The 72,089-nt window shown below is 35.5% G+C and overlaps 3 protein-coding genes across 3 annotated transcripts; 2 read left to right on the top strand and 1 right to left on the bottom strand.

The window, feature by feature from the left end:
• The first annotated feature begins 1,720 nt into the window (after positions 1-1,720).
• LOC132190441 (peroxidase 45-like) lies at positions 1,721-3,994 on the top strand. The gene is made up of 4 exons (XM_059605432.1): positions 1,721-1,936; positions 2,024-2,221; positions 2,311-2,476; positions 3,588-3,994. Exons 1-4 carry the CDS (start codon positions 1,721-1,723, stop codon positions 3,992-3,994), a joined length of 987 nt encoding a protein of 328 aa, XP_059461415.1.
• Positions 3,995-28,623: 24,629 nt separating this feature from the next.
• On the top strand, positions 28,624-46,629 carry LOC132190923 (uncharacterized). Its single transcript, XM_059605949.1, has 15 exons — positions 28,624-29,830; positions 29,958-30,077; positions 30,157-30,332; positions 32,405-32,615; positions 32,718-32,955; positions 33,044-33,131; positions 33,453-33,757; positions 38,002-38,145; positions 42,839-43,956; positions 44,085-44,204; positions 44,284-44,459; positions 45,267-45,477; positions 45,580-45,817; positions 45,905-46,052; positions 46,321-46,629. The coding sequence occupies exons 1-15, from the start codon at positions 28,624-28,626 to the stop codon at positions 46,627-46,629; spliced, it is 4,809 nt and encodes a 1,602-aa protein (XP_059461932.1).
• A 16,521-nt stretch (positions 46,630-63,150) lies between these two features.
• On the bottom strand, positions 63,151-66,609 carry LOC132190566 (uncharacterized). The gene is made up of 3 exons (XM_059605597.1): positions 66,551-66,609; positions 65,014-65,213; positions 63,151-64,150 (listed from the first exon to the last, which is right to left on the bottom strand). Exons 2-3 carry the CDS (start codon positions 65,092-65,094, stop codon positions 63,533-63,535), a joined length of 699 nt encoding a protein of 232 aa, XP_059461580.1. The 5' UTR covers positions 65,095-65,213; positions 66,551-66,609; the 3' UTR covers positions 63,151-63,532.
• Between the last annotated feature and the right edge of the window lie 5,480 nt (positions 66,610-72,089).

Below are 72,089 nucleotides of genomic sequence, written 5' to 3'. Positions count from 1 at the left end.
AACTAGTCTATAATTCCTGTCATGCGTGGTATTTATTTATTTTAATTGTATTAATTTAAAAAATCTTCTCGAGAAAAAGTCTTGGGAAAAATAATAATAAGAAATAAGAAAGAAAGTCAAGGAAACAAAGGTGTAAACTGAAAATCTCTTGATTCGCTGAGCTAGCTAGTAGCTAAAAATCATAATAAATGTATTTCATTTTGCTCATTCAATTCTTAGAAAAATGTGATCAGCCTTAAGGATGTTGATCAACATCCTTAAGGCTGATCACATTTTTTGCCACGTCAAAAACCCCTCATGAGGCCTTCAAATCCTCTCACCGGCCAATAAGTAAATATAACTCGGAGAGTAAGCTGTCAACTTGCTCCTCATAAAACTTGTACTTATTCTTGAACGTATTAAAGAATGTTTAGTTCTTAGTAAAGTATGAAGAACTAGGGTGAATTGGTGATTTGTGAAGCAACAAAGTTGTCTATTTATAAGCCTAGTACATTAAGAGAAAAGCCATTCCAACCGGGATTTGGAGTAGATGTTCCAGTCCATGTGAAACTAGAAGCAAAGTCCTAACACCAGTAGGACTTGGGGGTGTGTTGCTAGGGGATTAACTAGTTATACCCTAAACTCTTTCTTATGCATCTCTATGCATTAATTCTCGCTATTCCGAATAAAATCATGTACCTGATTAATTTACATTAACTTGGTGAGCGACCCAAAGAAAAATATAAAACTAACTTAATAGTCCCGTGACCCATTCCTCAAGTAGCAAAGGTGTTATGAAGAAACCATGGGCAACCTTTACTTGTAAAATGAAACCTTCCTAGAGGGGTTGAAAAGGAAGCTGGAAAAGTGTAGCAATAACAACAGCTTCCCTTTAATTTTTATTAAATTTAAGAAACAAAATTACTTTTTTCTTCCTTATTCAAATACACTTTACAATAGCTTCCCTTACATTTTCGTATATTATTAAAATATTATTTCTTTACAAAATACAAGTTCTACACTTACCCTCTCATTTTTTACAATATCCCAATACAATCCCCAATGAAAGGCAAAATGATGAAAAATGAGAGAGGAAAGATAAATATTTATATTAACATAATGTATATGAAAGCTCTTTTGGTTCCCTACACATTGGGTAACACTGTAACATTTTCAATGTTTAGGAAAGCAATAGAAAAGCTGCCGCACTTGACTTTTTTTGTGGTTTTTCTTTTTAGATATATTTTCTCTATATTGTAAGGAAGAAAATAAGTTATAGAGTGTCTGATGTTAGTGCTCTTAAAAAGAATTGGCGGTGGAAATCATTCGGTGAGATAAAAATGAGTTGGCAAAGGTGCACATGTACAGTTGTAATGACTAATGAGATTGCCAAATTATTGAGAATCTTATTATCCAACGCTTAAAAAAAAGGAAATCAAAATTGTCCTTTCTCTCCCCCTGTCCTACCCATTGTTTCCATGGATCCTGCCATTTTTCCAGCGCTCCAATCATTCCTAATTAAAAGTCTTCCCCCCATGTTACGTTATACTTAACTTATTTTGTGCGTGCATGATAAAATATATAATCATAATAAATAAATAAATAAATATATTATTTGTCACCTCTATCTCTTCAACCACCACCACCATTATCCTTCCCATTTCTTTTTTCAATCCTTTATGCCTTCATCTTTCGTATATAAATATCTCCTCAACCGCACGTACTATACGTAGCATGCAAAATGATTATGGAAACTCGCAGCCTTTTTCTTGTATCTTTTTTGCTTCTCCCTCTCCTTCTACCTACAACTTCAGCTCAACTCCGCAGCGACTTCTACAAAAACACATGCCCTAATGTTGAATCTTTGGTGCGATCAGCTGTCGCAACGAAGTTCCAGCAGACATTTGTGACTGTTCCAGCCACTCTTCGGCTCTTTTTCCATGATTGCTTTGTCCGGGTTTGTAGCCTAATTAATTAACCTAGTACAATATTCTGTTTTTTGTTTTTCTTTTTTTCAATGATCAATTTTTTTTGGTTGGTATAGGGTTGTGATGCTTCAGTGCTGATTTCTTCACCAAGTAATAAAGCAGAGAAGGATCATCCTGATGACATTTCTCTTGCCGGTGATGGATTTGACACTGTAATCAAAGCTAAAGCAGCTGTTGATAGTAATCCTCAGTGCAGAAACAAAGTTTCCTGTGCTGATATTCTTGCTCTTGCCACTAGAGATGTTGTTGTATTGGTTAGTTTTTCTTTCCAATTTGTATTTTCTGGAGAAATGTTTTTGGAAAATGATATATAAAAATAATCATATATATATATATAATGCAGGCAGGGGGTCCATCATACACAGTTGAATTGGGGAGGCGTGATGGGAGGATATCTACCATTGCTAGTGTTCAAAACCAACTTCCTCATCCTACTTTCAATTTAGACCAGCTCAATTCCATGTTTAGCTTACATGGTCTTTCCCAGACAGATATGATTGCATTATCAGGTATACCTCTTGTCTTTGATCTCTTTACGAACCAACAGTTGAATTGAAATAGGGAATAAATGATTGATTGAGACGAGGCTCGATCTCAGGAGAAGCTTTGTTCTAATACCATGTCAAATTCTGACTTATTTAAAAAAAAACTTAATTAGCTAATATAAAATTGTGAATTTAAATAAAAGTTTATGCTAAATCATCATTAATTTATTCCAAAAATTTAAGTTCATATAAAATGATACATTTAATAATTTAGTTAAACACTTTTACAGTTTTTAATTATTTTATTTTAGGAGACATCTCTACCGGCCCACAATGTTAAATCATCACTCATTCTAAAGCTTAAGTTGATAAGAAATAATTAATTCAATTATTTAATTGATGTTCTAACACTTTAACTCACGTGTGGCTCAAACTCCACTTTAATAATTGAATTGACGTAAAATATTTAATTGAAATGGGAGGTGGAGATCGACAATGTTCGAACTCAAAACCTTTGCACTAAAACCATATTAAATCACCCATCACCCTAAAAGCTTAAGGGGACAAGTGATGATTAATTCAATCATTTAATTTAGGAGAAACTTCAAAAAACCCTCATGAATTTCTACGCGTTTTGAAAGTATTCGCTGAAAGTTCAAAAACTCTCAGTTAAGGGTATTGAACTTTCAATTTCTTTCAATTACGTACGCTCTTTCGTTAAAATTTTCTGTTAAATCTTGTTTTCGAAAATACCCCATTTTTTATTATAAAAAAGATTCAAATGCTTATATATTTATTTTTATAAAAAAAAAAATCTTTGCAATTTTTATTTTTATTTTTTTAGAAAGGGGTATTTTGGACATTTTGAAAAAAATAAATGGAAAATCCTAACAGAATAGAGTAATTGAAATAAATTGAAAATTTGATATTCTTAATTTAGAGTTTTTGAATTTTGGAGAGTACTTTTAAAACACGTGGAAGTTCAGAGGGTTTTTTTTCTAAAATTTCCTCTTTAATTTATATTTTAACAAATAATAATATGCTCAGCCTCATTGAAAATAATATGTCATTGAAGATTAGGATACTCAAGATATTATATATCCAGCTCCTGAAGTTTTATATGTGTTTCTCTTAGGTGCACACACACTTGGGTTCTCTCATTGTGGCAAGTTCTCCAAACGGATTTACGGATTCAGCCCTCAAAACCGGATCGACCCGACACTAAATTTGGGTTATGCTCTCCAGCTTAGACAGATGTGTCCAATAAACGTTGATCCGAGAATAGCCATCAATATGGACCCGACCACACCCCGGACGTTTGATAATGCCTACTACAGAAACCTTCAGCAAGGAAAGGGCCTCTTCACCTCTGATCAGGTGCTGTTTACAGATACAAGATCCAGGCCAACGGTCAACTTATTTGCATCAAACAATGGAGCTTTTGGACAAGCCTTTGTGAGTGCTATTACCAAACTAGGCCGAGTCGGGGTCAAGACTGGAAATCAAGGCGAGATTCGGTTCGACTGCACGAGGGCGAACTAGATGTTAGGGATGGTGCCCTAAACTCCAATAACTTTGTATGACATTTTAGTCTTAATTGAATAAAGTTGTTTAATTATTCACTAATTTATTTAATGAGCATTGAGCATATAATTATTTCCATGTATGTTTTTAATAATTATTATTTATTATATACATGTAAGGTCTATAAGTTGAGTTGAATATGGTTTAAGGTGTAAGTAATGAGATTATCACATAAACTATAAACGACGAACTTATAAATTATTGTTCGTAGTTGGTAATGGAATTGTGCATTCTATTTGATAAGACTATAATGTATCAATCATGATGATCTATCTTGATTATGTGAAATAAAGACTTCATATTGATGTATTATAGTAGATAATGACTATATAGTATGAAATAGAAGCTCTAGTATATTCTATTAGGGATTTATGATGTCTAAAAGGAGAAAATTGATTACTATATTTTCCGTTGCATTGTAATGTCAAGTGGTAGATTAGATATTAATACAACTTCCACCTTGTTTTTAAAGGCGGGGTTACAAAAATATTAGGAAAAACTTCACTTTGGCCTCCTAAACTTTCATCCGATTTTACAAACCCCTCTCTGAACTTTCAAATATCTCACGTTGGTCCTGTAAACTTTGAATTGCTTTCAATTAGGACCCTTCCGTCAATTTTAGCCCTAAAAATTACAAAAAAATACCAAAATATCCCTGATTTTCATTTTTTTTTAAATTTTTTTAATAATAAAAAAAAACGTTTTGGAGGTTGTAATTTTATATAAAAGTCAGGGGTATAAATGTCATGTAATGTTTAAAATTTGACAGAGGAGTCCACATTGAGAGAAATTCAAAGTTCAGGGGTCCAAAGCGAGCGATTTGGAAGTTTAGGGGGGTTTGTAAAATCGGGTGGAAGTTTAGGGGGCTAAAGTGAAGCTTTCCCAAAATATTAATTCTAGCAAGATCCAAAGACTGGTTATGGATGACTTTTGGGCCCATTGGACTTTGACGATTTTCCAATCTATGAATCAATCTTGGAGGGTAAAATAGCCAAGAGGTCATTTATGCCAAAAAGGTATAGGGCCAATGATTTGCTAGCTCAGTTAAGATTTCATCGCTAACTTTGTGACATTTGACAGTTTTTTCATAGGTCACATCGCGATTGGGTTTGAACAGTCTTTGCACATGGTTGGACATAAACTTGTTGTGATTGTGAGTTACGTCTCCGTTATCATGACGGGCCTTGAATAGAAGAAGGTTGAGACTTCTCTTAGGCTTTGTGGTATGTTTCTGTGGTGAGGTGCTTTGAACGAATTGAAAAAGGCTGAGACTTCTTTGTTGCTCTGAGTCATGTCTCCGTAATAATGTGTTTTGAACGGGAGAAAGTCGAGACTTCTCTGAGACTATCCGTCACATATGGTTGAGACTTCTCTGAGACTATCTGTTACGTACCACTCAAGAGGGGCTTTAAACAGAACATATTAGAAACAACCTAAAGCCACCCAAACAATGATACATTCACACCGAAACCTAAGGTGATGAAAGACATAACATGTAGAATTTTGAATTCTGAATGAAGCCAATTTCTAAAACAATAAGAAACATTGTGAGAATGCTTTTCTTTTCTATCCTACCTTGAATCCTTTATTGACTCTTGGTTTTGAAAAGAGTTACTGATTCTTATTTTGTTTGTCTTTGCGACCCCACCACGCCGTGCTACATCATACATGCTTTCCCTTAACATATCCTCTAAAGTATGAATAGTCCTCTCAGACTGTTCATCCGTCTTTGGGGGGGAGGAAGCGTTGTACTAAAGTTCAACTAAGTTCCCATAACCTCTTGCGAGCTCTTCCAGAATTTCGACTTGAATTGGGGGTCGCAATTTGTTACTATGGAAATTGGCAAACCATGCAAATGAACTATGTAATTCACGTAAATCCGACTCAGTTTGTTGACACTAAGGTTGGTCGAATTGGTAGAAAATTTGTGGTCTTGGTTAATTGGTTTACTGCTACCCATATAGCACCAATAGGAGAAACATCCTAGTGAAATAATTTTCTTTCTAAATGTTGTACCTTAGCTGTTAGCACAAATATATAGTGTTTGGATCTTGCACAAAAAACATGCACAATCAACAAAATAATCTCAGAGATTTTTGCTTCTAGACTAAAAAGACTAGATTTAAAAAATAAATACACAAATTCGTAATACTTACAATCAAATTCGGCCTCTCCTAGGCATGTAGGGCTATATAACTTTGCTTGAAATTTTTCTTGCATGTTGAATGATGATGAGCACGTTCTTGATGTTCTAGAGGAATTGATTCAACCTTCAAATCTTCTTTTTGATTACTGAATATGATTATGAGCCTAGACTGACAAAACTATTCTCAATTCTAGAGAATAGCTAGAAGAATAAACTTGAGAAAAATAAATTTTCTCTCTTGAATATTAATATCCCTCACAACTTTTATGCACTCACAAGTATGCATTATGCTTCTCTAAGTTCCTCTACTTATAGATTTGAGTTTATTTGGAGATGTGGGAAAAGAGCTTCTAGAATCCTAGTAGAACTAGGAGTTATTGTCACAAATGTGCCTCCTTTTTTAGAAGCCCAAGGCTTGGGCTTGGGTTTTATTTCTTTGGCTCAATGCACTTTTAACTCTACTTAAGCTCTTAGGAAAATTTTGTGAGTCCAAAGCTCTTTTAACTACTTAAGCCTATATGAATTAAATGCTTGAGTCCAATACTATTTTAATTCACTAAGCCTTTAGGAATTAAATTCCTAAGCAGAATCAACTCCAAAAAACAAGCCACATAGGAATTAAATTCATTGGCTGAAAGCTCATGATCAGAAAAGTGTTCATTCACTTTGTTTTGCCGTTTAGCTTACCAAAAAAAAAAAAAAAATGCGGGGGAGGAGTAATGAGTGGCATCTCAAATGATTGACATATAATTTAAGCGAAGGTGAGTAATGAATGGTTTGAAATGTCAGCTTGACTGGAGACTCCAAACGATCCTCTCCATTTCAAAATCCCTCAATTTCCTCCATTTAGTGCATTGTGAAGGGTATTGCATTGATTGCACTACCCTTATTAAAATTTTTGGACAACACTACCCTTCAAAATGCACTAAATGGAGGAAATGAAGGGATTTTGAAATGGAGAGGATCCTTTTCCCCAAACAACACGGAAACTCTAAGGTTAAAGTAGAAAAGCTACAATACGGTCCCCCCGTTTTTCATAGGAAAGCTAATGTGAAATTGCAGGCTGGTCGAACTCTAAACCCAAAATAGGATATCCAACAGTAAACACCATATATACTTGCCTGTGCTGCATTGCATAGCTATAATTAATTAGCTGCCTCATTAATTATCATATAAATATGAGCCGTACAATTTCCCCTGTTATTGCTTCCTGCCGCTTTTATTCTGCCTTGGTTTGCACTTCACCAATCCAATCACTAAACACCTCGGAGTATATGGAATCTGTCACCGGAAGGTTCAGACTTAATTTCTTTCCTACAGAAAACTTGACAAAGCATTACATGATAATATGGCGCAACATGGCACTAAAACTCGATATGAGCAAAGCGTACGATCGGGTGAAGTGGTCGTTTTTGGAAAAGGTGATGAAAAAGATGGGTTTCTCTGACAAATGGGTGGGCATGGTAATGCAATGTGTTACAACAGTGAATTACTCCATCCTTATCAACGGCGAGCCAGTGGGAAAATTTACTTTATTAAGAGGAATTCATCAGGAGGATCCTCTCTCGCCATACCTATTTATTCTTTGTGCGGAAGTTTTCAGCGCCTAGTTAAAGCATGCAGAATGTACTAGATTACTTGGTGGGGTCCCAACGTCGCCGAGAGGTATGCGGATAAATCACCTATTTTTTGCGGATGATAGCCTACTTTTCTGTAAAGCTACACCGTAGGATTAGGGGCTTCTAGCGAGTTTGCTGGACTCCTACGAGCGTGCGTCGGGACAACGGTTGAATAAAGACATAACTGCTGTGTTTTTTTGCAGAAATACAGCTCAACCTGTACGCGATGGAATGTTGTCTCTTTTGGGGATCCCGGCGTCACAGCGTTATGACACTTAATTAGGACTATCCGTGCTTGTGGGAAAATCTCGAGTAAGGGAATTCCATTTTTTGACGGAGAAGGTGAAAAGGAGAGTTATCGATTGGAAGACAAATTTCCTCTCTCAAGCAGGGAAGGAGATCTTATTAAAGGTGGTGGTGCAGGCAATCCCTACGTATTGTATGAGCATATTTTTGCTCCCAAAAGAGCTGTGTAAGGAGTTGAACAAATTGATGAAACAATTCTGGTGGGGGCATTCAGAGAAGGACAAAAAAATTCATTGGATGAGTTGGGATAAAATGAGTTTAGCTAAATCTAAAGGTAGATTGGGTTTTAGAGACATTATATGTTTAAATAAAGCTATGCTGGCAAAACAAAGCTGGAGAATCATGCAAAATCCGGAGAGCTTGGCGACAAAGATTATTGCGGCAAAATATTTTCACCGGGGATCTTTTATGTCTGCCACGGTTGGAAATAAGCCTTCTTATGCTTGGCGTAGTATTATTGCCGATCGGGAGCTATGTTATTATTCTCCTTTGGGCAAAGTGAGAATTGGGTGTATTTGGGGCTTTGGGTTTGAGTGGTTTTCTCGCCCTGTTACTCTCTTGTACTTATCTTTTGATGGTGAATTTTTTTCGGGTCATCTCAGCCAATGGCTGTAGGCTTGTTAAGCCGAACCACTTAAATCTTTGTGTCGTGTGTGATTGTTTATCTTTGTTATTCCGTATTCTTCTTATTTTTCGCATCTCATGAGTCTTAGGAAATATGATTAATTTCCTAACAACTGGTATTAGAGCTTTTGGTTCGAGTGGGAGCGATGGCAGGTGAAGAAGGAAAGATGGGAATCGAGAAATTTGACGGCAAAGATTTTGGGTATTGGAAGGTACAAATTGAACAACCCGACGACATGTATGATAGCGAGTGGGACCTACTTGATCATAAAGCCTTAGTAGTTATCAGGTTATCACTGTCAAAATCAGTTGCACACAACTTTGTAAAGGAGAAGACCACAGTAGGTCGAATGGAGGTTTTGTCAGTATGTATGAGAAGCCGTCGGCTAACAACAAGGTGCATCTGATGAAGAAATTGTTCAACCTAAAGATGGTAGAAGGGGCTTCGGTGGCATATCATCTCACTGAGTTCAACACCATCACAAATCAATTGTCGTCAGTGGAAATTAATTTTAATGATGAGGTTTGCGCGTTGATCGTCTTGACATCTTTGCCAAATAGCTTGGAAGTAGTGAGGATGGCTGTGAGTAACTCTGTAGGAAAGAGTAAACTGAGCTATGAAGACGTCATGGATTTGATTCTTAGTGAAGAGGTTCGCAGAAGAGATGTGGGTGAAGCCTCTTGTTCTGGTGCTGCTTTAAACCTCGAGACTCGAGGCAGAGGACAAGACAGAAACTTTGTGAGGGGCAGATCTAAGTCTAGGAAGGGTAGGAGCAAATCTAGGTATGGACGACAACCTGAGTGTTGGAACTATGGCAAGACAGGCCACTTCAAGAAGAACTGTAGAGAGCTGAAGAAGAAGACTGAAACTGATGCCGCAAATGTCTTGGTAACAGAAGAAGTGCACAATGCCCTACTTCTATCTGTTGACAGTCCTCTTGATTCTTGGGTCTTGACTCAGGGGCTTCTTTTCACACCACACCAATCCGTGAAGTTCTCAAAAATTATGTGGCTGGAGATTTCGGGAAGGTGTACTTGGCTGACAGAATGGCCCTAGATGTTGTGGGTATCGGCAATGTTCGCATTAGAGTCCACAGTGAGTCGGTATGGAAGCTGTAAAATGTCAGGCATATCCTAGAGCTAAAAAAGAACCTGATTTCAGTAGGACAATTTGATGATGAAGGGCATTCAATTCATTTCCACGGTGGAAAGTGGAAGGTCAGCAAGGGAGTCAGGATTTTGGCTCGTGCTCATAAGATGGGTACTCTCTATATGACGACGAACAACAGGGATACAATTGCTATTGCAGATACAGGTGCTGACTCAAAATTATAGCACTTAAGGCTTGGGCACATGAGTGAAAAAAGGATGAAGGTACTTCTGTTAAAGGGGAAACTACCGGAGTTGAAGTCAGTTGAGTCTGATTTGTGTGAAGGCTGCATCCTAGGAAAGTAGAAGAAGATGAGTTTCACGAAAGTTGGTAGAACACCGAAGCTGGGAAAGCTGGAGTTGGTACACACGGATTTGTGGGGTCCCACACCAGCGGCATCTCTTGGAGGCTCGCGGTATTACATCACATTTATTGATGACTCAAGCAGAAAGGTATGGGTTTACTTCTTAAAGCTTAAATATGATGAATTTGAAGTTTTTAAGAAGTGGAAGGTCATGGTAGAGACAAAAACTGGTCTGAAAGTGAAGTGTTTAAGATCAGACAGTGGGGCAGAATACAAAGACGGGGGTTGCAAACAGTTTTGTGCAGTGAATGGGATTAGAATGGAAAAGACTATCCCGGGGACACTACAGTAGAATGGCGTGGCTAAGCACATGAACAAGACCCTCAATGAGCGTGCAAGAAGTATGAGGTTGCAGGCTGGACTATCGAAAACTTTCTGGGCGAATGTAGTAAGCACTGCTGCTTACTTGATAAACAGAGACCATCAGTTCCTTTGGGCCATAGACTACCTGAAGAAGTCTGGAATGGAAAGGAGGTAAATCTTTCTCACTTGAAAGTTTTTGGTTGTGTTTCATATGTCTATATTGAATCTGATGCTCATAGCAGACTAGATGCCAAGTCTAGAAAATGTTATTTCATTGGCTATGGGGATGAGACATTCGGGTATAGGTTTTGGGATGATCAAACCGGAAGATCATTAGAAGTAGAATTGTTACTTTTAATGAGATGGCTCTGTATAAGAATAATTCAAGTGTAGAACCAGTAAGTACAGAGTCAAAGGCTGAGAAGCCTGAATTTATCAACTTAGATGGAATTTCTAAACGTGTAGCTCCAGAGAAGGAATTCAAAAGTTGATAAGGATTCAAAAACTGAAGATGGTCTAGAAGTTGAAGAATAGTAGATCAAGAGACTGAACATGGTACACCGACAGTGGCTGTCCGTAGATCTACTAGAACCATTAGATCTCCACAACGTTTTTCACCCTCCCTGTTTCATATTTTGTTGACGGATGGCGGTGAGCCAGAGACGTTTGTTGAAGCCTTGGAGGTTGAAGATTCAATCAAGTGGGAGTTAGCCATGAAAGATGAGATAGACTCATTATTGACTAACTAGGCCTGGGAGCTGATTGAGTTGCCAGCAGGTAAAAAGGCTTTGCACAACAAATGGGTGTTCAGAATAAAGGGTGAACATGATGGTAGCAAACGCTACAAGGCAAGATTGGTAGTCAAGGGATTCCAGCAGAAAAAAGGAATTGACTACACAGACATATTCTCTCCGGTGGTGAAGATGACAACCAGCAGATTTGTGCTGAGCATTGTGGCGGCGGAGGACTTTCATCTAGAGTAGTTAGATGTGAAGACTGCATTCCTTCATGATGAGTTGGAGGAAGAAATTTATATGCAGCAACCATAGGGATTCGCAGTGCAGGGGCAGGAGAGTTTAGTGTGCAAACTGAGAAAAAGCTTGTATGGCCTGAATCAAGCTTCAAGACAATGGTACAAGAAGTTTGACAGTTTCATGTGTAGTACTGGGTTCACGAGATGCAATGCAGATCATTGCTGCTATGTCAAGAGTCTTAAGAACTCTTACATTATTCTACTTATGTACGCAGATGATATGCTCATTGCAGGGGCCAATATGGAAGACATCAACAAGTTGAAGAACCAGCTGTCAAAGCAGTTTGCAATGAAGGATTTGAGTGTTGCTAAACAAATCCTTAGGATGAGAATCATCAGGGACAGGGCCAATAGTACATTGAAAATTTCACAGACAAAGTATATGAAGAAGATTCTCAACAGATTTAGCATGGATGAAGCTAAGTCAGTGAGCACACTCTTGGGGAGTCATTTCAAACTAACCAAGGATCAGTCACCAAAGACAGATCAGGAGAAAGCATACATGAGCAAGGTACCTTACGCCTTAACTATCGGAAGTCTAATGTATGTAATTGTAACATCCCCAGCTCGTTAAGGCTGAGTTTGCCACTTTTCTTCTTTTACAACAAAAGCTTTTACAAAGATCTATAAGGTCTATCAGAGTACTTGATTTTTTTTGAGGATACGATCAATGTATCCTCAAAGTCCATCGAAATACGTTCCCATTTCCATTCAGGAATATGGAGAGGTTGTAAAGGCCCTGCAGGTCTTTGATGTTCTGCCTTAACTTGTTGACACGTCAGGCATCGCTCCACGTATTGTGCGATATCCTTCTTCATTCCATTCCACCAATAGCTTTTGCGTAAGTCTCGATATATCTTCGTGCTTCCCGGATGGACTGTACATAAGGATTGATGGGCTTCTGACAAGATGACCTTCTTCAGTTCTGCATTATTGGGAACGCACACTCGGTCACGAAATCTTAACACTCCATCCTTGGAGATTTGGAAATCTGGTTGTAGCCCCTTCTCCATTCCTTCACGAATTATAGTTGACTCGCTGTTTGAAAGCTGTGCTGTCTTGATTTGTTCCAACAAGGTTGACTCCAGGGTTAGGCTACTCATGCAAGATTGAATTATCTCAATCCCTTCCTTGTCCAGGTCAAGGAGTAACTTCTGATGCATCGTGAACATGGCCGATAATGTTCTCTCCGTGGTTCTTCTGCTGAGAGCGTCAGCGACTACATTCGCCTTTCCAGGGTGGTAGTTGATCTTACAGTCGTAGTCGCTTAGTAGTTCCAACCAGCGCCTTTGTCGCATGTTGAGCTCCTTTTGGGTGAAGAAATACTTCAGGCTCTTGTGATCTGTGAAGATTTCGCAATGCTCTCCGTACAGGTAATGTCGCCATATCTTTAAAGCAAAGATTACTGCGGCTAGCTCGAGATCATGAGTTGGGTAATTGCGTTTGTAGGTCTTCAATTGTCTTGAGGCGTAAGCGATAACCTTCCCTTGTTGCATCAGCACGCAACCCAAGCCTTTAAGAGAGGTGTCGCTATAAATTACAAATCCACCAGTCCCTGATGGAAGAGTGAGAACTGGTGTGGTGACTAGCCGTTGCTTCAGCCCTTGGAAACTTCGCTCGCACTCCTCCGTCCACTGAAATTTTTCATTCTTCCTTGTTAATCTGGTTAATGGTGTTGCCAGCTGAGAAAATCCTTCTACAAACTTCCTGTAGTAGCTAGCAAGTCCTAAGAAACTTCGTACTTCATGGGCATTTGACGGCTGTACCCAATTGACTATCGCCTTTACTTTACTTGGATCCACTGCTATCCCATCCTTGGTGACAACGTGTCCCAAGAAAGTCACATTGTCTAACCAAAATTCACACTTTTTGAACTTCGCATAAAGTTGTTGCTTCCTAAAAATGTCCAACACCAATCGCAAGTGCTCTTCGTGTTCCTCCCGAGTCTTTGAATAAATTAAGATGTTGTCGATAAATACTACCACGCATTCGTCAACAAGTTCTCGAAATACTCGATTCATCATGTCCATAAATGCAGCTGGAGCGTTAGTTAACCCGAAAGACATTACTAAGAATTCGTAATGTCCGTACCTTGTCTGAAACGCTGACTTTTGTATGTCCTCCTCCCGAATTTTGAGTTGATGATAACCGAAACGAAGGTCAATCTTAGAGAATACTTGCGACCCTTGGAGTTGATCGAAAAGATCATCAATCCTTGGGAGCGGGTATTTATTCTTGATTGTAACCTTATTCAATTCCCCATAGGCAATACATAATCGCATAGATCCATCCTTCTTTTTCACAAATAGAACAGGTGCTCCCCACGGTGATACACTCGGACGAATAAAACCTTTGTCGAGTAGTTCCTGTAGTTGATCCTTGAGCTCTGCGAGTTCTCGTGGTGCCATCCGATAAGGAGCCTTGGATATGGGTGCAGTGCTTGGTAGTAGGTCTATAGTGAATTCGATTTCCCTATTGGGAGGTATTCCCGGCAATTCATCCAGAAAAACGTCTGTAAATTCTCGTACAACGGGTTTCTCTTCGATTTTTGCTTCTGCTTTCTCCTCTGACACGCATGCCAAAAATCCAAAACAGCCCTTCCTGATTAATCGAGTTGCATACAGTGCGGATATCAACTTAGGCGTGTTGATAGTTCGATCTCCATAAAATTTGAATTCTTCATTTCCCAGCGGTCTAAACATTACCTCCTTGTGGAAACAATCCACGCACGCATGGTACATGGATAGCCAATCCATTCCTAAAATCACATCAACCCGCACATCTTGAATATTACAAGATTTGTTGGCATGACATGACATTTAATTGATACAGGACAACGTCTAACTACCGAGGTACATACGACTGTCTTTCCTACGGGGGTAGTCACTGATAAGCTTACATCTAATGATTCTAGCTTTAGGTTACTTGCTTTAGCAAAGGAGTATGACACAAATGAGTGCGGTGCTCCAGGATCAAAAAGAACGGAAGCTATACCATTAGAAATAGGGAGGGTACCTGCCACCACTTCATTGGACGCTGATGCATCACCAGGCGTGACAGCATAAACCCGAGTGGTTGCGTGGTTCTTCTGTTCCTCAAGGCGTTTCTGACCGCTTAGGTTGTTGGGAGAGGCCTTGCAATCTCGTAGGATATGTCCAGGTTTCCCGCATCTGTAACATACCGGTTGCCCAAACAGACAATTCCCGGCATGAAGCTTTCCACATTTCTGACATGGTACACGGTGACTACCATTTCCTTGTTGACGGGGTTGTTGTGGTGCAATATTTCGTTGTGGGGTTTGGTGAAATCTCTTCTTACTGGGTTGCTCTCTTGAGTGGTTCCATTGTGGGACATTTCTCTTCCTCTGGTGGGAATACCCCGAATCTGCATTCTGGTTGGAATACCCCAAACTTGCATTCTGGGTCTGCTCGATTATCGCAGCTTTGTTGATGAGGTCTGATAAGTTTCCAATCTGGAATCCTACTACAAGGTTCATAATGCGTGGTTGCAGTCCTCTTTCAAACTTCCTCGCTTCTAGCTCTCCAATTGACACGAGATAAGGGGTAAATCGTGATAGTTCGATGAATTTGGCAGCATATTTCTCTACCGTCATTGACCCTTGAACTAGGTCCGTAAATTCCTGGGCCCTGGCTTGTCGAACTGTCTGAGGAAAGAATCGTTCATAAAATTCTTTCTTGAATTCTTCCCAGGGAATGGGATCCTCTTCCTTTATTCCTAATCGGCTTCGTACTTGTACCTCCTTGGTTTCCCACCACCGATTTGCTTGATCAGTTAGGAGGTAAGTAACATACCTAACCATCTTATTTTCGGCGCAGTCCATCACCTTTAGCAGCCTTTCGGTTTGCAGAAACCAGTTTTCTGCAACTTCTGCACCCGCATTTCCTTCAAAGGTAGGAGGTTGTTGCCGACGAAACCTTTCGAACGTGCAACCTTGTTGTTCTTCGCTAGTGGATCCTTTCCCGCGTCGGGCCACGTCTAGCAGGTTCATGAGAGTAGTCGCCAACGTTGTCATAGGGCTTAACTCATGGTTGATGATAACGTTTTCTCCATTTCCGGAGTTGTTGAACTCGGTGTTGCCATCTTGGTTATTATGAGGCGGGGACGCCATTTCTTCACAATCGATAATATAACAACCATTAAACAATTTAGACAAGAATCTTTGGATTATCAGAGTACTTGATTTTTTTTGAGGATACGATCAATGTATAAAACATTCTTCAAGAGATTTTATTACAAACAAAATTAATAAACATTAAACTTTAGTTGCGGAATATCATATTATTACAATAATTGATATGAAAAGACTTTGAAAGTTAATAATTATTCCCGCCCCCATTCCGGCCTTCTATTCCAGCGTCATTTCTACCTGAAAACAAGAAATAAAACTGAATGAGCCCAAAGGGGGCCCAGCAAGTAAAATCCACAACCATAAATAGTTTTGCTCCTTGTTCTCAGTTCTGAAAATTGTTTTCACAAATAAATATACATCCAGCCATAATAATACATGTACGTACGGTTGCATCTTCCGTAGCATATACGTACTATTACATCTATTATTAGATCATCGTCATGAATCATCTTTATAAATCATCATCATAATGCATCGCTATAAATCATCATGGTAAATCATCATAGTATATCATCGTTGAAAATCATCATAGTATATCATCGTTGTAAATCATCATAGTATATCATCATTGAAAATCATCATAGTATATCATCGTTGAAGTTATATTATCATTTTCTCATATTAGGGCCCACGTACACTAGTACCCCTGTGTACGAGGGTTGCGGGTCCTTGTGATCATGGCACTGAACTGTGGCCTCAGCCATGCCCGACCGTCAATTAACTCTTTTCTTGGTGCACTCAACGGTCATGTTGATGGAATACCACCTTCTGGCATAGCCTCCTTCAGTGGTTTCGCCTCCATCCGAGTATCGGTACCGAACTCCTCTCATCTTTACTTATCTTGGGGCCAAAAATACTCTCCTCCATACATGTGCCCTCATTTCATAAACATTTAACTCATTTCTTGTACTTTTCTTTGTACTTCTTTTGATGCATCTTAGGGCAACATGTAGGAGGGTTTATCATCATTCTTCTTTCTTATAATCAACATCATTTCTCAACTTTCTTTTCTCAAAATGGAAACGTTTCCAAATATAAACTTGTTGTACTTGGAAAGCATTTAAAGAAATAGAAACTTTCTAAATAATTCTTTTAGAAATCCTTCATGCATGCAACATATCTCCATGACAGGTAAATAAAATAATCATTTAGAGTTTGATACAAGAATAAATAAATAGCATGACATGAAGTAATTTTAGGAGGGGAGTGAATTTACTTACTTCTAGACTGAAGCTAAAAAGTGGCCTGAATGATCTAGTTGCTCCAATCTGACTAACACCACTAGTATATCTTTCAAACTAATTTCTCAAGTCCGTTCTCTCTCGTGTTCTTTCTTTCTTGCAACGCTTTGTCTCGCCCTTTCTCTCTCTGTTTCGTGTAAACACTTTTAGAAAGAAGAAAGACCGAGTAGAAAACGGAAGAAGAAAGAATATGTGGAAGAGAGGATATGAGTGGTGAAAATTGTGAAGGGAAAGAGCTCTATTTATAGGAAAAAACCAAATACTATTTCGCATTTCATTTACAAATCTACCCTTCATTTACTATTTCACCTACCAAATACTATTATACCTACCATTTATTATTTTACCTACCATTTACTATTCTACCTACCAATCTCCAATTATCATTCATACAATATCATAAATTCCTCAAGAATTAACATCATTGCCTAATATGAATATTAATATAATCATAGCATCAAATTAATAACTCTAAAATAAGACTTTTAAAATCTGAGGTGCTACAGTAATGGTCTGTACGAGACTGGATATTGCACATGCAGTGGGAGTTGTAAGCAGGTACATGAGTAATTCAGGGAAGCAGCATTGGGAGGCAGTCAAGTGGATTTTGCGATATCTGAAAGGAACTTCAGATATGTGCCTTTGCTTTATAGGTGCAGAATTGAAGCTCCAGGGCTACGTGGATGCTGATCTAGAGGGTGATGTTGATAGCAGGAAAAGTACTACAAGGTTTGTATATACTCTAGAAGGTACTGCTGTGTGTTGGACCTCAAGGTTACAGAAAATTGTAGCCCTTTCCACTACAGAGGCGGAGTATGTGGCAGTGACAGAAGCTGGAAAGGAGATGGTTTGGCTACAAGGTTTTTTGGATGAGTTGGGAAAGAAGAATGAGAAGGGCGTTCTACACAGTGATAGTCAGAGTGCCATTTCTCTTGCGAAGAACCCGGTGTATCATTCAAGAACAAAGCATATACAGTTGAGGTATCACTTCATTCGATTTCTTCTTGAAAGTAAACAATTGCTACTTGAGAAGATTCGTGGAACTGAGAATCCGGTAGACATGCTAACAAAAGGAGTGACTATTGAGAAACTGAAGCTGTGTGCAGCTTCAGTTGGTCTTTGAGCTTGAGGATAGAGGGAGGAGAAATCCGGAGGAGATTCACTTTGTTGCAACTTGATGGGATTCAAGTCAAGTGGGAGATTGTTGGCGTTTTGTGACTTTCACCATAAAGTTGGTGGGACCCAGCATCATTAAAAGAGGATCCTTTTGGCTCACGTTTTGTATTCCTAGTTGCTCTTGGAATTGGTTTTCCTTTACAGAGCATGAATTGGACTTGAATTCCTTCTACGATTTGGAATTGGAGGAGCCTTGCTTAGCCGACTTTTATGTCCTATAAAAGGGTGTGTCCACAGCACATAAACGCAGAGAGAAAAACCAAAGCAATATTTGCTTTGTGTTTTGGTGAGTCAACAATAGAGAGAAAAGTGAGAACATCAAAGAGAGTTTTTCCCTCTTGTTATTATTCTTCTTTGGGCAAAGTGAGAATTGGGTGTATTTGGGGCTTTGGGTTCGAGTGGTTTTCTCGTCCTGTTACTTTCTTGTACTCATCTTTTGATAGTGAATTTTCTTCGGGTCGTCTTCTTCAATGGATGTAGGCTTGTTAAGCCGAACCACTTAAATTTTTGCGTCGTGTGTGATTGTTTATCTTTGTTATTCCACATTCTTCTTATTTTTCGCATCTCACGGGTCTTAGGAAATAGGATTAATTTCCTAACATTGTGTCTTCAATTTGCAATACAAAGAACAACACCTATATTATTTATTTCTCTGGTTTCCTTTTGCAAATACGAACTCAACAAATGCAATTGTAACAGATCCAGGACTTCAGAAAAATTTAAAGGTCACAGACTCACAGGAAATAAACAATTATGGAAAATTCTCGTGCCTACCACATCTATTTTTGCGGTTGTTACCTTGGGCCTTTTTGTTCATTATGTGAGGAGAAAGCTCAGAAAGAAGAAGGCTGAGATTTTTTATAAGAAGGTTCTTGGTACTAACTAGATGGTTTTAAATGAGGCAAAGGCTACTCGTATAAGATAGCTGATTCCTAGGGTTATTCCTGCTGATAAAGCAATTTTATTGGTAAAGTAGGTTACAGAAGAAGAAATTAGAGATACTATTTTTCACATGAAAGCTAATAAGGCCCTTGTGGGTTTTCTGCTGATTTCCTTAAGGCTGCTTGGACTGTTGTTGGTAAGGAGGTAGTGAAAGCTATCAAGGAGTTTTTTCTTTTTGGTATGTTATTGAAAGAAGTGAATGCCACAATCCTCACTTTGGTTCCTAAGAAGTTAAATCCTTCCTCTATGGGGGATTTCAGACCTATTGCTTGCTGTAATGTCATTTATAAGTGTATTACTAAGATTCTATCAAATAGGATGCTGCCTTTCTTGGGTGATTTGGTTAGCATGAATCAATCAGCTTTTATTCTTTCTAGAAGCATTTCTGAAAATGTTCTTCTAGCTTAAGAAATTGTTAGAAACTACCACAAGGGTAATGGGAATCCTAGATGTACTTTGAAGATTAATGTTATGAAAAGCCTATGATTCGGTTAATTGGGAGTTTATGATATATTGTCTTCATTGTTTTTGTTTTCCTGAGAAGTTTCTAAGTTGGATGAAAGAGTGTATCACTTCTCCTAGATTCTCTGTTTGTTTGAATGGCACTTTGGTTGGATATTTTGAAGGAAAAAAAGGTTTACGGCAGGGTGACCCTTTGTCTCCTTATTTGTTTGTCCCTGCTATGGAAGTTTTTTCTAGAATCATGACTAAATCTACTGGTACTGATTCAGGTTTCAAATTCCATCCCAAATGCTTGAAGGTGAAGCTTACTCATCTATGTTTTGCAGATGATCTTCTTATTTTTTCTGAAGCTAGTTTGAGTTCCATCAATGTCATTAAGGCTGCTTTGGTGGAGTTTGAGGATTTGTCTGGCCTAAAGGCTAATCCTTCGAAGAGTTCTTTTTATTGTTTTGGAATTTCAGATAGGGTCAAGCAAGTTTTATTGAATGCTTTGCAAATGAAGGAGGGGAAGCTGCCTATGAGATATCTTGGGGTCACATTAATCTCTTCTAGGTTTTCTTCTGCTGATTGTGGGGTGCTTTTGGAGAGAATTACTGGGCGTATTGATTCTTGGTTATTCAAAAATCTTTCTTTTGCAGGCAGGCTTCAGCTTCTTTCTTCTGTGTTATATAGTTTGCAAGTTTACTGGACAAGCATTTTCATTCTACCTAAAAAGGTTATAAAGGCTATTGAGTAGAAATTTAATAGGTTTTTATGGAATGGGAAGGATGTGGAGGCTGCAAAAGCAAAAGTAGCTTGGAATGAGATTTGTTTTCCTAAGAAAGAGGGTGGTTTGGGGCTAAAGAGAATTGACGTCTGGAATAAAACCTCTATGCTTAGGCACATATGGAGTTTGTTTGCTAGATTAGGTTATTTATGGGTGGCTTGGATTAAGGCAAATTTTCTGAAACATAGGAGTTTTTGGAGTGTCAATATACCACAGAATTGCTCTTGGTGTTGGAGGAAACTTCTCAAGTTGAGGGATACTGCTAAGAAGTTCTTGAGATTTGAGGTTGGGGATGGAAGAAATATACATCTCTGGATGGATTTTTGGCATCTTGATGGCATTTTTCTTGAGAAGTATGGTTTTAGAGTTGTTTATGATGCTCAAAGTAGTGTGGAGGCAAAATTATCTTTTGTTATCCATAATGGAAAATGGTTTTGGAGGCCTGCTAGGTCTGAAGCCTTGGTGGATATTCAAACTCAGCTTGCTGAAATCAGTTTGGGTTCTTGTTATAAACCTATTTGGATTGCTTCTATGAAAGGTATCTATGTAAGTTCAGATACTTGGGAGGCTTTGAGGGAAAAAATGGATCAGATTGAGTGGTGGAGACTAGTCTGGTTTTCTTTAGCCATTCCTAAGCAAGCTTTCATTTTAGGGCTTGCCATGAAGGATAGGTTGGTTACAGGAGTAAGGTTGCTGAGTTGGGGTTATAGAGGAGATATTCAATGCTGTTTTTGCAGGAATCAAATGGAGAGCCGAAACCATTTATTTTTTGAATGCAACTTTTGTTATAGAATTTGGAAGTTTTGTTTGACTAGATGCAAAGTGGCTAATCCCCCTATTATATGGGAGGATATTCTTCAGTTGGGATGTAGTTCTTGGAGTTGTAACACTCTTAAAGGCTTGCTTTGTAGGCTGGCTTTGGGTTTTGCAGTTTATAACATTTGGTGCACTAGAAATGAAATTAAGCATGCAGGCCATCCACACACACTGAGGAGCAGATTTTGAAGAAAGTATTGTGGGAAGTTCGTGCTAGAATTGTTGGGAAAGGAAAGTTCCCAAGGACTAGGGAGAATATTTTACTCGGCTCCTTATGTTATGGAACTTGTCTGTAAGTCTGTTTTGTTGATGATATGTTGCAGGTTTTTTGTGGTTTGTTTATGGTTTTGAGGATAATATGTTCCTCTGTAAGGGTGTTGCTGCAGATTTTAAATGTGGCTTGTTTGAGGATAGGGTCTTTTTCCTCTGTTTTGTTGGTTTTTGTTTCTGATTTTGAGGCTATTGTTCAGCCCTCTGTAAGGGTTTGGTTTAATTGTTTTAGGCTGTTGGCTAGAGTTTTTTTGCTGTTTGTTGTTTTTTGGCCTCTGTGTAGGCTATTTTCAGTCTGTTAATTAGGCTTGTATTAGTTGTTGATGTGTTCTTGATTTGGTTTGTTTGTTAATGAAGTTGCTTATTCATCAAAAAAATAAAAAAAAATAATATGTTAAAGTACTAATTAAATTATTAAATTCACCATCTCTTATCTACTTAAGCTTTTTGGTTAAGTTGTGATTTAGCACAACTTTATTTTAGCAATCTAAATTTATATCCTTAAACATGTGTTGTTTGCCATTCAGGGGAGGATTTTTTATTGTTAGATTTGGGCACGACGCAGAAGGCTAATAATTCAGAGCCTGGAGATAGCAGGAAAAGAGAAGTCCAAATGCCATTATTCAGTTTTGCAAGTGTATTTGCCGCAACTGATAATTTGTCATATATAAGCTTGGAGAGGGTGGTTTTGGACATGCTTACAAGGTATGGTTCAATGTCACTAAACACAATGCTTTGGATATGGAATGTAAATAAAAGGTTAACACTTCGACAACTAAACCCTGCCATGTTAACAAGCACAAACAGGTACATGCCATTTTTGTTGATGTGTATGTTGTGAAGCTACTCAGTATACCAATTCTAATAAACTTTTATTGTGTGAGAGATTTGGAAAATAAAATTTTGCTTGGTGTGTGTTAGTTTTATATGTAATTGGATACTTAATATATGTTTGTAATACTTGATGTTGAATATAGGCGTGTGAGTGTAAAAAGATTAAGGCCTGCTTTGAAAATAAATCTCAAATTTGAGTAGTTAATCTAGCATAGTTGTGTTCAAACTCATACGCTTAATTTTATGCATTGAGGGGTATCCCAACATTTTCTATTGTAGTCTCACTTAAAGACTCCTAAAGTGTCAATACATTGATTTTTCTACACCCAAATCGGGAATATCAGTCTCTAATCTTGGCTCAAGGACCAATGATTCTACAACAAAATGTTTTGCATCGGATTCTTGTTTCTCAAAATGGGCTGTTTGTTTTAGAGTTAAAAATGTTTTAGTCTTTATTATTGGTAATTGATTTCTTATGAAATGTAACTTACCATTTTATTGTTTTAAATATTTCTAACAACAAAAGCTAATTTCAGGGAATAAAACTAAAAGGGGATGAGATAGCTGTAAAAAGGCTTTCAAAAAGATCTGGTCAAGGTTGGGAGGAGTTAAAAAATGAAGCAATGCTCATAGCCAAGCTCCAACACAAGAATCTTATTAGTCTTTTAGGTTGCTGCATTGAACGAGCTGAAAAGATACTAGTTTATGAATATATGCCCAATAAAAGCTCGGATTTCTTCCTTTTTGGTTTGTAATATCTCTCTCTCTCTCTCACACACACACACACACACACACATGCCCAATAAAAGCTTGGATTTCTTCCTTTTTGGTTTGTAATATCTCTCTCTCTCTCTCTCTCACACACACACACACACATGCCCAATAAAAGCTTGGATTTCTTCCTTTTTGGTTTGTAATATCTCTCTCACACACACACACACACACACACATCTATATATATAATTTTTATGGCCCTTTCCATGTGACTCATTAATTGTCAATTTACTCATATGTAAAGCAGATCAAGAGAAGTGTAGGATATTAGATTGGAGGACTCGTGTTGGAGTCATTGAAGAAATTGCTCAAGGACTTTTTTATCTTCATCAATATTCCAGGTTAAGGATTATTCATAGGGACTTGAAGCTTTGTAATATCTTATGGACATTGACATGAATCCCAAGATATCAAATTTCGAAATGGCAAGAATATTTGGAGGAAATGAGTCACAGGCAAATACAAATAAGATTGTTGGCCCCTAGTAAGTAATATAAAGGGAACTTCTAAATTATAAAAGTCAACATAATAGTTTACATGTGTTGATATAGACATAAAACATGCAATTATTAATATTTTTAATTTGATGAAGTTGTACAATGGTTACGTGTCTCCTGAATATGCTTTGGAAGGCCTATTTTCAATCAAATCCGATGTCTTTAGTTTTGGCGTCTTATTATTAGAGATTGTGAGTGGCAAGAAGAATACTAGTTTTTTATCAAAGTGATTGTCTCCATCTTATTGGATATGTGACTATCTTATTTGCATCTTTTGTTGTAGAAATTGAAATCATTTATTTACTTTGATTCATAGTGGGGAGTTGTTGAACAAATGTGCATTCATCATTAATTATTAAAACAAAATTAGTCATATGTTGTTGAAATTTTAGAACGCTAAGTATAGAGTGTCCTATTGGTTTCAAAAACTTAAGCTAATAGAAAATTATGTATTTAATCATTTACCATCATTCTAACATCCTCTAATTTTCCTTTTTCTTTGGATTTGAAGGCATGAGAATTATGGACAAATGATAGGGGATCGGACTTGGTGGATCCACTACTTGATGATATGTCCTCTATGAAAATGGTATTGAGATTTATTAACATAGCTCTGCTTTGTCTTCAAGCAATTGCAGCAGATAGATTTACTATGTCTGATGTTGTTGCAATGCTTAGCAATGAAATTGCAGTTCTACCTTATCCTAAAGAACCTGCTTTCTTGAATGTGAGTGGTATGGTGATGACAAACCCAGTTAACAGTAGGCCACAAATATGTTCGCTGAATGATGCAACTTTTTCAATTATGAAAGGCTGATAATATTTGAAAATCCGGCAGAAAACATTCAAGCTCTTTGCCTTTGGTCCATAACATTTTTCATACATTTTTTTTCTTCTATTTTATCTCAGTACCCATTTAACAGAATTGAATCAGCTGGGTCTTGTATCTTTTGGGTCTCTAATTAGCGACATAATCTGATATTACGGTTCTGATATGTTCGTAGATATTAGTTTTCTACTCTGCACAAGAGCCATGTTAGCGTGCCTGTAATGAAATTATAAGTTTTTCTATTACTTGAAAGTTGTAAAACTAATATAGGAACCTCAATTATTTCTGCAAGGTTTCAATAGTTGCGACATAACACACCTTTGGTCCTTGTTACAACACTGATCAACAAATTTAAAGAATAAGAGCTTTGCAGAAAAAGTCTCATGATCAAGGATGCATTAGCCACTTCATATCCAAAATAATTATTCATAAGACAAATATTATTTTGCATTCTTCTCATATACTCGGCGAACGTGGCATGTTCAATTCATCATTTATAAAGTCTAATTTCACCAACTAACTAGGTAATGTGAAGTTTAGCAATTATGTCTATCTTTATAAGCTATCTACTTTATGTGGGTTACTCTTCATCTTCCGAATATGGAACTATGGTGTTATACTGAACATCCGTCAAAGTCTTAACAACTTTGTCATTCATTCTTATTCTGATTAATTGAACCATACCAACAATCGTCCAGACTACATCGTTTTCATTGAATCACTATTGTTTGACTCATAAGTAGTAAATTAATCTCTTTTATGGCACATATGGAATATACATGTAGAATTAAGGACTCACCTGCCATTAAATCAACCATCAGAAATGCTGATTACAAGGATAAGTTCTAAATCATCTGACTTTTCTTTGCCAACATTAATTAGTCACAAAAGATAAACTTGGCTTATCATCTTTCCCTTTATTCTTCAGCTTCGGACACCCGCTTTGTAAAGCACATACTTTTTACAATAGTAACATTTAACTTTCTTCTTTGACTTGGACTATGATTAGCCTTTTGATTTTACTTTACCTTTCTTGAGTCCCTCTCACCGGATCAACCACTAGGAATAGAGGAATTTTTCCAATGACCCTTAAATAAATAAACCTTTGGGTAAAGTCCAGTTAACCCCTTCAAACTACCACTCCAATGACAATCTTACCTCCAAATTATCAATTATGACAATCTACCTCTCAAGCTACCAAAACAATAACAATCTACCACCCAATGCTAGCAAAATGATGAAATTATCCCTATAGAATTTTCAATAAGACAAAAATACCCTTAAAAATTTGAAAAAAAAAAATTAAATTTTAGTATTTTTGTTTTTATTTTAGTAAGGGTAATTTTGTCATTTTTTAACAATTGGGGGTACATTGTTATTATTTTGGTAGTTTGGGGGTACATTGTCATCACTACCTTTAGCATGATCATCACTACCTTTCTCATTTTTATTCTTAACTCCATAGAGTTTAAAGTAGACTTAAACATTTGTTAAAGAGATTGTATCTCTACTGTACAAGATTAAATTAATGAAATTATCAAAAAAATTCGACAATGAACACAATAAAATCAAGACTTGAATCTCATATTCAATTTTAATATCAATATTTTTTATATCTGTAATAATTTTATTAAATTAATCAAGATGATCACAAAAAAACATACATTCCTTCATCTTAAGGGTATATAACAATTGCTTCAAATAAAACCGGTTAGTGAGAGACTTTTTCTTGTAAAATTTTCTAACTTCCTCCAAAGACCAATGACGGTAATTTCTTTGTCGGTAACTTCTCTTAAGAATTCATCCAAAGGACACAACAAAATTGTATTGTGAGCTGTCTTCAAGTTTTACAATTTTTTCCTTTGATGATGTTGATTTCATATCGCCCTCTGAAATCTCTACCAAACTTGTTGAAAAATGAAGCCAAATGAGTAAACAATGGTAGTATCTTATAGAAGACGTCAAATGAATAATGAAAGGTTGTTGCACCAACTATGAACTTTCATGTTTCTCACCAACGTTTCTACACCTATATAAGGAGCATCAAGCTTCAGTGTTTCAAAAAGCAAAGACAAGAAGAGTATAGAGAGAGAAAAAGGAGCATCAAGCTTCAACCATGGAATTAACCGTGCTTAATTTCCTAACAAAACTTTGTTGCAACAAAATACACATGTCGATGCGCCTAAAACTGAAACTATTATGAACTTTTATACTTTGAATTTTGCAGTAATCATGTTGCAAAAAGAAAAGAATCAAGATGTAATACCAATTTTTGTTGTGATAATTTTTCGGACCTCAAAGTAGGAAAAGAAAATAATAAAATAAGCCCACACATGAGTCATGACACCAATATATATATATATATATATATATATATATATATATATATATATATATATATATATATATTTTAAAAAAAGAATTTCTCTCGGTCGTGTTTCACGTTCCCAAAAACAGCTTTTGTCTAAAGCAAGACTGGGGAAAAAGCAGATCACTTCTCAGCTGTTATTGGTCAGGCTAGGCGACAAGAATTTGGGTGGCTTAGCGTAAGAGCTCGATAGTCATGAAAGATTGTAGGAATCTTCATCTTCTTGACTTATTACACCACCTAGGCACAGGACCGTGGATTGTTATCCATTTTTCAATAGCCAGTTTGTTGAACCATGATTTTTTTTTTTTTTTAATTATTATTGGATTTGTAATTGTGGGTTTATGCGTGTGGCCTATAAGATTATACAGAATCAATGGTAATTTTAAAAAATAAAATAAAATTGGAGAAGAACCAAAGAAAAAAAATGTAACATTTTCCATATAATGGGCGTATCCTTTTAATAAGCCAGCTTAAAAAACAATATATATATATATATATATTGCATTTGAATATACATCAAATTTTCTTATCTCCTGTCTTCAAGGAGTAACTCAATTGGCTATGAACCACATCTCATAAAGCGGAGGTAACTAGTTCGAATTCTCTCTCTCTTTTCCCTTGTGTGAACATGTAACTCTTTTTTTCGTATTATATTTTTTACTAACATAGGCTTACTAAATTAATGTATAGCTTATTTATTGATAAAAAAAAAAAATTAATTAAGAAAAGTCTAGTGAGCACTAATAAATAAGCTACACATTAGTTTACTGAAGCTTTATTGATAAAAAAATTTAATACTCTTAGCATTTCTCTTATCTGAAACTCTCTCCTCTCATGTCCTCTCCTCTCTGAAACTCTTTTGGACTCTCATTTCTAATCAAATATTTATTAAATTATTAAATTTAGGACAATTAAATATTCTAACACTATTGAAAAAAAAAAAAAAAGGATAATTTTAAATTCAAACTATTTCAAAGTAATAATTTGTATTTTTTTTTTCCCCAAACTTTTGACTAGAAAGCTCATGAGAAGAGGATACGAGTGGCATCTCAAATAATTGACATATAAGCTAAGCGATGGTGAGTAATGAATGGTTCAAGGGTGTAGAGTCGTTGAAATGTCCGCTTGACTGAGAGTCCAAACAAAACAACACGGCTTTTACACCGGAAAATCTAACATTAAAGTGGAAAAAGCTAATGTGAAATTGCAGCCTAGCTTGGTACCAATCGGGTCATCTTCGGTTTAAAATAGATCAGGGAATATTTAGTTAATGGCCAAATTTTTTTTTTAGAGTCATAAATGAGACATATGTCCCATTAATATAAATAATAATAAAATAATAGTTATATTTTAAAAATAATTAAAAAATTAAAATAAAATGAGAAAAATTAAGGGGTGATTGTGATTGACCATTCCAATTGAGCCTGGGTGGCCCATCCACCCCTAAGAGCTATGTGAGTGGCTTTAGCGACCCCAGACTAGCCTTTGGAGGTTACTTAACCCACCCATGGCTTAGGGCCGGTTGGGGGCAATGGCCAAATAAAAAAAAAAAAAATAATAAATAAATAAAAACTTGATTTGGACAGGAGAGAATCCTTATCTGGTCCAACACCATATATACAATTAGCTGCCTCACTAATTATGATACAAATATGAGCCATAGAATTTCCCCTGTTATCGCTTCCCTGCAACTTTTATTCTGTCTTTTTTGCACTTCACCAATGCAACCTTCTTCACTGATAGTATCGGTGATACTATCCGCTCTTATATTCCTTTAACTTCAGAATATATTTTATAGCTCATGAGAAAGGGCAGGCTGGTCGAACTCTTAACCCCAAACACAAACTACAAAGAGCATTTATACAATTGTGTGTGCAAACTACAAAGAGCACTGCATAGCCGCCTCATACAAATATGACCCATATAATAATTTCCCCTCTTATTGCTTCCCTGCTGCTTTTATTATGCCTTGCTTTGCACTTCACCAATGCTACTGCTATCAGTGCTACTATCCGACCAGGCCAATCACTAAACACCTCGGAGATCATTGAATCTGCCAACGGAATGTACAAACTTGGTTTCTTTGGTCAAGAAACCTTGGCAAAGTATCACGTGGGAATATGGTTCAGTCATGTTTCTAACCGCAACGTGCTTTGGGTTGCAAACAGGGAGCGGCCATTCCCAGATTCCTCTGTCGTTCTTACCTTCAACCCGGATGGGAAACTTGTAATATCCGATGGCAGTTTATCGTACGTTGTGACCAACAATTTAGGTGGTAACGATACCTCTGCCACGCTATTAGATACAGGTAATCTTGTACTGAAAAACAGGGCATCAGAAGTTTTGTGGCAAAGCTTTGACCATCCTACCGATACTCTTTTGCCGGGAATGAAGGTTGAAGATGATAAGACAGGATGGTCATTAACATCATGGAAAAGTAATGAAGACCCTGCTCCCGGTGTTTTCACTCTGCATCTGGGTTCTCGGAAAGAACTCATCATAATGGAGGGGTCTAAACCATGCTGGAGTAGTCCAATCATTGGTGAACTAGCTGATAAATTCGTGATTGATGGGGAGAACATTTCTTACACTATCAGTAATAATTATCCTTCTCAATTTAGAAGAGTGTCGTTGAGTGTAAAGGGGGAGCTTCGACTGCAGACATGGTCGTCAGACAATTTACAATCTTCTGCAAATTTGTCCGGATCATTAAAGTGTGGGGCTTATGCTTTCTGCGGTGAATTCACCATATGCAATGAGACAGCCGATGAGCCATGTGACTGTTTGCCAGGATTCAAAGCCTATGCAGCCAATTCTATTCAAGGATGTAAGAGAAAAACAGATTTGCCGTGCAGAGATGATGTTCAGAAACATGGGTTTCGTCAAATGTCTATGGTTTATTTGCCCAGTAATCCCCAGCAGTTGCAGTACGTTGGCAATGCTTCTGAGTGCAAATCAGCTTGCTTGAAAAACTGCGACTGTACTGGTTATGCTTATGATCAAGAGCGTGGCTGCCTAGTATGGGAAGGTCCTCTGTTAAATCTGAAACAATTCTCAGAAGATAATACATATAAACAAGACTTCTATTTGAAACTTGCTCGTTTGGACTTGGCTGTCGAAGGTATTTCTTTTTTTTTCTGACTGAAATTTTGTTCTAGAGATATCTACAGGCATTGCCAATTTGTATATCAATTCGTGATGCAAAGAACAATGTCTATATTATTTATTTCTCTGGTTTCCTTTTGCAGACACAAACTCAACGAAATTGAAGGATAACCGATTAAAGAAAATTGTCATTCCGATTGCAGTGATTTTTGCATTGGGCCTTATTGTTTATTATGTGAGGAGGAGAAAGCTCAGAAGCAAGGGTTAGTAAAGAATCGTCCACAACGTTGTTTTAGCAATCCTACATATATATCCTTAAATATGTGTTGTTCTAAAATGCAGGGGAGGATTTGTTACTTTTAGATTTGGGCATGACCCAAAAGGCTAATAATTCAGAGGATGGAAATAGTAGAGAAGTCCAAATGCCATTATTCAGTTTTGCAAGTGTTTCTGCTGCAACTCATAATTTCTCAGCTGCAAATAAGCTCGGAGAGGGTGGCTTTGGACCTGTTTACAAGGTATGTTTCAACGTCTCTAAACGAAATCTTTTGGATATTGAATGTTTCGACAGCTAAACCTTGGCATGTTAACGAGCACAAACAGGCACATGCCACTTTTGTTGCTGTGTATGCTGTGAAACCACTCAATATACCAATTCAGATAAACTTTTACTGTGTGTGTTAGTTTACATGAAATCGGATACATATATGAACAAAAATGAAGAGGAATTGAAGAAATATATATATAAGCATTGTTTGGTGCATTTTTTTTTTACCCCTTTTGACAAATAAAGTGCTGTTTTACTTTTTGGTACATGACAAATAAACTATAGTGCATGGCAGCCACAAATTAGTTGGTAATTTTGGCAATCAAAACTTTTCTGCCAAGGAGCCAAAAACTTTTAATATATGTTTGTAGTTAATGTTGAGTATACACATGTGAATGTAAAAGGATTACGTTTCACATTAGAAAGATATCATGACTTTGGGTGGCTTCTTTTTATTTATTTTTTAATTGAATAAGGAAAGGGTTAAGGAAAGGGCTATAGGGAAGGATCTTTCCCACTTCTGATCTGAATGGAAGAAGTGAGAGATCTTGAAAATGAAAAAGGGATGGGCTCCTCAACAATAAACCCAAAACAAACTAAAATAGCAAAGAAATAAACACAAAAAGGAAGGGCACCCAAACAACAAACCTCAAATGGTAAAAAAAGTGCAAATGCAAGAACCAATTCTGGATCCAGTCCAAAAGGACCAAACAGTAGGCAATGGTAATTCCCAATGATCCCAAAAGAACCATAAGCAAGCCGGGCCTATTCCAGGATTGCACAAGGAGGTGCAAATTGCAAAGAAATTCCGTGAAGAGTTCGTTGCGGGTAAAACAACAACCACTGATAAATGGTTGTTGCATAGTAGGTACTGCAGAGAACCAAAAAGGAGCCGTTGAAGGACGACCACCAACATCAATCTCCTTTTCAAGATCAAGCCATGTCATGGCAGGGAGATAAAAACCCACAAAAAACAAGACAAACAGCAAAATAAAACTGAAATTACAGAAAAACAAAAACAAAATTACAACAAAAACAAGCACTAAGAACACCAAAAAACAAGGGTAGGGGTGGTGGTAGGCGGCCGAAGAACAGATCGGGCACCAACGAGCAGTTGACGGATTGAGGATCGGCTGGCGGAACTGGAAAGCTAGGAGGCCAGGGAGGATGGTGGAAGGGCGATTGGTGGCTGGGTCGGCGTGGGAGAGTAGATTGGGTTTTGAAAAAACCTGATCTAAACCCCCAAAAACCAGATCCACAACCAGGATCTTCAGCAAGGTAGTGGACGACGACAGGGATGGGCTGAATGGCGACAGGCTGGGCGATGGGCTGGATGATGACGGAAACCGAGGTGCTAAGGACGGTGGGCTGAGTAGCAAGCATCGGGAACGAGGGATTGGACGGCACAAGGGGCTGGACGATGGCTGAACGACGACGGGAGAGAAGAGCGGCGAGGGGCGTCGAATCTACACAAGAAAAAAAGAACAAAACACAAAGAAACCCAAATGAAAAACACAGCAAAGAGAGAAAAAAAGGAGAGGAGGGGGAGAGGAAAAGGCAAAAGTCTTTTCCTCCACCCCGGGAGGGCCGCACAAGGCGGAGAGGACCTCATTGGGAGGTGGCTGGGGAAAAAACCCTAAGGGTTTCCCAGAGCTTCTCTCTCAAAACAAGAGAGAGAAAATTTCTGAAAAAATAAGTTTGGGTGGTTAATACAATATAATTTTGTCTAAACTCAAAAGTTTAAGCTTTTGTGTTAAGCGATATTCTAACATGCTATATTATGATTTCACTTAAAGACTCTTAAGGTGTCAATGCATTGATTTTTCTACGCCTGAATCGGGAATTTTGGCCTCTAGCTTGGCTCATGGACTAGAGATTCCACAACCACAAAATGTTTTGCATCCGATTCTTGTTTCCCAAAATGGGTTTTTTGTTTTGGAGTTAAAAAGGTTTTAAGTCTTTATCATTGGTAATGGATTTCTTATGAATGTAGCTTACTATTTTTTTTTTTTTAGTATTTTGCATAATAAAAAATAATTGCAGGGAATATTACTAAAAGGTGATGAGGTAGCTGTAAAAAGACTTTCAAAAAGATCTGGACAAGGTTGGGAGGAGCTTAAAAACGAAGCAATGCTCATAGCTAAGCTTCAACACAAGAATCTTGTTAGACTTTTGGGTTGTTGCATTGAACGAGATGAAAAGATATTAGTTTATGAGTATATGCCCAATAAAAGCTTGGATTTCTTCCTCTTTGGTTTGTAATATCTCCCATTTTGATGCATATGTTTATCTTTGATTTTTATGGACCTTCGCATGTGACTCGTTAATTATCAATTTACATACATATGTAAAGCAGATCAAGAGAAGCGCAGAATATTAGATTGGAGGACTCGTGTTGGAGTCATTGAAGGGATTGCTCAAGGACTTCTTTATCTTCATCAATATTCCAGGTTGAGGATTATTCATAGGGACTTGAAGCCGAGCAATATTTTGTTGGACATAGACATGAATCCCAAGATATCAGATTTTGGAATGGCGAGAATATTTGGTGGAACTGAGTCACAAGCAAATACAAATAGGATTGTTGGCACTTAGTAAGTAATATAAAGGAAACTTCTAAATTATAAAAATCAACATAAAACTTGCAATTACTAATATCTTTAACTTGGTGATGCTGTACAGTGGTTATATGTCCCCTGAATATGCTTTGCAAGGTCTCTTTTCAATCAAATCTGATGTATTTAGTTTTGGCGTACTATTGTTGGAAATTGTGAGTGGCAGGAAGAATACTGGATTTTATCAAACTAACTCTCTCCATTTGATTGGATATGTAAGTATCTTATTTGCAACTTTTGTTCTAGAAATTGAAAACACTTATTTACTTTGATTCATAGCTCGGAGTTGCTGAACAAATGTGCATTTATCGTTATTAAAACAAAATTAGTCCTCTGTTCTTGAAATTTTAGAACGCAAAGTAGAGTATACAACGTACTACTGGTCTTAAAAGCTTAAGATAATAAAACATTATGCATTTAATCACTTACCATCCTTCTAACATCATGTAATTTTCCACTTCTTCTTTGTTTTGAAGGCATGGGAATTATGGACAAGTGACAGGGGATTAGACTTTGTAGATCCACTACTTGATGATATATCCTCTATGCACATGGTATTGAGATATGTTAACATAGCTCTGCTCTGTATTCAAGAAGGTGCAGAGGATAGACCGGCCATGTCTGACGTTGTCGCCATGCTTAGCAATGAAGGCGTAGTTCTACCTTATCCCAAAGAACCTGCTTTCTTGAACGTGAGGATTATGTCGAAGGAAAACCCAGTTAACAGCAGTCCACAAATCTGTTCTCTGAATGGTGCAACGATTTCAACTATGGAAGGCCGGTAACATTTGAAAGTTCAGCCATAAGCGTTCATATTCTCCAAGTAAATTGTCAGAAAACATTCAATCTCTTTGCCTATGGTCTATCACATTATTCCGTTGTGTATTGGATCTTTGGGTCTTTAGCCATATAATTGGTATTATAGTTTCTACTATGTATCATGAAAAGTTGTTTGTACTTTTTTTATGCCTTGACAGACTAATTGTAATACCTTGACAAAACACCCATTTTAAAGTTATAGATTTCTTATGGGGTGTTACACTAATAGACAAGGATGGAACGAGGGGGTCCTTATCAAAATTAGGTTTTATCCAGCCTCCCAATGGAAAATCTTGGTTGTCACTAGTGACAAGTCAAGTTTGTGTTAAGAGTAACAACTCTATCTAATAAATGTATTATGATTCTTCTATTGCACTTTTCTGTGAATAGATTTGTAGAAAAAGTGTCATGATATAGGATGCACTGACCACTTCATATCCAAAAGGACTAATCACAATTGGGGTTCATTGTAATAACTTATATAGTCCAATTCGACCTAATACACATTTACCATGGGACTCAACACATACTAATACAATGTTTTCTTAGAAAGATGTTACATTGCTTCTCTAGAGTGCATGTATCGATGGCAAATGATTGTTTTAGATTCTGGAATTGTTTTGTAACAGGGGAAAAAAAAAAAAAAAAACCATTATGCAATTATAAATTTAGCAACAAAAGAGGCCATTAGGCAATTTCATCTCAAACTTTCTTAGCATGTAGTAAAATTTATATCAGAAGCAAAAGCTTCAACAGATGCTGGAAGGAAATACATATATGAGTTTAGAGAATACTTGTGGCGGATGCAACCAGAAGTTCTTCAACCCACTGCAACCAATGAAATGTATATCAATGCCAAGGCGTGCATGGGATTAATCCCAAAAGCAGGGGAGCTGCTTAGTGAAATTGCTCATTCACTATATTACTCATCAAGGTGAGGGCCGTTGGAATTTTCTTGCAAAACGTTCAGGTAAGCTGCTTAAAGATTGCGCAACATCTACTGGAGATTAGTCATTATTATTTATTCAGAATGTATACCAAATGCACAATTTTAATCAACATTGTGAAGGACTTTTCAAAAACAAAATGCACAATTTCACTCCCATTGCTTTGGCCCCTTTGAACGAGGCTATTCTCGTTGAACTTGACTGCATAGCAAACACCTTCTTGAGACATTCTCACCCCACTCATGACCAAACCGCACCTTGCATTGCAACCGGCGATTGCTCTAAGCCGGTTCTTGGCCTGAGCTAGCTACCATGGGAATGTTGCATGTGGATATATGAATCGACGGCTTAACAAGTACAAATTATATATCATGAGAATCTTACAGGTCGATGTATGAGTCCACGGCAATTCACGATTGATATTTCATTTGAGCCAATATGAGTAAAATGGTAGGCGGCTGTTTCTACAAAAACAAATTCAGCAAAGAAAAGATCTACGCCACGGGTTCAAGTGCCTTGATTATTGATAGACTACAAGTGTTGCAATTATATTGTGCTACATTAGTTTGCAAGAGTTTTTTTTGTAAAATATTTTGTAAGCCTAGCATTTCTCTATCTCTTTTGAGCGAATGTGAGTAATGAATGGTTGAGGGTGGTCTTCCACTTCCTCCCTATTTTTGGACAAATGCAAGAAATGTCACCTAGTCCACACACTCTGTGTTACACCGAACATCCATCAAAGTCCTAACAACTATGTCATGCATTTTCCTAAGAACACTTAATAAATAAACTCTTAGCCTGATCATCACTACCTTTCTCATTTTTATTATTAACTCAATAGAGTTTAAAGCAGACTTGAACATTTGGTAAAGAGATGGTATATTTACAGTACAAAATTGAATTAATGAAATTATCAGAGAAATCTAACAGTGAACGATATAAAATTAGGGCTTGATTCTCATCTTCAATTTTAATATTAATATTTTTCAGATATGTAATAATTTTATTAAATTAATCAAGATGACCATAAAAAGACGTACATTCCTTCCCCTTGAGGGCATATAATGATTGCTTCAAATAAAATTGGTTAATGAGAGACTTCTTAATGTACAAATTTTCTAACTTCCTCCAAAGACCAATGACAGTTTCTTCATCGGTGACTTCTCTCAAGACTTCATCACATTGACACAACAAAATTGCATTGCAAGCTTTTTTTTTTTTTTTTTTTTTTTTTTTTTTTTTCAGGTTTCGCAATTTCTTTCTATAATAATGTTGATGTCGCCTTGCCATCTGAAATCTTCCCCAAACCTTGTTTTCGGAACAAAACACACATTTTAATGCACCTAAGAATGAACTTTAAACTTTTCAACTTTAAATTTTGCAGTAATCATCTTGCAAAAAAAAAAAAAAGAAAAGAAAAGAAAAGAAAAGAAAAACTAAAGATGTAATATCAATTTGGTTGTGACAATATTTCGGATAGCAAAGAAGTAGGAAAGAACATAATAAAATAAGCCCACACATTCTCTCCGCCTTGTTTGACATTCTCAAAAGCAAGTTTTGTGAAAGTAAGACTGGGAAAAAAGCAGATCTCTTCTCAGCTGTTATTGGTCTGGCAAGGTGACAAGGATTTGGGTGGTTTAGTGTAAAATCTCGAAAATGATTAAAAGGTAATCATGAAAGATTGTAGGAATCTTCATCTTTTGGACTAGGTAAACCACCGAATGTCAACGATTTCTCAATACCCAGTTTGTTGAACCCTGATTTTTCTCTCATTTTCTTATTTTTATTGGATTCGTGAAGTTCGTGGGACTTATATAATCTTCCATATTCAATGGTAATTTTGCAAAAATAAGAAAATGGAAGAAAAACCGGAAAAAAAAAAATGTAGCATTTTCCTTATAGAAGGCTTATCCTTTTGATAAGGCAACTTAAAAAAAAAAATAAAAAAATCGCATTTTGTTATGAATGCATTCATGCATTTGATGGATAGCCATTTAATTCCATCTCTTGGAATTCTACACATTCATATCATCTTTTAGAATTCCTATAACATCCATGTAATAAGTTGATTAACCCTTTTGTTTCATATTCCCCATTTCATATTCCTTAACCTTCCATTATGATTCCAAGCCTATAAAAGGAAGTATTGAGTTGTATGTAGATCAAAAAATAATATAGAAGAATCATACATAGTTCTTGAAGAACTAGTTTCACATATTGCAATCTCTTTATTTTGTTTTGTTATTTCCTTTGATTTTACAACACGTTATCAGCACGAATCTCTAGCCAATTATTGTGTTCTTTTGATATTCAACATCAAAAGCTATCCGTGAGCTATTCTCAATTCATTGTAAGTTTCTTTAACGTTTAGTAATCTTATTATCTATTTTAATTAACACTCTAACATTTGCATATCCACGTGAGATTTATATGAACTAGAATTTTATCATACTAATGCTATGAATATAATGTCTTATAGTTTATATTTGAAAATTTTTGGTTTGTGTATAATATCACTTAATTTTAAATAATGTTTATTTATTTAATTCTTGATATATTCTTGTATAGATATTGTCAAATCTTACAAAACTTGAGTTTGTCGCTTTATTATTGGTAATTGATTTCTTATGAAATGTAACTTACCATTTTATTGTTTTAAATATTTCTAACAACAAAAGCCAATTTAAGGGAATATAACTAAAAGTGGATGAGATAGCTGTAAAAAGGCTTTCAAAAAGATCTGGTCAAGGTTGGGAGGAGTTAAAAAATGAAGCAATGCTCATAGCCAAGCTCCAACACAAGAATCTTATTAGTCTTTTAGGTTGCTGCATTGAACGAGCTGAAAAGATACTAGTTTATGAATATATGCCCAATAAAAGCTTGGATTTCTTCCTTTTTGGTTTGTAATATCTCTCTCACACACACACGCACACTAAAAGCTTGGATTTCTTCCTTTTTGGTTTGTAATATCTCTCTCTCTCTCTCTCACACACACACACACACTAAAAGCTTGGATTTCTTCCTTTTTGGTTTGTAATATCTCTCTCTCTCTCTCTCTCTCTCACACACACACACACACACACATATATATATATATATATATAAAATTTTTATGGCCCTGTCCATGTGACTCATTAATTGTCAATTTACTCATATGTAAAGCAGATCGAGAGAAGTGTAGGATATTAGATTGGATGACTCGTGTTGGAGTCATTGAAGAAATTGCTCAAGGACTTTTTTATCTTCATCAATATTCCAGGTTAAGGATTATTCATAGGGACTTGAAGCTTTGTAATATCTTATTGGACATTGACATGAATCCCAAGATATCAGATTTCGAAATGCCAAGAATATTTGGAGGAAATGAGTCACAGGCAAATACAAATAAGATTGTTGGCCCCTAGTAAGTAATATAAAGGGAACTTCTAAATTATAAAAGTCAACATACTAGTTTACATGTGTTGATATAGACATAAAACATGCAATTATTAATATTTTTAATTTGATGAAGTTGTACAATGGTTACATGTCTCCTGAATATGCTTTGGAAGGCCTATTTTCAATCAAATCCGATGTCTTTAGTTTTGGCGTCTTATTATTAGAGATTGTGAGTGGCAAGAAGAATACTAGTTTTTTATCAAAGTGATTGTCTCCATCTTATTGGATATGTGACTATCTTATTTGCATCTTTTGTTGTAGAAATTGAAATCATTTATTTACTTTGATTCATAGTGGGGAGTTGTTGAACAAATGTGCATTCATCATTAATTATTAAAACAAAATTAGTCATATGTTGTTGAAATTTTAGAACGCTAAGTATAGAGTGTCCTATTAGTTTCAAAAACTTAAGCTAATAGAAAATTATGTATTTAATCATTTACCATCATTCTAACATCCTCTAATTTTCCTTTTTCTTTGGATTTGAAGGCATGAGAATTATGGACAAATGATAGGGGATCGGACTTGGTGGATCCACTACTTGATGATATGTCCTCTATGAAGATGGTATTGAGATTTATTAACATAGCTCTGCTTTGTCTTCAAGCAATTGCAGCAGATAGATTTACTATGTCTGATGTTGTTGCAATGCTTAGCAATGAAATTGCAATTCTACCTTATCCTAAAGAACCTGCTTTCTTGAATGTGAGTGGTATGGTGATGACAAACCCAGTTAACAGTAGGCCACAAATATGTTCGCTGAATGATGCAACTTTTTCAATTATGAAAGGCTGATAATATTTGAAAATCCGGCAGAAAACATTCAAGCTCTTTGCCTTTGGTCCATAACATTTTTCATACATTTTTTTTCTTCTATTTTATCTCAGTACCCATTTAACAGAATTGAATCAGCTGGGTCTTGTATCTTTTGGGTCTCTAATTAGCGACATAATCTGATATTACGGTTCTGATATGTTCGTAGATATTAGTTTTCTACTCTGCACAAGAGCCATGTTAGCGTGCCTGTAATGAAATTATAAGTTTTTCTATTACTTGAAAGTTGTAAAACTAATATAGGAACCTCAATTATTTCTGCAAGATTTCAATAGTTGCGACATAACACACCTTTGGTCCTTGTTACAACACTGATCAACAAATTTAAAGAATAAGAGCTTTGCAGAAAAAGTCTCATGATCAAGGATGCATTAGCCACTTCATATCCAAAATAATTATTCATAAGACAAATATTATTTTGCATTCTTCTCATATACTCGGCGAACTTGGCATGTTCAATTCATCATTTATAAAGTCTAATTTCACCAACTAACTAAGTAATGTGAAATTTAGCAATTATGTCTATCTTTATAAGCTATCTACTTTATGTGGGTTATTCTTCATCTTCTGAATATGAGATTATGGTGTTACACTGAACATCCGTCAAAGTCTTAACAACTTTGTCATTCATTCTTATTTTGATTAATTGTACCATGCCAAGAATCTTCCAGACTACATCGTTTTCATTGAATCACTATTGATTGACTCATAAGTAGTAAATTAATCTCTTTTATGGCACATATGGAATATACATGTAGAATTAAGGACCCACCTGCCATTAAATCAACCATCAGAAATGTTGATTACAAGGATAAGTTCTAAATCATCAGACTTTTCTTTGCCAACATTAATTAGTCACAATAGATGAACTTGGCTTATCATCTTTCTCTCTATTCTTCAGCTTTGGACACCCGCTTTGTAATGCACATACTTTTTGCAATAGTAACATTTGACTTTCTTCTTCGACTTGGACTATGATTAGCCTTTTGATTTTCCTTTACCTTTCTTGAGTCCCTCTCGCCGGATCAACCGCTAGGATTAGAGGAATTTTTCCAACGACCCTTAATAAATAAACCTTTGGGTAAAGTCCACTTAACCCCCTCAAACTATCACTCTAATGATAATCTACCCCCCAAACTATCAATTACGACAATTTACCCCACAAACTACCAAAATAATGACAATGTACCTCACAATGTTAGCAAAATGACGAAATTATCCATATAGAATTTTCAATAAGACAAAAATTCCCTGAAAATTTTGAAAAAAAACAAATTTTAATATATATTTTTTATTTTAGTAAGGGTAATTTCGTCATTTTTTAACAATTGGGGGTACATTGTAATTGTTTTGGTAGTTTGGGGGGTAAATTGTCCAAATTGATAGTTTGCGGGGTAGATTGTCATTGAAGTGGTAGTTTGAGGGGATTAAGTCGACTTTACCATAAACCTTTAGCATGATCATCACTACCTTCCTCATTTTTATTCTCAACTCCATAGAGTTTAAAGAAGACTTAAAACATTTGCTAAAGAGATTGTATCTCTACTCTAACATTTAACTTTCTTCTTCGACTTGGACTATGATTAGCCTTTTGATTTTCCTTTACCTTTCTTGAGTCCCTCTCGCCGGATCAACCGCTAGGATTAGAGGAATTTTTCCAACGACCCTTAATAAATAAACCTTTGGGTAAAGTCCACTTAACCCCCTCAAACTATCACTCTAATGATAATCTACCTCCCAAACTATCAATTACGACAATTTACCCCATAAACTACCAAAATAATGACAATCTACCTCACAATGCTAGCAAAATGACGAAATTATCCATATAGAATTTTCAATAAGAGAAAAATACCCTTAAGATTTTGAAAAAAAAAAAAATTTAATATATATTTTTTATTTTAGTAAGGGTAATTTCGTCATTTTTTAACAATTGGGGGTACATTGTAATTGTTTTGGTAGTTTGGGGGGTAAATTGTCGCAATTGATAGTTTGGGGGGTAGATTGTCGCAATTGATAGTTTGGGGGGTAGATTGTCATTGGGGTGGTAGTTTGAGGGGATTAAGTCGACTTTACCCTAAACCTTTAGCATGATCATCACTACCTTCCTCATTTTTATTCTCAACTCCATAGAGTTTAAAGAAGACTTAAACATTTGCTAAAGAGATTGTATCTCTACTGTACAAGATTGAATTAATGAAATTATCAAAAAAATCCGACATTGAACACAATAAAATCAAGACTTGATTCTCATATTCAATTTTAATATCAATATTTTTCAGATCTGTAATAATTTTATTAAATTAATCAAGATGATCACAAAAATACATACATTCCTTCATCTTAAGGGTATATAACAATTGCTTCAAATAAAACTGGTTAGTGAGAGACTTTTTCTTGTAAAATTTTCTAAACTTCCTCCAAAGACCAATGACGTTAATGAAAAAAAAAAAATTCCTTATCTCCTTTTGTTGAAACTCTTTTCCTCGTACTAATTTTTTTACTAACAGAGGCTTACTAAATTAATGTATAGCTCAATTATTGGTAAAAAAAAAAAAAAAAAAAATTAATTAAAAGAAGTCTAACGAGTACCAATGAATGAGCTACACATTAGTTTAATAAGTCTTTATTGATAAAAGATTTAGTACTCTTAGCATTTCTCTTACCTGAAACTCTTTTGGACTCTCATTTCTAAGCAAATATTTATTAAATTATTAAATTTAGGACAATCAAATATTCTAACACTATAGGAAAAAAAGGGGATAATTTTAAATTCAAACTATTTCAAAGTAATAATTTGTATTTTTTTTTCCCCCATACTTTTGACTAGAAAGCTCATGAGAAAAGGATAACGAGTGGCATCTCAAATAATTGACATATAATTTAAGCGATGGTGAGTAATGAATGGTTCGAGGGTGGAGAGTCGTTGAAATGTCAGCTTGACTGAGAGTCCAAACAAAACAACACGGCTTTTACACCGGAAAATCTAACGTTAAAGTGGAAAAAGCTAATGTGAAATTGCAGCCTAGCTTGGTAGTTGGTACCAACCGGATCTTTCCAGTTTTAAATGGATAAGAGAGTATTTAGTTAATGGCTAAAATTTTTCTTGAGAAGATAAATAGGACATATGTCCAATTAATATAAATAATAATAAAATAACAGTTATATTTTAAAAATAATTTAAAAAATAAAATAATAAAAGATTAAAATAAAATAATAAAAATTAAAGGGTAGTTGATCATCCCAATTGGGCCTGAAGTGGCTGATCCACCCCTAAGGGTTATGGGAGTGGCCGAAGCCATCCCAGACCGCCTTTGGGGTGACTTAACCCACCCATGGCCTTAGGGCCGGTTGCGGGCATGACCCTTCACCCCCATGGGCCAAATAACAAAAAAAAAAAAAAAAAACCAAGGGCCGGTTCTGCCCGAACACCATATATACAATTAGCTGCCTCATTAATTTTGATACAAACATGAGCCGTAGAATTTCCCCTGTTATTGCTTCCCTGCAGCTTTTATTCTGTCTTGGTTTGCACTTCACCAATGCAACCTTCTTCACTGATAGTGTCGGTGATACCATCCGCTCTTATATTCCTTTAACTTCAGAATATATTTTATAGTTCATGAGAAAGTGCAGGCTGGTCGAACTCTTAACCCTAAACACAAACTACAAAGAGCATTTATACAATTTTGTGTGCAAACTACAAAGAGCATTGCATAGCCGCCTCATACAAATATGACCCATATAATAATTTCCCCTCTTATTGCTTCCCTGCTGCTTTTATTCTGCCTTGCTTTGCACTTCACCAATGCTACTACTATCAGTGATACTATCCGACCAGGCCAATCATTAAACACCTTGGAGACCATTGAATCTGCCAACGGAATGTACAAACTTGGTTTCTTTGGTCAAGAAACCTTGGCAAAGTATCACGTTGGAATATGGTTCAGTCATGTTTCTGACCGCAACGTGCTTTGGGTTGCAAACAGGGAGCAGCCATTCCCAAATTCCTCTGCCGTTCTTACCTTCAACCCGGATGGGAAACTTGTAATATCCGATGGCAGTTTGTCGTACGTTGTGACCAACAATTCAGGTGGCAACGACACCTCTGCCACGCTATTAGATACAGGTAATCTTGTACTGAAAAACAGGGCATCAGAAGTTTTGTGGCAAAGCTTTGACCATCCTACCGATACTCTTTTGCCCGGAATGAAGGTTGAAGATGATAAGACAGGATGGCCATTAACATCATGGAAAAATAATGAAGTCCCTGCTCCTGGTGTTTTCACTCTGCATCTGGGTTCTTGGAAAGAACTCATCATAATGGAGGGGTCTAAACCATGCTGGAGTAGTCCAATCATTGGTGAACTAGCTGATAAATTCGTGATTGATGGGGAGAACATTTCTTACACTATTAGTAATAATTATCCTTCTCAATTTAGAAGACTGTCGTTGAGTGTAAAGGGGGAGCTTCGACTGCAGACATGGTCGTCAGACAATTTACAATCTTTTGCAAATTTGTCCGGATCATTAAAGTGTGGGGCTTATGCTTTCTGCGGTGAATTCACCATATGCAATGAGACAACCGATGAGCCATGTGACTGTTTGCTAGGATTCAAAGCCTATGCAGCCAATTCTACTCAAGGATGTAAGAGAAAAACAGATTTGCCGTGCAGAGATGATGTTCAGAAACATGGGTTTCGTCAAATGTCTATGGTTTATTTGCCCAGTAATCCCCAGCAGTTGCAGTACGTTGGCAATGCTTCAGAGTGCGAATCAGCTTGCTTGAAAAACTGCGAGTGTACTGGTTATGCTTATGATCAAGAGCGTGGCTGCCTAGTATGGGAAGGTCCTCTGTTAAATCTGAAACAATTCTCAGAAGATAATACATATAAACAAGACTTCTATTTGAAACTTGCTCGTTTGGACTTGGCTGTCGAAGGTATTTCTTTTTTTTTTCTGACCGAAATTTTGTTGTAGAGATATCTCCAGGCATTGCCAATTTGTATATCAATTCGTGATGCAAAGAACAATGTCTATATTATTTATTTCTCTGGTTTCCTTTTGCAGACACAAACTCAACGAAATTGAAGGATAACCGATTAAAGAAAATTGTCATTCCGATTGCAGTGATTTTTGCATTGGGCCTTACTGTTTATTATGTGAGGAGGAGAAAGCTCAGAAGGAAGGGTTAGTAAAGAATCGTCCACAACGTTGTTTTAGCAATCCTACATATATATCCTTAAATATGTGTTGTTCTAAAATGTAGGGGAGGATTTGTTATTTGTAGATTTGGGCATGACCCAAAAGGCTAATAATTCAGAGGATGGAAATAGTAGAGAAATCCAAATGCCATTATTCAGTTATGCAAGTGTTTCTGCTGCAACTCATAATTTCTCAGCTGCAAATAAGCTCGGAGAGGGTGGCTTTGGACCTGTTTACAAGGTATGTTTCAACATCCCTAAACGAAATCTTTTGGATATTGAATGTTTCGACCGCTAAACCTTGCCATGTTAACAAGCACAAACAAGCACATGCCACTTTTGTTGCTGTGTATGCTGTGAAACCACTCAGTATACCAATTCAGATAAACTTTTATTGTGTGTGTTAGTTTACATGAAATTGGATACATATATGAACAAAAATGAAGAGGAATTGAAGAAATATATATACAAGCATTGTTTGGTGCTTTTTTTTTTTACCCCTTTTGACAAATAAAGTGCTGTTTTACTTTTTGGTGCATGACAAATAAACTATAGTGCATGGCAGCCACAAATTAGTTGGTAATTTTGGCTATCAAAGCTTTTCTGCCAAGGAGCCGAAAACGTTTAATATATGTTTGTAAATAATGCTGAGTATACACATGTGAATGTAAAAGGATTAAGTTTCACATTAGAAATATATCATAAGTTTGGGTGGTTAATATAACATAATTGTGTCTAAACTCAAAAGTTTAAGCTTTTGTGTTAAAACGATATTCTAACATGCTATATTATGATCTCACTTAATGACTCTTAAGGTGTCAATGCATTGATTTTTCTACACCCGAATCGGGAATGTTGGCCTCTAGCTTGGCTCATGGACTAGAGATTCCACAACCACAAAATATTTTGCATCCGATTCTTGTTTCTCAAAATGGGTTGTTTGTTTTAGAGTTAAAAAGGTTTTAGTCTTTATCATTGGTAATGGATTTCTTATGAATGTAGCTTACTATTTTTTTTTAGTATTTTTCACAACAAAAAATAATTGCAGGGAATATTACTAAAAGGTGATGAGGTAGCTGTAAAAAGACTTTCAAAAGCATCTGGACAAGGTTGGGAGGAGCTTAAAAATGAAGCAATGATCATAGCTAAGCTTCAACACAAGAATCTTGTTAGACTTTTGGGTTGTTGCATTGAACAAGATGAAAAGATATTAGTTTACGAGTATATGCCCAATAAAAGCTTGGATTTCTTCCTCTTTGGTTTGTAATATCTCCCATTTTGATATATATGTTTATCTTTGATTTTTATGGACCTTTGCATGTGACTCATTAATTATCAATTTCCATAAATATGTAAAGCAGATCAAGAGAAGCGCAGGATATTAGATTGGAGGACTCGTGTTGGAGTCATTGAAGGAATTGCTCAAGGACTTCTTTATCTTCATCAATATTCTAGGTTAAGGATTATTCATAGGGACTTGAAGCCGAGCAATATTTTGTTGGACATAGACATGAATCCCAAGATATCAGATTTTGGAATGGCGAGAATATTTGGTGGAACTGAGTCACAAGCAAATACAAATAGGATTGTTGGCACTTAGTAAGTAATATAAGGAAACTTCTAAATTATAAAAATCAACATAAAACTTGCAATTACTAATATCTTTAATTTGGTGATGCTGCACAGTGGTTATATGTCCCCTGAATATGCTTTGGAAGGCCTGTTTTCAATCAAATCCGATGTATTTAGTTTTGGCGTACTATTGTTGGAAATTGTGAGTGGCAGGAAGAATACTGGTTTTTATCAAACTGACTCTCTCCATTTGATTGGATATGTAAGTATCTTATTTGCAACTTTTGTTCTAGAAATTGAAAACACTTATTTACTTTGATTCATAGCTCGGAGTTGCTGAACAAATGTGCATTTATCGTTATTAAAACAAAGTTAGTCATCTGTTCTTGAAATTTTAGAACGCAAAGTAGAGTATACAACGTACTACTGGTCTCAAAAGCTTAAGATAATAAAACATCATGCATTTAATCACTTACCATCCTTCTAACATCATGTAATTTTCCACTTCTTCTTTGTTTTGGGATTTGAAGGCATGGGAATTATGGACAAGTGATAGAGGATCGGACTTTGTGGATCCACTACTTGATGATATATCCTCTATGCACATGGTATTGAGATATGTTAACATAGCTCTCCTCTGTGTTCAAGAAGGTGCAAAGGATAGACCAGCCATGTCTGACGTTGTCGCCATGCTTAGCAATGAAGGTGTAGTTCTACCTTATCCCAAAGAACCTGCTTTCTTGAATGTGAGAATTATGTCGAAGGAAAACCCAGTTAACAGCAGGCCACAAATCTGTTCTCTGAATGGTGCAACGTTTTCAACTATGGAAGGCCGATAACATTTGAAAGTTCAGCCATAAGCATTCATATTCTCCGAGTAAATTGTCAGAAAACATTCAATCTCTTTGCCTATGGTCTATAACATTATTCCGTTGTGTATTGGATCTTTGGGTCTTTAGCCATATAATTGGTATTATAGTTTCTAATATGTAGCATGAAAAGTTGTTTGTACTTTTTTTATGCCTTGACAAACTAATTGTAATACCTCGACAAAACACCAATTTTAAAGTTATAGATTACTTACGGGGTGTTACACTAATAGACAAGGATGGAATGAGAGGGTCCTTATCAAAATTAGGTTTTATCCAGCCTCCCGATGAAAAATCCTGGTTCTGTCACTAGTGACAAGTCAAGTTTGTGTTAAGAGTAACAACTCTATCTAATAAATGTATTGTGATCATTCTATAACACTTTTCTGTGAATAGTTTTGTAGAAAAAGTGTCATGATATAGGATGCACTGACCACTTCATATCCAAAAGGACTAATCACAATTGGGGTTCATTGTAATAACTTATATAGTCCAATTCAACCTAATACACATTTATCATGGGACTCAACACATAGTAATACAATGTTTTCTTAGAAAGATGTTACATTGCTTCTCTAGAGTGCATGTATCGATGGCGAATGATTGTTTTAGATTATGGTATTGTTTTGTAACAGGAAAAAAAAAAAAAAACCATTATGCAATTGTAAATATAGCAACAAAAGAGGCCATTAGGCAATTTCATCTCAAACTTTCTTAGTATGCAGTAAAATTTATATCAGAAGATCAAAAGCTTCAACAAATGCTAGAAGGAAATACATATATGAGTTTAGAGAATACTTGTGGCGGATGCAACCAGAAGTTCTTCAACCCACTGCAACCAATGAAATGTATGTCAATGCCAAGGCGTGCATGGGATTAATCCCAAAAGCGGGGGAGCTGCTTAGTGAAATTGCTCATTCACTATATTACTCATCAAGGTGAGGGCCGTTGGAATTTTCTTGCAAAACGTTCAGGTAAGCTGCTCAAAGATTGCGCAACATCTACTGGAGATTAGTCATTATTATTTATTCAGAATGTATACCAAATGCACAATTTTAATCAACATTGTGAAGGACTTTTCAAAAACACAATGCACAATTTCACTCCCATTGCTTTGGCCCCTTTGAATGAGGCTATTCTCGTTGAACTTGAATGCATAGCAAACACCTTCTTGAGACATTCTCACCCCACTCACGACCAAACCGCACCTTGCATTGCAACCGGCGATTGCTCTCAGCCGGTTCTTGGCCTGAGCTAGCTACCATGGGAATGTTGCATGTGGATATATGAATCGACGGCTTAACAAGTACAAATTATATCCTATCATGAGAATCTTACAGGTCAATGTATGAGTCCACGGCAATTCACGATTGATATTTCATTTGAGCCAATATGAGTAAAATGGTAGGCGGCTGTTTCTACAAAAACAAATTCAGCAAAGAAAAGATCTACGCCACGGGTTCAAGTGCCTTGATTATTGATAGACTACAAGTGTTGCAATTATATTGTGCTACATTAGTTTGCAAGAGTTTTTTTTGTAAAATATTTTGTAAGCCTAGCATTTCTCTATCTCTTTTGAGCGAATGTGAGTAATGAATGGTTGAGGGTGGTCTTCCACTTCCTCCCTATTTTTGGACAAATGCAAGAAATGTCACCTAGTCCACACACTCTGTGTTACACCGAACATCCATCAAAGTCCTAACAACTATGTCATGCATTTTCCTAAGAACACTTAATAAATAAACTCTTAGCCTGATCATCACTACCTTTCTCATTTTTATTATTAACTCAATAGAGTTTAAAGTAGACTTGAACATAAAAAGGCGTACATTAAATTATTACTGTCATTAACTCATGTAATAATTTTATTAAATTAATCAAGATGACCATAAAAAGGCGTACATTCCTTCCCCTTGAGGGCATATAATGATTGCTTCAAATAAAATTGGTTAGTGAGAGACTTCTTCATGTACAAATTTTCTAACTTCCTCCAAAGTCCAATGACAGTTTCTTCATCGGTGACTTCTCTCAAGACTTCATCACATCGACACAACAAAATTGCATTGCAAGCTTTTTTTTTTTTTTTTTTTTTTTTTTTTTTTTTCAGGTTTCGCAATTTCTTTCTTTGATAATGTTGATGTCGCCTCGCCATCTGAAATCTTCCCCAAACCTTGTTTTCGGAACAAAACACACATTTTAATGCACCTAAGAATGAACTTTAAACTTTTCAACTTTAAATTTTGCAGTAATCATCTTGCCAAAAAAAAAAAAAAGAAAAGAAAAGAAAAGAAAAGAAAAACTCAAGATGTAATATCAATTTGGTTGTGACAATATTTCGGATAGCAAAGAAGTAGGAAAGAACATAATAAAATAAGCCCACACATTCTCTCCGCCATGTTTGACGTTCTCAAAAGGAGGTTTTGTCGAAAGTAAGACTGGGAAAAAAGCAGATCTCTTCTCAGCTGTTATTGGTCTGGCAAGGTGACAAGGATTTGGGTGGTTTAGTGTAAAATCTCGAAAAGGATTAAAAGGTAATCATGAAAGATTGTAGGAATCTTCATCTTTTGGACTAGGTAAACCACCGAATGTCAACGATTTCTCAATACCCAGTTTGTTGAACCCTGATTTTTCTCTCATTTTCTTATTTTTATTGGATTCGTGAAGTTCGTGGGACTTATATAATCTTTCATATTCAATGGTAATTTTGCAAAATTAAAAAAATGGAAGAAGAACCGGAAAAAAAAAATGTAGCATTTTCCTTATAGAAGGCTTATCCTTTTAATAAGGCAACTTAAAAAAAAATAAAAAAATCGCATTTTGTTATGAATGCATTCATGCATTTGATGGATGACCATTTAGTTCCATCTTTTGGAATTCTACACATTCATATCATCTTTTAGAATTCCTATAACATCCATGTAATAAATTGATTAACCCTTTTGTTTCATATTCCCCCTTTCATATTCCTTAACCTCCCATTATGATTCCAAGTCTATAAAAGGGAGTATTGAGTTGTATGTAGATCACACAATAATATAGAAGAATCATACATAGTTCTTGAAGAACTAGTTTCACATATTGCAATCTCTTTATTTTGTTTTGTTATTTCCTTTGATTTTACAACACGTTATCAGCACGAATCTCTAGCCAATTATTGTGTTATTTTGATCTTCAACATCAAAAGCTATCCGTGAGCTATTCTCAATTCATTGTAAGTTTTTTTAACGTTTAGTAATCTTATTATCTATTTTAATTAACACTCTAACATTTGCATATCCACGTGAGATTTATATGAACTAGAATTTTATCATACTAATGCTATGAATATAATGTCTTATAGTTTATATTTGAAAATTTTTGGCTTGCGTATAATATCACTTAATTTTAAATAATGTTTATTTATTTAATTCTTGATATATTCTTGTATAGATATTGTCAAATCTTACAAAACTTGAGTTTGTCGTTTTTGACGTTTCTGGCAAAAATTACTTATCTTGGATCCTTGATGCTGAGATCCATCTTGAAGCTATGAATCTTGGAAATACTATTGAGGAAGATAATCAAGTATCCCAACAGGATCGCGCTAAAGCAATGATTTTTCTTCGCCATCATTTGCATGAAGAATTAAAAATTGAGTACCTTACGGTAAAGGATCCCTTGACCTTGTGGAATAATTTAAGGGAGAGATACGAGCACCAGAAGACAGTTATCTTCCCAAAAGCTCGCTATGATTGGATGCACCTGAGGTTGCAAGATTTTAAGAGTGTCAGTGACTATAACTCTACACTCTTTAAAATCAGCTCACAATTAAAATTGTGTGGAGAAAAAGTCACTAATGTGGATATGTTAGAAAAAACATATACCACATTTCATGCCTTGAATGTGCTCCTGCAGCAGCAATATCGAGAGCGTAATTTCACAAAATATTCTGAACTGATATCTTGTCTTTTAGTGGCTGAGCAAAACAACGAGCTATTAATGAAAAATCATCAATCTCGTCCAATGGGTTCTACACCATTTCCTGAAGCAAATGGAACCTCATTTCATGGTAATAAAGGAAACCGTGGTCGTGGACGTGGATGTGGTAGAAAAAATTATGGAAGTCAAGGGGAACGTACTCATAATTCTTACAAAAGAAATACCCCATACCACCAGAAGTGGAACCACACTGAGGCAAAACAAAATGAAACAAAGGTTTACAGAATAAACCTACAAAGAACTATGAAGATAAATGTTACAAGTGTGGTAAGAAAGGACATTGGTCGCGTACCTGTCGTACGCCTAAACATTTGGTAAACCTATATCAAGCCTCCATAAAAGAAAAGGGGATTGAAATGAATTTTGCTAATCACAGTAATCCTGAAGATTCTCCAATTTTTCTTGATACTCTAAATGGAGACGGTATCACTCATCTTGATGTTTCTGATTTCTTTGTAGACTCTAACACAAATACTGATCTTCTGATTGGTGATGAATATGTCTACAACAATTAATATGTTTTCTTTATGTTTTAATCACAGTATGTTTACATTGTCAAATTTAATTGTATTTGGTTATTTTCTTTTTGATTAATGAAATTTTAATATATATTTTGTTTATATATAGAGGTATGGGTCATATTGATGGAATGATTAATTCCAAGATGATTGGTGAAGATTTGTGTCTAGTAAACAGTTGTACAACGCACACAATTCTTAGAGATAAGAAATATTTTCAATACTTGATATTAAACAAAGCTAGTGTCAATACAATATCAGGTTCATCAAACCTAATCGAAGGCTCTGGAGGAGCGAATATCATATTGCCAAAAGGAACAAAATTTTGTATGGATGATGCTTTGTATTCTTCTAAATCTAGAAGAAATTTAATCAGTTTTAAGGATATTCGTCTAAATGGTTATCATGTTGAAACCACTAATGAAGGTAGTGATGAATATCTTTATATTACTTCAACAATTTCGGGCCAGAAGCTCATATTGGAAAAACTGTCTGCTTTCTCTTCTGGGTTGTATTATACAACAATAAAAACAATTGAATCACATGTTGTGATGCACCAGAAGTGTTCTAATCCAAAGATGTTTATGCTTTGGCATGATCATCTTGGACATCCGGGAACAATTATGATGCGTCGAATAATTGAGAACTCTCATGGGCATCCCTTAAAGAACCAGAAGATTCTTTTACCAAGTAATTATCCTTGTGCTGCATGTTCTCAAGGTAAACTTGTTATCAAACCATCCCCTTCTAAGGTAATTGTTGAATCTCCATCATTTTTACAAAGGATTCAAGGGGATATATGTGGGCCGATTCACCCTCCATGTGGGCCAATTATATATTTTATGGTTTTAATAGATGCATCATCTAGGTGGTCACACGTTTGCTTGCTTTCTACTCGTAATGTTATATTTGCTAGACTTCTTTCTCAAATAATTAGATTACAAGCACAATTTCCTGATTATCCAATTCAATCTATTTGGATGGATAATACGGGTGAATTTACATCTCAAGCATTTTATGATTATTGCATGTCAATTGAAATTAATGTTGAACATCCTGTTGCTCATACTCATACTCAAAATGGTTTAGCTGAATCGTTTATTAAACGACTTCAGTTAATTGCTCGACCTTTGCTTATGAAAAGAAAATTACCTGTTTCTGTTTGGGAACATGCAATATTACACGCTGTATCATTAGTTCGGATTAGACCAGCAGCTTACCAAAAATATTCCCCTTTGCAACTTGCATTTGGTCAACCACCAAATATTTTTCATTTTCGTATTTTTGGTTGTGCTGTATATGTTCCAATTGCGCCACCTCAACGCACTAAGATGGGACCTCAACGTAGACTTGGAATTTATGTTGGTTTTGATTCTCCTTCTATCATTAGATATCTTGAGCCTTTAACTGGTGGTGTTTTTAAAGCACGTTTTGAAGATTGTTATTTTGATGAAAACATATTTCCACCATTAGGGAGAGAAAAGTCGTTGCCAGAAGCACGACAAGAAATCACTTGGAATAATTCGACGTTATCTCATTTTGATCCTCGTACAAATCAATGTGAACTAGAAGTTCAGAAGATCATTCATTTGCAGAGTATTGCAAATCAATTGCCGGATGCATTTACTGACAATAAGAAAATAATTAAGTCTCACATTCCAGCTGCTAATACTCCAGCGAAGATAGAAGTCCCTGTAGGACAATTAATTAATACAGCAGCAAATGAGTCTAAGGCACGCCTGAAGCGTGGAAGACCTATTGGTGCAAAGGATAAGATTCCCCGGAAGAGAAAAGCACAAGGAAATGAAATCGGGGCTCCTGAAGAGGCCTTACCCACAAAACAGGTAACAAAATTTGATCCATCCAAACTTTCTGAACAAAATTCTCCTGGAAAGGAATCCCCCAAAGAGGAATCTCCTGAAGAGTTACCCCCTGAAGAGGAACAGGTACCGAAAATAATAAGATCTTAATAAATTATGTAAGTACAGGAGAAATATTGGATAGAAACAAAATTGTTGTCGACAACATATTTTCATTTAAAATTGCATTTGACATTAACAGAAGTAATGATGATATAGAACCACAAACCGTCGAAGAATATCGACGTAGAAATGATTGGCCAATGTGGAAGGAAGCAATTTAGGCAGAATTGAACTCACTAGCTAAACGTGAAGTATTTGGACCTGTAGTCCAAACACCTGAAGGTGTATCTCCTGCTGGATACAAGTGGGTATTTGTATAAAAACGAAATGAGAAAAATGAAATTGTGAGATATAAAGCAAGACTTGTTGCACAAGGTTTCTTGCAAAAACCTGGTATTGATTATGAAGAAACGTATTCTCCTGTAGTGGATGCAATTACATTTAGATTTTTGATTAGCTTGGTAGTTACAGAAAGTTTGGATATACGTCTAATGGATGTGGTTACAGCATATTTATATGGATCACTTGATAATGATATATACATAAAAATCCCTGAAGGATACAAAATGCCTTAAGCATATAATTCGAAATCCCGAAGTATTTATTCTATCAAGCTACAAAGATCTTTATATGAGTTAAAGCAATCCGGACGCATATGGTACAATCGTCTTAGTGAATATCTATTAAAAGAAGGATTTGAGAATAATCCAATTTGTCCATGTGTTTTCATTAAGAAATCAGAATCTGGATTTGCTATTATTGCAGTTTATGTAGATGATTTAAATCTTGTTGGGATTCCAGAAGAGCTCATAAAAACTGCCACTTATTTAAAAAATGAGTTTGAGATGAAAGATCTTGGAAAGACAAAATTTTGTCTTGGCTTACAGATTGAACATTTTCTAAATGGAATTCTTGTTCATCAGTCAACTCACAGAAAAAGTCTTGAAGCACTTTTACATGGAGAAAGCTCATCCTTTGAGCACTCCAATGGTTGTTCGATCACTTGACGTGAAAAAGACCCTTTTCGCCCTCGAGAAGATGACGAAGAAATTCTTGGTCCTAAAGTACCATATCTTAGTGCAATTGGTGTGCTAATGTATCTTGTAAATTGCACATGACCTGATATAGCATTTTCAGTTAATTTACTAGCAAGATACAGCTCTGCACCAACTCGAAGGCATTGGAATGGGGTCAAACATGTTCTACGTTATCTTTGTGGAACAATTGACATGGGATTATTTTATTCAAGAAGTTCAAATTCACAATTAGTTGGATATGCAGATGCAGATTTTCTTTCTGATCCGCATAAAGGTAGATCTCAAACAGGATATTTATTTACATGTGGAAGTACCGCTATTTCATGGAAATCTGTCAAGCAAACACTTGTTACTACTTCTTCATGAAATCACTCAGAGATTATTGCAATTCATGAAGCAAGTCCGGAATGCATATGGCTAAGATCAGTAATTCAACATATTCGAGAAAAGTGTGGTTTATCCACAATCAAAGATAGCCCGACGATATTATATGAAGATAATGCTGCTTGTATCAAACAGATCAGAGGAGGATATATTAAGGGTGATAGAACCAAACACATTTCACCAAAGTTCTTTTATACATATGAGTTCCAGAAAAGTGGTGATATTGATGTTAAACAGATACGATCAAGTGACAATTTGACAGATTGATTTACCAAAGCATTACCAACTGCAACATTTAAGAAGTTGGTGAATAACATTTGAATGTGCCGACTGAAGGATCTTTCATCATAAACAATTGAAGCTCTATATGCTAATGAGGGGGAGTAAAATGATTATGCTGATTGTACTCTTTTTCCTTCGCTAAGGTTTTTCCCACTGGGTTTTCCTTTGCAAGGTTTTAATGAGTCAATCCTAAAGCATACGAAGGCACACAAGAATATTGTACTCTTTTTCCTTCGCCATAGGTTTTTTCCCACTGGGTTTTCCTTAGCAAGGTTTTAACGAGGCATATTCTTAGTGTATGGTCATCCAAGGGAGAATGTTATGAATGCATTCATGCATTTGATGGATGACCATTTAGTTCCATCTCTTGGAATTCTACACATTCATATCATCGTTTAGAATTCCTATAACATCCATGTAATAAATTGATTAACCCTTTTGTTTCATATTCCCCCTTTCATATTCCTTAACCTCTCATTATGATTCCATGCCTATAAAAGGGAGTATTAAGTTGTATGTAGATCACACAATAATATAGAAGAATCATACATAATTCTTGAAGAATTAGTTTCACATATTGCAATCTCTTTATTTTGTCTTGTTATTTCCTTTGATTTTACAACACATTTGAATATACGTCAAATTTCCTTGTCTCCCTCAGTTATAACTCTTTTGGGCTCTTCTTCTCATACTAAGGGCTAGTATGGCCTATTTCGGATTGTGTTTAAGAGGCCTAAAAGTGCGTTTAACACTCAAAAAGTTTGTTTGAAGAAAAAAGTACTCGTTCGGCGAAAAAAAATAAAATCGTTTTTAATGGTTCAAAAAGTCTAAAAATAACCAAAACGTACTTTTGACAAAAGCTTAATTTTTAAGCTTTTGCCAAAAAAACATTTTTTGACTTAAAAAATCTATTTTGCAAACATGCTCTAAATCTTTTACTAAGAGAAGTGTTAGGGACTCAAACAAATAAATGCAGAAAAATTTTCAAACTGACGTGGCAGATCGTGTGTGGCAGACAAGGGAGAGAGAATTGCATTTTTTTTTAATTAAAAAACCCTTGCCACGTCAATTTGGAAATTTTTCTGGGTTTATTTGTTTGAGTCCCTAACACTTCTTTTTTACTAATAGAAACTCACAAAACTAATGTGTAGTTCATTCATTGGTCAAAAAAAAAAAAAAAAAAAAACAATTAATTAAAAGAAATGTAACGAGTACCAACGAATGAGATATACATCAATTTAGTAAGTATTTGTTAGTAAAAAACTTAGTACCTCTAACATTTCTCTTATGCATGTGGAACTCTCTCTTCTCTCTAGCCCTCACCTCTGTGAAACTCTTTTGGACTCTCATTTCTAATCAAATCTTTATTAAATTATTAAATTTAGGGCAATCATATATACTCGAACACTATTTATAAAAAAAGGATAATTTTAAATTCAAAGTAATAATTTATATTTTGTATAAAATAAAACAATCCAAATAAATAAATGGGTAAAGTCTACCCAGTTGACAATGTTCCCACAAACTTTCAGTTGTGACAATGCCCCTCCCAAACTAGTGAAACTACGAAAACATTGTGAATGTTCCCCGCCAAGGTTAGGAAAAAAATAAAAATACCCCTATTGATTTCTCAATAAGACAAAAATAACCTTTAAATTCAGGAATTTTTTTTTGATTTTTTTTTTATAATTTTTTTTTATTGAAACGATTTTTTTTTTTAAATACCCCTATAAAACGAATATTTTTTTTTTCAAAACAAAGATTTTTAATTAATTTTTTTTTTAAAAAAAAAGAAACAAAAATTTTCAATTTTTATAAATTTTTTAATTTTTTTTCTTATAAAAATAAATTTTCTTAAAAAACAATTTGGCAACCCCTTGGATTATATATATATATATATATATATATATATATATATATATATATATATATATATATTTCTTAGTATTAGGTTTTTTCTAGAAGTTTTCGTATTTTTTGTTTTTATTTTACTAAGGGTAGTTTTGTCATTGGGAGAACATTGACAATTTTTGGTAGTTTGGGTGGACACTGTCACAATTGAAAGTTTGGGAGAGGGGGGACATTGTCAATTAGGTGGTAGTTTGAGGGTACGTAGACTTTCTCCTAAATAAATACATAACTAATGCCCAAAACAAATACAATTAGCTCAAATATGTTTGTAACACTTGTATCTATGACTTGTCACATGACACTATTAATCAAAATTGATTCCACTAAACAAATGTGATTGCACTCTAATATGTATTTTTAAATTAATTAATCCTCATGACATACTTATTTATTACATATTAACCTCCATAGAATCACTCCATAGTCGAATTAAAGTCCATATACTGTCGTTTTGCTCACTACCTCTTTTCCTTGACTACCCAATTTAATTACATGTGTGTTTGTACCCTGTGAGACTTCATCTCACTTTGTACATATAAGTTTCAGTAAATCCAACTAAAATAGTCAGGTCTGAGCTTTGGAATAACCATTCCCATTAAATCTAAAAAGTGAAGAATATTCTTTATCACTTTGTTCATGACAAAGGATTTGGACTCTAATGCAGCGTGATTTAGTGAGTTGCAACAAATAACAACAATAAAGAACATATAGGTATTTCTAGATCTTGATTTTATCAAATGATCTAAGAAATCTTTTCTAAAACGTTAGATACTCTCTAGGTTTTGAAGGAAAATCAAGAAGAAATTCAACTGTGAGTAATTCTTATTAAACAAACTCAAATATAATTAACAGCTCTGTTCTAGGGTCTATAAAACATGTATTTATATGTCCTCAAACTCTAAACCTATTAATAATACGAAATAGAGTCGAAATTGTAATTTTACAAGACCCGTCCAGATGGGATATACCCCCGTCCAAACATGCACTAAATAAAAGTGAATAAAATAAATATAGCACCATCTAGCTTTCCAAATCTTTTCTTTGTAGCCAATTTTGACCTGCTAAACATCGGAATTAGCCAAAACTCATGATACATTACTTTGAATTAGCTTTCCAACGCCGCAAAGCTTGATCCAATCAGAGATCAAAAACTTTAGAGATTGCCTTTTTAGTAAAAGTCGTCAGGTGCAAATTTTAGTAAAACACGAAAATAACATAGGCGTCAGGACGAGCTTCCAGATGAGGCTCTCGGGTTGAGTCTCGTCCGGACAGTTGCAGACAACCTTGCAGATGAGGCTCTGATCTGCATCAGATTCCTATTTAAAAAAGGTGTTCTCACAATGCTACATGCAATCACCTAATACACGGAGATGTTGACTATAGAAAGATCTCACTCATAGGTACATCAAAGTGACTTACACTTTACATTTGAGTTCATAATCCTGTCAGGATTTAGAGTAACTGTTATAAGCCGTCGTGCACATACATCATTCTTTATGACAGTGTTAAAAGAATGATTACTCACGTGGTCCGTTTGGTGCATGACACTACTTTGCTTCTACACCAACGTATCAACCCAAAGCTCACTTGCTTTTCCTGATCAAGACAAGTCATTGAAGTTGACATATTATAGTCTAAATGGATTTTTCAGTTCCATTTACGACTACGAACTATCTTTTACAAAAGTTACAAGGGCTTATGACTAGGGGTGCAAAGGCGGGCGGTTTTTAACCGCCCGCTAACCGCTAACCGCTATAACCGCCAACCGCCTAACCGCTTAACCGTCTAACCGCATTAACCGCTAACCGCCATAACCGCCTAGCGGTTAGCGGTTAGCGGTTATTGGGTCTACTAACCGTAACCGCTAACCGCTAACCGCCTTTTTATATAATATATTTTTATAATTATAATTATAAAAATATTTATACATATAACATAATCACTTGATCATTAAATCACAATTTTTTTTAAAAATAATTAAATCACAATTTGAGTATTAATATATTATCACTATAATTTATATGATTATATCATATAATCACTTGATCATTAAATCACAATTTTTTTTTAAAAATAATTAAATCACAATTTGAGTATTAATATATTATCACTATAATTTATATGATTATATCACATGAGATTGATTATTAAATCATTTGATTATATAATAACAAATTATACATATATAATATGACATAACTCATAAGTATACCAATTCATACTAATACAACAATTAAATATCTAGAGACTTATTTCCAATGTATGTTATAAACCTATAAGTCTATATAAGTCTACATATGTATATAAATAATATAAATGTATAATATCAATAGTTAATCATATGATTCAATGACAATTCAAATACTTTATTCAAGACTTCAAGTGAATCATATTATTAATGTACAATGATGATATAATTCGTATAATATCAAATTAAGTAATTGACATTGGATTAAACAATGACCAATGTGTTACTTATAAACATAATTTAAGTATTAATGTATTATCATTATAATTTTATTAATTTATATATTATCACTATAATTGATATGATTATATCACATGATGACTTGATCATTAAATCATATGATTATATAATAATAAATAATACATATATAATATGACATAACTCATAAGTCATAAGTCTACAAGTTAATCATATGATTCATGTACAATGATAATTACAATTGATTCAATTGAATTAAACAATATGTTACTTATAACTACAAGTCTACAATTTAATTAAAGCATTATTAGATACTTTAGGAATTTAGGATTTAGGAGTTTGAACATTACCATTTACCATTAGATATTAAGTTCAATTCAAAAAAAAAAGATTATAAGTAAATATGATAAGAATTTAAATAATTAATCATATGAATCATATGATATAATTTAATGAGACTATATGATTATATAATATCAAATTAAGTAATTGACATTAGATTCAACAATGTGTTACTTATAATCACAATTGAAGTATTAATATATTTTTTGAACATTTTTTAGAAAAAGAAATTTAACCATTTTTTGAAAGAAAAAAAAAAAGAAAATTAACAATTTTGAACAATTTTGAATTATATATATATATATAATTGCTTATAGTTATATTATATGCATATTGAATAATATAAATGTATAAGATAAATACTTAACTATATGATCCAATTACAATTCCAATACTTAATCAATTATTCATGTACAATGACAATGACAATGTGATTCATATAATATCAAATTAAGTAATTGACATTGGATTAAACAATGTGTTACTTATAACTACAATTGAAGTATTTTTGTTTGTTTGTAAGTTTATAAGATCAACACTTAATCATATGATCCAATGACAATTCAAATATTTAATCATAATATTTATATACAATGACAATGTGATTCATAAAATGTCAAATTAAGTAATTAGCATTAGATTCAACAATTACTTATAACAATAATTTAAGTATTAATATATTTTTCATTTTTTTGAACACTATTTTGACAATTTTTAAACCATTTTATGAAAAAAGAAATTGAACCATTTTTTGAACAAATTTTTTGACCAATTTTTTTAACCATTTGTTGAACAATTTTTTAAAATTGAACAAGCCAAAACTACGTCGTTTTAATACCCATATATATTCATCTCTTCCTAACCTTAAACTAAACCTAATCAATATCATTCCTAGAGGTTTGTTAGTAACGAAGATTATTATTTTTTGAATTGTCATAGTATTTTAATTACAATACAATTATATTAAGCACTTTTTGATATGTGTACATGCTTGTGCCTTAATATTATTATGTTTAATATTATAACTTTTCTTCTTTTGATGTCCACGGGATTTGCTAGAGGACCAAATGAGAAGATTGATGAAGTTTTAATGTTTTATTTGACTATTTGTATCATTTAATGTTTTATTTGAACTTATTTTATATGCTTTGTGTTGAACTTTTTTTATATTTTTTTTTTACATGTTTGTGATAGTTATCTGAATTCTGAACCTTTTTTTGTATGTTGTGTTGAATTTTTTTTTTTCCTAAAAAAAAAAAGTTAACGAGTTATGATTTAATATTTAAGGAATTTTTTTTTTAAGTACAAGTAAATGTAAATTTTGGGTCAAATATTTTTGATTTTTCAATATGGGCTCTTTTTATAGCAATTGGGCCCAAGAAGATATTAAAAATACAAGAAAAAAAAATATGAGGGTAAAAAAAAAGCCCAAAAAAAAACCCAATTTTAAAAAAGCGGTTAGCGGGCGGTTATCTATTTCACTAACCGCTAACCGGCCACTAACCGCTAACCGCTAACCGCCTAGCGGTTAGCGGTTGCGGTTAGTGAAATTTACTAACCGCTAGGGCGGTTACGGTTAGCGGTTATTGCCACTAACCGCTAACCGTAACCGCCTTTGCACCCCTACTTATGACTATAATCTTCTGTGTAATAATTCATTTACTCACACTATAGTCAAATATAATGTAACTTAGGGACCTTAGATGTATATAATATGAAAATATTCAATCATATAATACATGTAGAACATTAATGTATATGCCCAATGTTCAATAATAAAATCTGGCAATAAACAATATCATTCAATTATAACCAAAGTATTATCCAACCAATTGGAGTTTTGAACACCAATCCTTACATATACGACTATTTTAGCCACCAACCTCTTTTTAAACCTTTTTAGTTCTCTTCCTTTTTGTGTGTAGAATTTGCCTTGGCAACTTTGGCAAAGAGTGCCATGTTTTTCTTTTGTGTGATGGCCCTCATTGGTGTTTATTTTTCTTACAAATGTATATCCATTTATTATTTGTTTTAGTGTTATCTGTTGGGTTGTTCAGTTCATTAGTGTTGGGTTGTCCAGTTCATTAGTGTTTCTTTTACTAGTTGTTTTGTTCTTTTATTGGTTTACTGACAACATGTTAGGCTGTTGAGTCGTGAGTTAAATGTAAGTCCTATTTATGTTGGATTCTATTTTCAGTGTATTCAGTTCTTTAAATACCGCATTACCATGAAATAAAACTAATTAGTTAAGAAATTTATCAAACCTTGTGTTTCTAAGAATTGAAAGCACCTTTAATTGCTCATAAGAGGTCTAAGAGTCCTCAAAAATACTGGTAAAGCTATCATTCTTTTTAATTTCTATCCCACGTAATGTACGCACATAACAACTTTGGTGCTTTTTACAAATGGGAGACTCTCTGGGATGGACTAACTAGACCAGTATTGATGATTACAAGGATTGAGCTTCTAATCTACATACATTGGCAACACATTTTTGTAAGCTCTTCTTCTTGGTGTTAGGTTTAGTTCCACAAAGGTGCAAAAGTCATTTTCAGCCCACTTGCAGTACTAGACCATCAGAACTTATCAAACTCTTTTGGTCATGTCAGTGTCTCAGTCATGATCAGCAACATATAATATACGGAATTTAAGCCGTTTGTTTACATTGAAAGGTTTCGAAATGATTAAATATTAAAAAGTTGACATATTATAGTTGAGAATTCAATATATTTTTATGAGGTTTTTCTGTGTGTTGTAAATGTCTCTTTGGTTTTCTGAATAAGAAATGAAGAAGCTTTTTCAAAAGAAAATTCTTTCCAACCGTCTCGGTTGATGTTGAGGGCCTGTTTGGGATTTGAAGGGCTTAAAAATGCATTTAACACTCAAACAGTCAGTTTCAAGAAAAATATATTTGTTTTGGTAAATAAATTAAAAGCGGTTTTAAGGGTCCAAAAAGCCTAAAAATTGCTAAAACACACGATAAAAGCTTAAGGGTGCATTTGTGATTGCTATTTCGCAAGAAAAATATATGTTTTTAAAATACATCACAAAATGTAAGGCGTTTGGCGATTTAAAAATCACTTAATTTAAAATATGAAGAAAAAAAAAATCTGTGATTTCTATAAATAGGCTAAGGGGTGCTTATTTAAAAATGCTCAAATTTAAACCAAAATCACGATTTCTCATAACAAATATTTAATAAAAAGTACTTTTTAACATGTTCTATCAAATGCCTTTGCAATTTTAAAAAGTAGCGATTTCAAAAACGCAATTTTTTAAATCGTACTTATTGAAATTACAATCACAAAAGGACCCTGAAAATGAAGCGTTTGCCAAAAAATATATTTTGACTTAAAAGCTCTATTTTTCGAATGCAATTTCAAAGAGGCTTTTAGTAAAAGTCAAGAGTTGTATACACATCAACAACCAATGGATAAGAAAGCAGAGGAACAGTATGACTCAAACACTGATTCCTACGGATGATGCTCTGAGTGACAAGATCATGCAGCACATGATGTTCGTTTACTTAGTTTCCTCGACAGACATCAACAAGGCGTGAAGTTAACTGATGATAAAGAGTTTGTTTCCATAGTTTTAGCATATAATAATTTTTTTTTATAAATATAATTCAGACAATTGCTGTTTTGGTCATCAAAACCAGAACACTTTCCAATGTTTTGCAGAAGCAAGGGGAAAAGCTTGTAAATGACCAATTTACAACAATTTAACTAACCAGAAATAGGTAAAGTAAGGTGAATGCACATGGACCCTGTAAATCCAGTGGTTCTTGCAAAGTCAAAAGGATAAACGGAAAGTTCAAAACTAAGAGCCTGTTTGGATTGCATTGAAAAATAAAACTTTTGTTTATAAAAAAAAAGCTTAAAAGAGTTTTTAGAAAAAACATTCTCGGCTTTTTTAGAGTAAAAAAAGTAGAAAAAAAAATGCTTTTAAGTTTCTTACCAAACAGGCTAACTTTTGCTTGGAATAATTTTTTTTATATACTAAAAAGCACCTTTTAAACTCTTTAAGGCAATCCCAAATAGGCTTGAGGTGCTATTCAAGCTTTAAATCTTGAAAAAGCCAATGCGGCCGGTTTCTTTCCTGATCAAATGTTGCACTGGAGCTGCTCATGGGGGTGGTGGGGTCACTGAAATCCTCTCCTCGATCTGATTTAAAAGAGGCAGATGAATGAAGCTCCCTAATAATTCCTTTATGGGATGATGACTCACAGATTCCTAATATAGGTTGGTAGGATTGCAGTGCCTTGTTGCTCAATCTACCACCAATGCTCAAAGTCAGCTCCACATCACTATCTTCATGATCAGAACCATCAATGGTCAACTTACGAGTACTGGGTGGCATATTGTGGAAGCTTGGCCCTACAGCTTGGTCTTCATCAATGGCGGCACTGACTCCTGTTGAGATGTCTTCCTCAGCAGCAGGCCTTTCAAGATCAAAACCCCTTGCCATTCTCATGGTGCCTGCAGAGCAACTCCCACTTCTCTCCCTTGTGCTTGGATCTTCTCTCAAGCTTTGGAGATTGAAATTAAATCCATGACACTTTTGTGTTGTTGGAGTCATGGAACTCCAACATCTGTTTTGCTTCAGTTCTTTTTTCAGCTCATCCATTACCATCTTCTGCAGACTGTAGAGCCTGTGGAGTTCCCGTACCTGCAACTTTCAATTTGTTATGACATTGCTATAACTAGCATCAACAACAAATTCCTGCAATTAACATGTTCAATTGATAAATCAAAAGCCAATAGAAGGCTTGAAAGGGTCAGAATTTTTAAGGAGACAAGTCAATAGTATGTAGAAATAGTTAATTAAGCCGTCGGAGGAAATGTAGGAACAGAAATATATAATACAGGAAATGAAATCGCTTCTAAGGTGTGTGTTGCTTTCCTTAAGAAATTATTCGTCGAGGCATATATTTAGTAATAGTAAATCGAACCATTGGACGATTATGATCTGATTGCTTCAATGCTGTCGTGCTAAATGCAAAATGCGCTATTAGCACCTTATATATATAGGCCACTGCCACGTGCGTATCCGGTGCAAAGTACCGGATACATACAAGTGCAAACACCTGAGCATTCCTTGCTTTAAAGTAATAGTTTGGTGCAAGTTCAGCCTTATAAAGGTAAACTTTGACTTTTTCTTTTTTTTAATGTAAGAAACTTTCCATTTAAAACATTGTCAAATCACAAAGTATATATATATATATAAATACTAATTTTGAAAATTCTTTACCATGAAAAACTGGAGTGTTGATTGATTGAAGTATTTCTCAAAATGTTAATAAATACGATGTGCACAGCTAACAACAATCCTGGCACAGTTATTTCACAATAATATATAGATGGAATATATGTGAAAGACTGAAAGGGGAAGCATCTCTTCTTTATTAATAATAATTAAGAAAGTACAGAATCTGGCACCGACAGAGCTAGCTTCATGTTCATGGCCCCATAAATGATTGAAAATTTTGAATTAAAGAATAGGAAAACATGGTAATTGTGGATTCATGGTACCTGGTATTTGAAGACATCTTCATGCATTTGCATTGTCCTTTTGATGTATTCTATGTTGTGCTTCCCAAGCTTCTTGTCCATGGAGTCCTCAAAGTTGTCAACTCCAGCCCTACACAAGTTTCCCTTCAGCCCGCTATTCTGCAGGTGCTCCCAATCATCCACACAATGCACAGTAAAGCTGTTGCTGTTTAGCGAGGCTTCTAAGAGATTGACAGCATATTCAAATTTAGTCCCCATGCCTGAAATAAATATTACTGTCAACTAGTTTCTGATAATAACACACTTTCAGAATATTTGGCTTTATAATAATTACCAAAAGCAGGGAACAAGTAAATAAATCCTTTTTTTTTTTTTTGGCTTTCTTATCCTTTTGATTTCAGTGGGGGTGGGTGTGATTTATAGGAAGTCACTACATGAAGGTGGAGACACAGTTTGGTTGACCCCAAGTCTGTGTCTGATGCGAAATTCATGCACCAAAAATTACCCGAAAATATGATCTTGTTGAGTCATCTCCAACCTCTTCAAAATCAAATGCAATTGCAAGAAAAAACTTCAAAGCCATCTTGCTAGTGGAATTCATACCCAAATTCACTACCACTTAATTTATTGTACATACTAAAATTGTCCTCTACCATTTTACCAGTTTCCTTTTTGGTTTACAAATGCTGGCCCATTTTAGGATATTTAAGACTTGTCTGCTACATAAAAGAAGTCCTGGAAACCGGGATTGGGATCCATGACAATCACTTGTCCGAATTGCTAACAATTTGGACAACTATTGTGAAATGGTTTATATGAAATCTACCTGCCCAAATAAATTCTTAATTATCTGAGCCGGTAAATTCCATATGTCGTGGAATTCCAAATAAGTCCATCTGCTCAGGTTTCTTCGGGCAGGTAAATACGCGATCCACCTGCTTAATAAATTTGGACTCTCTCACATTAATGGCCCAAATTAATTATTAGCAAATCAGACATGTAATTGATGCGGTAAATCCTTATCCTGAAATGAGGGCCTTTGGTGGAACTAATTAAGCATAGGTGGAAGATAAAGGAGTTGTTTAAAACTGCATAGGGAGACCCGAAAGCATGAGTGATAACAGTAGGCAGACAATGAGGAAGGAAGAAAAAGAAGATGGGATGTGGGCAATAGTGAGACCAAATTTTCGATGTGGGTCTATCTTCCCCTCTCACTCACTCTCTTGGGTGCCACCATCACTGCCCATAAAAACAGTGTTCTTCATCTCAGCAAAATTCTTCTCAAAAAAGTCTCCACTTCCTCCTGTTTCTTCCACATGTTGAAATCACACGACAGCCAAAATTGTATCCTATGATGCTCGATCAGACAGGGACTTAAAAGCAACCAAAAATATTTAATTACAAAACAGTAAAAGAACACATATATGAGACACACACAAAACACACAGAAATTCAGTTCTAATAGCAAATTCACTATTGAAGAAGAATCAAATTTTCCCTGTTAAATTATAAAATTATAAAAAGACAGAAAAACAAAGCAGCATGAAGTTGCATGAACCTGTGATACAAACTGGCCAGCCTGCTTGCGATTCTCTCCTATGAGGCTCATTGGGCTTCTTCCTCCCTCATGCCACTGCCTCCTTTTGGTTGATGAATATTAAGCTTCATTGATAAACAATCCAAGCAGTGCAGCAGCAGCTATGCTGATCAACTCCAACCTCCTCTATACTAACACCAGCAAATCTCCCACTTTGCTTGGAGAAAGCACAAAGCAGCAACCCTCCCACTTAAACAATCATAACCATATATGCTGTTAATAATTCAGGCTTGACAGGCTGTGAAGGAGGAGAAGCAGGAGAAAAAAGCTGGACTCTTGCAAATGTTGTGGTGTCTGAGAGAGAGAGAGAGAGAGAGAAGTTATATATATATATATATATATATATATATATATATATATTGAGGTGTATTTTATTATATTTGTGAAGCACTGGACTGTGGGAGGAAGATCAGAGAAGGGGGGGCCACAATTTTGATATATAATAAGAGGAAATGTGACAATGTAGGCCAGTGAAGAAGATATTCCAAACTAAGTCTTGGAGACATCAAGATATGCATGAATGATGGAAAGTTGGTGCTTCCTTCTTTCTTACAACATTATATACCCTTTATTTATTTATTTATTTTATTTTAATTTGAGGAAATTCAACGATTTCAATCTAATTATTCTATCCGTACTAAACAACCATATCTAGTCCTATTGTTGTGATTGAGAATTCATCTAAGTACCATGTTTCAGGTGTTGTGATTGCCTAGCTAGCTGTTGTTCCCCCCATGGCTACCGTAAAAAAATTTTAGGCCTATATATTCTTTACAATGAGAGCTAGAAATGTAATATTGTCAATTTTTTTCTTTTGCATGTAATCAAATCCTAGCCGATAATATTCGATATGACGATTTTATTTGTTTTTTCTTTTTTAACTTTGGAAGAAATGCAAAATTAGTCATCGTGGTTTACTTGATTTTCAATTAACTCTCTATGGTATCGATCAAAATGAACTCAAAGGTCCCTGATGTATGCTAAAAATATAATTTAGTCTCTACAATCAAATTTCATCCACTAATTTAATAAATTTCGTTAGTATGAAGCTGACTTAAATATGATAAGTATCACAATTTTATTGGATCTAACATTTTACGCAATTAGAATCTGTTAAGTCAGTCAACAAAATTTGACTGAAGGGACTAAATTATTTTTTTGGCATACCTCAAGGGCCTTTGAGTTCATTTTTTTTGGCATACCACAATGAGTTAATTACAAATCAGGTAAACTAAAAGAACTGAATTTATATTTTTCCCTTTAACTTTTACCAATAATTATTAATTCTACTATGCATCCTTTTTTTTTTTTTAGTGAGTAACACAAAAAGTCAATTAAAATATAATATGTTAGCAAATGTGAAATGGGTATAAATATTAGAGCTATTAAATTTTCATTTTAAGGGGGCCATCATAATAAGTTTTCTCTTTTTTTTTTTTTCTTTTTTTTTTGTTAAAAAAAAAAAAACCATAAATATGCTAAAAAAAAAAAAAGATTTGTCTATTTTTTTATTGGTGGGATGAGAGAGCTTGAATAGGGCCATGGCTGGTCTCAGTCCCTCCTTGGCTCACTCCTTGTATAATTATAAATAGACGTGAAGTTTAGCATTAGTTTTTTCTTTAATGTGAATGATAGAGAAAAAGAAAAACTTTTCACACTTGTCACTCTGTGTTTATAAAGCATCACTTAGAATTTTCCACATGTATATACAATTGGGATGAGCTAATCATCACTCTAGTTGTTTTTATATACATCGTAAGAAGACCACAAGACAAAAGTTAATTTGAAAACAAAAAACACAAAGGAACCACCCAGATTACATTATCTTGAATAAGGACTACTAATTAAAAAATTAATAAATATTAAAGCTGTTTAATGAGGAAACAAGAAAACCATTGAGATTTGAGATGAAGGAAGGAAACTTCCCCACACATCGCTTTCCTTGAAAAGCCAATTAAGAGGCCAAAGCATACCTGTCCAAAGCCATTAAAAATCCTAAACATTACAACGTACACTCCGAGGTGTGATCCAGGGAAATCGCAACCACACACACCCACATGCAAACATTATAAAACTACATGATTTGCTTTTTAAGAATTTATTCTATGCTGGCATGCTCTCCCCTTGTCTTCTACTTGTTTATTATCTCCTCTTAAATACTAAGGTAACATGCGTTTTGGTCATATATATGCACACGTATTCAAGCACACTCGGAAGTGATCAGGCCATTGCCATGTTGCTTGATCAATCAAATTAGGGTTAATTGACTATGGTTAATAGACTATATATGTTCTCCACATTCAAATAAGGTACGCACACATGCAGAATCTAATTGAAGAGGGGAGAATCGAGATACATTATTTCTATATTTCTTGAATGTAATTTAAGGGTGGCACTACAAAAAAAGAAAACCAGGTTTAATGACATTTGAATAGTGACATTTTTTAAATGCCTCTTCTGGAGTTGGAAGAGTGAAAAAGAAAAAAAAAAAAAAAAACCTCCAACAAAGGTGATTTTCCATACACCTCTGAAAGTCGGAGAGGCAGTTGAAATAGTTTTGAGTAGGGCCGGGTTCCAAGGCAATGACCAAAACGAAGATTGTTAGGTTCTAAAAAATTGGCAACATTAAGTGTGCAAAATATTATGTTTGTTTCCATTTCATTACCTTGTGTTTTGGTATGAAATTGTAAAGGTTTTGGGGTGTTTTGTGAGTTACTATGCTTTCCCGTTCAAAACCCGTCACAATGGACAAGTGACGGAGAGCCACAGAGAGCTCTTGGCCTTCTCTCATTCATAGGGGCGTCAAGATGGATAAGTGATGATGAGCCACAGAGACTCTTTACCTACTCCCGTGCATAGCCCGTCACGACGGATAACCAATTACGAGAAGACACAAAGAGCTCTCGACCTGGTCTCATGCACAACCTGTTCAAATTCCGTCATGACACCACCTGGACAAAACCTATCAAATGTTAAAGGCTTAGTGATAGAACTTTAGCCACGCATCATTATGTGAGTAGTCCTTGTTGTGACAGAAAGGCAAACTTTTCTAACAATATATTTTTCGAGATCTCATTTTCATTTGGCTTATCTCTTTTCTCATAGCTATCTAGAAAAGATTTGGACAATTTTCTTTCGTGAAGAAGATTGAGAGATCATTTTCCTGGATTCATTCTACATATGTGCCTTCCCTCACCGTTGTTTCCTCAACTGAAGATTTCTAAAAGCTTAAAGATTTTCACCATTTGGGGATTTGCTCATGAGTTGTTTCAAACCATACCATACACATCATGTGACCATCAAAGAGCCTACTAAATGAGTCAGTTAGGTAATGCACTTGAAGAAGATTGGCTAGCTCAGAAGCAAGCAGAAAGCTTGTGGTCATACAGAAACTTAGATTTACAAAGGGGTTTTGTAAGTTTCTTTGTGTGTACTTTGGATCTTCTTCATGATAGTAATTTCTCGAATTTGGTTGCCTCATAGTGATTTTTTCCTATGATTTGTTCTTAAGGTTTTTCACTTTGTAACAAATTGATTGTGTAGTGGGTGTAACCCTAGAAAATTAATTAATTAGTAATTAACTCTCTGGTTCGCCTCCCAGCCTTATTTCTCAAGGAATAAGACTCGGGTTTCTCATTTCCTCTTAAAAGAGTCTACAACTAAAGACTTAGTACTACTAGCAATAGTTTTCAGGGAATAATACTTTGATAACGTATGTATAATGTTCTCAAAATTTAAACCAATTAATTTTGATTAACTTCGAGTGTTACTAGCAATTTTCCTAAACCAATTAATTATTGGTAACTGACTAGAGGTATTACTCTAAAAATCGCAAGCCACAAGATCGCAAATTGGCATTAGCCTACGACTCTGATACAATGAAAATTATCACTTAACCTAAAAGCTTAGGTTGATTAGAAGGGATAAATTTAATCAATATTTTAACAAGTACAACCGACAATTCTCTTTTGCTCACTCTCTATCCTCTTGCGGTTTTGTCAACTGAACTATTAGTGTCCAGTTATCTATATCAACAAGGACCACCTTACCCAATTCCACAACTTCATTGATTTAATCCACTTATAGAAACTTTTTCTAATAGAATTTTAAATATGTTGGACGAAGGTTCGGCCTAGCAGAAGAGTCACCGAACTTGAAGCAGCTCGAATCACAGGAAGCCCAAATTATTTGCAAGCCCCAAAATGCCCTCGGCCCGAATGTCCTGTTCGCAATGTAAGCCGGCCCAGTGGCCCACAGACGCGAGGCCAGATGGCCCATTACAACCCACGCTTACACCTGCCTTGAACATCGGAATACTGACATTCGAGCTCGCTCGTAGAGGTTCGGGTTCGTATATCATGCTCGTCGCCTGGGCGAGCCTCGAAGTCCTCGCCAAAGGTCTAGGCCCAGCATCATTGTCATAGGACAAGTTTGTCAAGTGAGGTTTGGTTAGCCTCAAGAAAAGGGAAAGTAAACGTCCTAATTGGGCTAAAGGCATATTCCGGTACTTGAAAGAGGGAAAACTCCCCGAAGATCGCAAAAAGGCCAACAGACTCCATATAAAAGCAAGGAAGTACACCATTCTTGAAGATAAGCTCTACAGAAGGGGACACACTCTACCCCTACTCAAGTGCGTACCTAAGGATGAGGGTTTGTACATTCTGAAAGAAATCCATGAAGGGATCTGCGATGGTCACGGCGGAGGGCCCATGCTCTCCCACAAGGCGGTGTGAATGGGTTACTACTGGTCTGGGATGTATGCGGACTCCATAGAAATGGTGTAGAAATGTGAGAAGTGTTAGAGGTTCGCCGCAGAATCGAGAAAAACCACCAGAAGAGCTATCCCCCATATCGTCCCCTTGGCCTTTTGCGCAATGGAGGGTCAACATCGTAGGTCCCCTTCCACCCGGAAAAGGAGGAATGAAGTTCGCTGTGGTAGCGGTTGATTACTTCACCAAGTAGGCCGAGTCAAAAGCTCTGGCGCGAATCACTACTCCCAAAATCACGCAATTCCTATGGAAGTCAGTAATCACAAGATACGGTATCTCCCATGGCTTCGTCACAGACAATGGGAAATAGTTCGATTGCCAACCTTTCCGAGAATGGTTCACAAAGCTGAAGATCCGGAATTACTACTCATCCCTCGGACATCCTTAGACAAATGGTTTGGTGGAGGCCACAAGCAAGACTATCTTTTTGATAATTAGGAAAAAACATGACGAGCATAAGGGAGCCTGGGAAAAACTATTGGAAGCACTATGGGTGTATCGAACCATGGAGCGGACCTTAACAGGGGACACACCCTTTGGGCTAGCCTTTGGATGTGAAGTTGTGATCCCTGTTGAAATTGGTTTGGCTAGTTTCAGAGTACAGAACTATGATCCGAAGCACAACGATGAAGGACTAATGTTATCATTGGATCTGTTACAATAGCTTAGGGATGCCGCGGAGATGACGGTGGTTGCGTACCAGCAGAGAATCTCCTGATACATCAACAATC

This window comes from Corylus avellana, chromosome ca8 (assembly GCF_901000735.1).
Source record: "Corylus avellana chromosome ca8, CavTom2PMs-1.0".
NCBI classification, from domain to species: Eukaryota; Viridiplantae; Streptophyta; class Magnoliopsida; order Fagales; family Betulaceae; genus Corylus; species Corylus avellana.
Note: the sequence above shows the minus strand (reverse complement) of the source record. Positions and strands in the feature narration are given on the sequence as shown.

Excerpts from the sequence above, each read along its gene's own strand:
- LOC132190923 (XM_059605949.1), top strand. The coding sequence starts at position 28,624 with ATGACCCATATAATAATTTCCCCTCTTATTGCTTCCCTGCTGCTTTTA. Across the intron at positions 33,758-38,001 it reads ATTTCAACTATGGAAGGCCG|GTTAAGGATTATTCATAGGG; the intron begins GTAACATTTGAA and ends TCAATATTCCAG. Across the intron at positions 45,478-45,579 it reads CTTGGATTTCTTCCTCTTTG|ATCAAGAGAAGCGCAGGATA; the intron begins GTTTGTAATATC and ends TATGTAAAGCAG.
- LOC132190441 (XM_059605432.1), top strand. The coding sequence starts at position 1,721 with ATGATTATGGAAACTCGCAGCCTTTTTCTTGTATCTTTTTTGCTTCTC. Across the intron at positions 2,222-2,310 it reads CTAGAGATGTTGTTGTATTG|GCAGGGGGTCCATCATACAC; the intron begins GTTAGTTTTTCT and ends TATATAATGCAG. Across the intron at positions 2,477-3,587 it reads AGATATGATTGCATTATCAG|GTGCACACACACTTGGGTTC; the intron begins GTATACCTCTTG and ends TGTTTCTCTTAG.
- LOC132190566 (XM_059605597.1), bottom strand. The coding sequence starts at position 65,094 with ATGGACAAGAAGCTTGGGAAGCACAACATAGAATACATCAAAAGGACA. Across the intron at positions 64,151-65,013 it reads AAGATGTCTTCAAATACCAG|GTACGGGAACTCCACAGGCT; the intron begins GTACCATGAATC and ends TGAAAGTTGCAG.